This window comes from Cyprinus carpio, chromosome B17 (assembly GCF_018340385.1).
Source record: "Cyprinus carpio isolate SPL01 chromosome B17, ASM1834038v1, whole genome shotgun sequence".
Lineage (NCBI taxonomy): Eukaryota > Metazoa > Chordata > Actinopteri > Cypriniformes > Cyprinidae > Cyprinus > Cyprinus carpio.
The window spans coordinates 21,140,236-21,212,324 of NC_056613.1; the positions used below are offsets into that span (position 1 = coordinate 21,140,236).

A 72,089-nucleotide genomic window follows, 5' to 3' on the forward strand; every position below is an offset into this window, starting at 1 on the left:
ATTTCATAGCACCACAGTGGAAAAAGAAACCGCAAACGTAACTGGCCTGCAACAGCAACGGCCTGGTTTCCGTTCGACATGATGATGATGGAAAAGAGTCTATTATGGTTGTGCTACAATAACACAAACTCTGTGAAAGGTGTTCCGTTGTGACATAAAATAAATGTTTTGAGTATTGTCAGCATTTGTGGCATGAATGTCGATTACCACAAAAAAATAATATCCATGGTAACCCTTGTAAATAAAGCAGCGTAGAATTCTAGAGAGTTTAAAATGTAGTTGTAAACATTTTTTATTTTAAGTATAATAATATTTTTAGTAAATATCAGTGTTATTTGAAGTCTAATTCTATAGCTCAAACAATGAAGTAATATTTAATTAATAAGTCTTGTTTGTCTTATATGAATAATTTGTAGTTATGCATTAATGATAAACCCCAATCACTTTAATATATATAGAGAGTAGCACTTTTGACATCTAAAGCTTATCATCTGGGAGAGAAGCAACGGATTAAATAAAAGAGAGAAAAACAGTAAGAGATGGGAGAGTGAGAATATAACTTAAAGGGCAGTTTAGTGCAAGAGAAAGAGGGTCTGTTCACGGATGAGTGCTGCTCAGCTTGACCTGCTGAAGTGAAGACATGAAGTCTTTCATCTGTTTTCATCTACCCTAAGCATGACTCTTCACAGAGCAAATGAACCTGTCCACGCACACACACTCTCCACTTTTACACACTGCTCTGTGAGCAATGAAGTGTGAAGAAATCACACAGCCTGGGAAAATCTGGACCATCTTGGACAAACAGCGGCTCCAAATTTTTTGATGATTTCTTTGACTTCAAGGGGAAGATAATAAAAGAGACTGAAGGTCATTGAGAAACCTACATTGAGTGACTCTCTCTATATATATGTGTACATATATACACACAATGCCATTTAAAAGTTTGGGATCAGTAAAATCTTTAATGTTTTTAAAGAAGTTGCTTATGCTCATCAAGGCTGTATTAAGTTGATCAACAATGCAGAAAAATCTAAATTTTGTGAAATATTATTGCAATTTAATATAACAGTTTTCTATTTTAATATACTGTAAAAATATAATTAATTCCTGTGAAGATGAATTTTCAGCATCATTACTCCATTCTTCGGTGTCACATGATCCTTCAGAAATCATTCTAATATGCTGATTTATAATCAATGTTGGGACATGTGATAATTTTTTCAGGAGTCTTTGATAAATAAAAGGTTAAAAAGAACGGTGTTTATTCAAAATAGACATTTTGTTTTACACTATACACTATACTATTCAAAAGTTTGGGGTCAGTAGTTTTTTCTTTCTTTAAAAAATAAAAACTTTATTCAGCAAGGATGTGTTCAATGGATATAAAGTGATAGTTAAGACTTGTGTTGTTAGAAAAGATTTCTATTTTGAATAAATGCTATTCTTTTGAACTTTTTATTCATCAAAGAAAAAAGTATCCCGGTTCCAAAAAAATATTAAGCAGCACAACAATTTCATCACTGATAATAAATCAGCATATTAGAATAATTTCTGAAGGATCATGTGACACTGAAGACTAGAGTAATGATGCTGAAAATTCAGCACTGTGTCAGAGAAATAAATTATATTTCAATGTATATTAAATTGAGAATCCAATAGTAGAAATTGCAATAATATTTCACAATAATGCTGTTTTTTCTTTATTTTTGATCAAATAAATACAGCAATAATGAGCATAAGAGACTCCATTAAAAAATCTTACTGATCCCAAACTTTTGAACGGCAGAAATACATGAAATGCACAAATAAACTGATTAAACTCAATATGAATCAGAAAGGGCATTCAAAGAGAGCAGTTTGATTATTTCCTCAGTTTTCTCAGTTATAAGGCTGCAGTGCTGTATCATTCAGCTACACGCTATGTATTGGAAAAAGTAGCTCTTTACTGGAAAAACTACTCTATTTTGAAAACAGCTGAGCTACTGTCACGCCACTGTGTTAGTAGCATCGCTACTTTTCGTCAGTTAGCCTACTCCCCCAACACTTGTGATATTCGCTGCTGAAACAAACATAAGAGAGAAGGACAATGAGAAAAAAACAAAACAGAGATAGCAATGTCAAACTCATGGTAAAGACACACCAAAGACATTTTGGAGAAGGCTTCTGGTTCCAAAGACTTGTGGGAGTGGGCGGCTGAAGAAGAGGACTATGGGAAGGGCAGCGGATGAGGGAGTTTGTTAATTAGACTGGCTGTGATCCTCTGGTCTGGGGGAAAGGCAGAGGAAGAGCTAGTTGTTTGGACTTCTGAAGTCACATGAAAGGTGCGGTAAAGGATGACTGTACTCTAATAAGATTATTAAGTAGCTTAATTTACGAGTGGTGGTACATATCAGTGGCCACTCGGGCTCCATATTGCAGGCTGGTGGAGAGATTAGCCTCAGTCGTCAGTAACCAAAACATGATTACCCAGCAGAACAGAAGTCTGCCTGCCTCACAGGGCCCTGACAGAGTCCTGCTGCAAACAAGACACTTGGATTAAGAAAACGAGATGTGTACACTAGTCATCAGTGACACCACACGGATACCAAAAGTTGAGCATTGGATGCAGTTAGAATGCGGGTCACTTCTCCAAACAAAATCTATTCTAGAGGGACAGCTGCATAACAAAAAAAATAATAATAATAATTTAATGCATAATTACTAAATAATAACTTTGTAGTTAATATGTAATCAATGTGCTATTAATGTATGTTGTTTTATTGTATTTTTTTTTTTTTCACACTTTATTTTAAGGACCAATTCTCACTATTAACTTACTATAAACTATGACTTTTGCCTTAGTAAACTTGTAATTTGCTGCTTATTAACAGTTAGTGAAGCAGCTGTTAAGTTTAGGCATAGGGTAGGATTAAGGGATCTATAATATGGCCATGCAGAATAAAGCATTAATATGTGCTTTATAAGTACTAATAAACAGCAAATATGCTAGTGTTATGCATGTGAATAAGCAACTAGGTAATAGTGAGAACTAGTCCTTAAAATAAAGTGTAACCCAGCATTGTTTTAACCACTGCACATGTAAACTTCTGTGTTTGCGGAACATTTTTAGATACTCTGTACAGTATATCAATATATTTTCAAACGAAATTTAGGAAAGTAACATTTATATCGATATACTTCAATGTTGCAAATGCATCTAAAAAATTAAATGCAGAACACGGTGCACAGCTTACACCTCTAATAATGACACTTCAAAAAAGCCAAATCAAATATATGACAGTAACAATTTACACTTTGTTCCATTTTTCCATTATGTTAACATTAGTTACCTTAAATGCATGTAATTATGCATAATTTATTGTTATTATAACAATAAGTACATGTAACGTGTAACAAGGACCTTAAAATAAAGTGTTACCAAAAATGTAATGCTAATTGTTAATGTTAGTTAATGCATTAACTAACGTTACCTTATGGGATCTTATTGCAAAGTGTTACCAAGGTGTCTTCTATCAAGAAAAGTCAAAATATGTCTAGTCTATCCAAAGGTCGCTGGCCTCTCTTGTTTTAGTCTAAAACAATATCATCAATAACATGGGCTTCTTTGTTTTTTGACTGATGCTTGTAAATCGCCCAGCTGTCTCAACCTAACCAGAAGGCAAAGAGCCTGTTTACCCTTGAAAGCCAGTAACTTTTACATTTCCTGTTGGCGTGCCACCGCTGCAGGCCCATTATCCAACATGACTATGCAGACACATGGACAAGTAATGAGATGCGTTGAGTCAACATGTCCTACCGTCCAAACACCGCTGGCTGGTTCAAGCCAACACTCAAATTCTTCTGTCTCCTGTAGGGACACCCCATATATGGATACCTCTGTCTCCGAAATAGAGACAGTACCAGATTTATAAAACATATATGTTTTTGTATACCACATATATCCCTCTGTTACCCTGAGAGGCAGCTTTGTGCACAGCACTAGCTTTAATAATTGCGGAGGCAGGCTTAGATTTATGTGCACTTTCTGTATCAACAACACTACTGTAAAAAATATGTATAAAATATGTAACTTAATGTAATTCCTCCTCGTAATTGGTTAATTGTGAAATTATTTGCTCTTTATAGTACTGTATACACTCACTGGCCACTTTATTATGTATACCTTGCTAGTACCTGGTTGGACCGCTTCATAACTGCTTTCATTTTTTATGGCATAGATTCAACAAGGTGCTGAAACATTCTTTAGTGATTTTGGTCCATATTGACATGATAGCATCATGCAGTTGCTGCAGATTTGGCAGCTACACATCCTTGAAGCAATTCTCCCATTCCACATCCCAAAGCTGCTCTATTGGATTGAGATCTGGTGACTGTGGAGGCCATTTCGGTATAGTCGAGTATGTGGAATGGGATAAACAGGCAATATGGTAATTATAGGCATGCTAATAAGCAACTATTTAATAGTGAGAATTGGTCCCTATAGTAAAGTGTTAGCAAATTATGATATAAAACATAAATAAAAATTAGATAGCCCAGACAATGTTAATACATTTCTCTTTTACAACAGAGATCTTCCTCAGTTTTTACAGTCTTACTGCAGCTCATTAAAAAAAGATTTGGTGCTTTGACACTTACTATATATATTCTTGGATCCTTGATTCTAATAAGCAATGGAAATTTTAATGTGTCTGCTTTTATCTAAGTCAAATACTTTCAGGATATAAATGAAAAACCTTTCTGAGAGTTTCCATTTATCAGAGACATGCACATTCTATCTAAATTCTCCAGCTCCTTATTAGAGGACTTACGAAACTTCCTGCATAAGTTAATATCGTGTTTTAATTTTATGACTATAACCATTTATTTCTGAATCAGGGTAACTGTCAGGATATTTTAAAGTAATACAATAACTTGGATCTCTTGTGGATTAAATTCTAAGAAATAACACGTTCTGGTTGTCAAATGTGAGTGGAATATATCCATAGTTCATATGATTTATTATAAAACAACTTTTTGAAATGACTTCATACATCCTCTAAAAAAAACCTTTGGGAAGATAGTCGAAATAACAGTGCTACAGTGGCTCAGTAAAGTCTGAGAAAAAGTTTGTTTGTCAGTGCTACTTAAAAGAAATATGCGCTAAAGTAATATTACTGCCTCATCCATTTTTTTTTTTTTCGGAATTTAGTTATTATTTCATGAGTTCGCCTGGCCATACAGTCCTGCCAGATAATGGTAAATGAACTTGGCTTGCTGTCCGCGAAGGAAGCTCGAACCCAAGGCTCAGGTCGAGCTCCGAATAAGAACCACCTATAATGGTACAGTGTGGAGGAGAAGGGGAGGTGGAGGGATGCCAAAAGAATTGTGGCTGGAACAGAGCAATGACTGCTACTTAAGTGTAGTCGGAGCAACAACTGACTGACTGAATGATTAGGCTCCTCCCCAACCTGCATTTTGAACTACATTTAATTTTGACTATTTACTAGAAACTAAAGCTTTAATTGACCTATCGGTAAGCCCCTCCCCTGGAACGCAGATGAGCCAATGGCAGTCGAGTATCAGTTGCACAGGGACTGGAACTCGGACATCTTTAGGTTTCAGCATCATAGAGAAACACTATGTTAATGTCTGTTAGTATCGTTAATATCTCTGGCTAAAACTAGCTAACATTAAGGTTAGTGAGTCCAAGCTAACATACAGACCTAAACAGCTAACTATTATCACGTCAAAAACACATAAACGAAGGTCTACATTTCAGTGCCTCTCCATATTAAACTTAAACTGCGAAACATGAACAGTGTTGATCCTGGATGTTGTCATCTGCGATCATGACGACCGTAACATGGCTTCTCCCATTTGTATTGCAATCTGTAAACCCTCGCTTCCAAATGAATCATTACCCACCATATTTATTTTAAAATCATTTATATACCCCTCCATGGCATACTTAAGTCCTTGTGTCCTTTTGTGTCCAAAATATATCAAAAACATATTTGGACAAGGTTTTCACAGCTGTCATTGTAAGACATTGTGGGCAACTCAGTTTGTTTGTTTGAGGCAGCAAAAGTAACTAAGGGGGACAGGACTTACCGATAGGTCAATTGCAGCTTTTACATTTATGCATTTTGCAGACACTTTTATCCAAAGTGACTTACAGTGCATTCAGGCTATACATTTTTTTACCATGTGTGTTCCCTGGGAATCGAACCCACAACATTTTGCGCTGCTAACACAATGCTCTACCACTGAGCCACAGGAACAGGAACTTTTAGTAAACATGATCTAATGTCCACATGACACCTTCTGCCTCTCTGGATTGAAACGGTTGGTCTGTTCCTGACACTACAACCTACATGGGAAGCTACCTTCTAAGGCAGAGATGCACCTCAAATGTGACTGATTTTTAATGTTTTACATAAGCAGCATCTCTGCACAAAAGCACTCAGCACGGGACACTTAACTCACAACTGATTCCAGTAGTTTGCTCTTAGCATGTTGCTAAGCTAACAATCAAAACTGAGCACCTTTCTAGAATCATTTTAAAACCAATAACTTTAAATACAACGCAGGTGAAGGATTCTAGTTCTTGATACTGTACATGTTTGGCAGCCTCTCTGTTCCTGCCTCACTGTCTCTGCAGACAGTCTGGTAATTAAACATCCATGCCATCAGGCAGGCAGCTGGCAGCCCTCCCTCGAGAATGCCAATTAAGTTTGTAAAATATTTAGGCTACAAAACTGTACAAGGGGAGCCATCGTGGTGCGCAATCATTCACAGAATTCAGCAGAGGCCCGTGGACGGTCTTCCCCTGTGGCCCCCCATCTGTGTGATACATCCAGAAATAACACCTATACACACTGCACACTCCCCTGAGGCAGAGACTTACGATCAGAGTACATTAACATTAGATCAAAGTAATAATTATGTAATGGCATGGCTTAATATACACAAATATTAGCAGAGTGTGCAGCATTACTCATTGCAGCAGGGTTGCATTTAGTCTAATTTGTTTCAGTTGTAAACGATAATACACAAAAGCATGCAGTGTAAATAGCCGTGTAAATGAATGTTAAATATATTAAATATGCTAGAAAAAAACTTTTGTAAAAACATTACTCATCCTTTAGCCTTCAACCTAGATATGCATACCAAAAATGATATTTTATTTGCAGTATAATATGCCAATAAAATATACCATTATATGATGTCACAAAATTGCATAGTGTATTGGGATCACAACCACTTCTTTAAAAATAAACCAATACAAAAATAACTAAAACATTGAACAAAAACATGCTTCTCTATGTAACTGGGTCATTATCTTTCATGAACACTTTTTTATTCTTGCACATTATGGCCATATCTGATGACCTCAGCACCCTGGTGTCAGGACATATGAGAGGCGGACTGCTTTGAGAACAGCGTGAATATCATTCCCATTTTACGCTCTTTTAAATGATCACTTCAGCCAGTGTAATTGGCCAATCCAAAGTACAGAGCCATGAAGAAAGGTCAGCTAATTTAATGGACCAAGAGTAGCCCGGCTGAAATTGAAAAGAAATCATACTGACTTAAATCATACTTAAACATAGGGAAACCTAAACTAGGAATACTAATTAAAAACTGCATGTACATTTAAATATTTACCTTCTCTTGTTTGTTGGTTAACACTGTGAAAGAGTTTTCTGCAAATATCGAGATGTACACCATGTATAAGAATGCAATGTTATGACATACATGGAATTATGCATTGTTATACAATTGCATGTGTAAATGTATAATTTTGCATAACCTTATCTTTGTTTTGCAAAACTATCTGCTCTGACAGACTTTTATATCAACTAATGGCGTTCACAAACAACAAAATGCAAATGTGCATCCGCACACATAAACACATATGTATGTGTCTATGTATATGTAATGATGAGTTTTATGAATATCCACCAACTGCATCTTGACTGAAAATCACACAGACTAATGAGATCCTCTATGTACAATGAAGAACATTAATATATATGTAAATTAGCAGAGGAACAGGCTGTCATTGCTATAGTGCTTTCTCTCTCTCTCCATCTAATGTCTAACTCCGATTCGTTCGTACTTCCTCCTTCGGAATTGGTGTGTTTATACTCAAACTGTCTTGGGAGAAAAAAAAATGAAGTTCTAAAGACTCAAACAATGCAAAATTAATGCTAAATGTCTTTTTATTTATTTATTTTAAACATGGGCCCTGCAACATGGTTATTGAGAGAATACGTTTGTTTATGCCAAGAATTTTCCCTCTGGACCACACCATAAAAGAAAGTCGTTATTACTGTTTAAACAGAAATAGCATTCTGTGTTTGACCTCAGAAGATGACCCCCATCTAATCCCTGTATGTGACCATTCTGAGGACACCAGAGCTGCTGTTCCCAGATCAGCTGCTGTGTGAAGGCTAGGTAGCAGAGAGGAGGGGCCAGCTGTGAGGCGGGGGTTTGCGTTTAAGGGCCGCAGGTCGGTTGTTCAAAGCAAACTCTGTGCATTGTTGGGTGGCGGAGGATTAGTTGGATCTCTCCAACCCAGCAGAATTTGCCTTCTAATTAAAAGGGATAAAGAGGTAGGAAAATAGAGGGGCACTGTTGGGTGGGAAAGAAAAAGAAGAGGGTGAAAGGTTGGTTGAAAATACACTGATTGTAAGAGTATTTACTAGCTCAGCAGTGTATGGTATAGGCAGATTCAATGTCTTGTAGATGGTATTAGGCCATCATCATTGTACTAGCTCACCCTCTTCCACTAAAAAGAGCAGCGGGGGTCAATACAGTTTCAACTCGATACACTCAGTTTACCGATATATTTAAAACACTACACTTAGGACAACTGATGATGTGTGCAACTATTAGTTGTTGACATATTTTAGTCTTGGATGAAATATAGAAAAATTTGTTAAAAACAAAATTTCACTGTAATAGACATATCTGATATATTGGAATAGAGAGAAACCCTTATGTTTTATGCTTTAACCCTTTGATACATGAGGTTCACTACAACAGACAGAACGTTAGCCATTTTTAATCAAGCATGTGACGTTACATCCAACCAGTTGCACTACTTTTTCTGCAATTTCATGCACTATACAATCAAAATAAAAAGAAAATATGTTTTTCATGAAAAAATTATCATGTTTAAAAAATTATAGAATCCTGAAAATATAATAAATGTATCATAGTTTCCACAAAATTTTGAGGAATGTTTTCCACATTGATAATAATAAGAAATGTTTCTTGAGCATCAAATTAGCATATTAGAATAATTTCTGAAGGAGCGAGTAACACTGAATCTGCTTAAAAAATTTGCCCTTGCCATGACAGAAATAAATTACATTTCAAATATATATTAAAACTAAAAATTTTATTAAAAAATAATTAAATTTTAACTGTTAAAATAGTTATTTCAAAATTGCATAATATCACTGTTTTACTGTATTTTTATCAAATAAATGCAACCTTTGTGAGCATAAAATAATTCTTTCAAAAAATAGTATAATATATTATCTAATTTTGCATAACCAGACCAGACCAGACCAGAATAGGGGATTTCATTTGACCCTTAATCATAATTCTGTATGACCGTCTTCTTTATACCTTTTTTTGCAGTACTTTGGTATGTAGAAAGAAATGGTTTCTTATTTTCTAGTTCTTATAATATAATATAATATTCTTGAAAGATTGTAATATTTTTTTCTTGAGATTTAAAATTTCTGGTTCAGAGGATTAATATGTTTGAACGGATTTAGCGTTGGTTAAGAGTTGTGCAATGTTAGAGGGTCTGGCCAAAAGCACCTCTTTCAGTGGAAAACAATAGTGCTCTATTAATAATGTAGATGTTGGGTTATTGTTATGTAAGTTATTTACTGTTATACAGACTTTATCTCCGATAAAATTTAGATGAGCAGATCAGTCCAACTCTTGGTCAAGTCACATAACATGTATTAGATTACCATAATAATTCAACTCTATGTGCAAAGAGTTGTCAATACTTACATCTATGATAGTGCAGCCACTAATCATGAAGTACCAGTAATAAAAAACACTTGTTTTAGTACCTCCGGATCACTCTTTAGGGGACAAAGTTGTAGGCCTCGGCCCAAGGGGGACCCCCGACCCTCGGGGTGTTTTTGTTTAAGTCTCCCCCTCTCCTCCTCCCTCTTCTGATCCAGTCCCTCCTCTCTCGTCAACCTACTGCTGTTTTGGAAGCCCATTTTCAGGCATGGGGTCTGCCTCCCCCCAGGGGTCCCACAAACAAATGTTCTATGCTCTAAGCTCCCACAGCAGCTCCGATTCTCCCCACAGACCCGGGAGGTTAACGACGTGCCAGTGGAAAACATGACCACCTCCCCACCCCCTTATTCTCTCTCTACCTACCTCTCAATCTTTATTTATCCCAGTCAATCCTCATGCTTGGCAACCAGTGAACCACTCATACAAAAGTAAAGTGTGTGTGACTTTTGACCAGTTTTGAAGTCCTTAAGCTTTTTTAGATCAGCAATTCCATGTTGTGTCAAATTGCATTTTGCTTTCTTGGACATCCTTTAGTAATGGACCTGAAGCAGGGTTAGTGTTGTTTTTGTTGAACTAATTATAAATTGTAAATAATGTACATCGTAAAGTATTAAGTGAGTAATACAACTACTTTTGATTTTCTCATCCTACTGTTGTTCCAAGCCTGTATGACTTCCTTGATTATGTGAATTTTCAACAGTTTCGACTGTTTTTGTCCTACATTGAAAGTCAGTGGAGCCCAAAACAACACTGTATGGATTTTAAAAAATACATTTTAATATGGAAAACATTTAGACAACCTGAGGGTGAGTAATTGATGAATGAATTTTTTAATGAATGGCTTGTTTTTTAAGTAGTTGTATTACTCACTTAATACTTTACAATGTACTTTATTTACATTTTACAATTAGTTGAACGAAAAAAAACACATCAAAAACCCTGCTTCAGTTTTATAATTAAAGGATGTCCAAGAAAGCAAAATGCAGTTTGACACAACATGGAGGTGCTGATCTAAAAACAGGGTAAAGCCTGTTTATATCTAATTACTCAAGATAAATATTAAAGCATCCGCACACTAAAGATTAAAGTGTGCAGCCATTTTGGAGATTGCGTTGACAATTAACCTTTCTCGTTTGGTGATTTGTAACACAAGCAAATCCTGTTATCAGCAAATATAGCACATGGCTCACACACACTCAACTCCAACCCCAAACATCGGCATAAGTGGTGTTTATGGTCTGTAACGAGAACAACAAAATAAACACTGGGTAGTTCGCACCGGTACACACAGCCAAGCTAAGCGACTGAGAGAGAATGATTGAGAGGGAAATTTCACAGCAACTGGATACAAGCTTGTTTTTTTTAATTAAAAAAAGTAATTTTCAATTTTAATAGTAACACAGTGTTTCATTAAAGACATTGACAGTGGTTGTGAACAGAGGTATCGTTAAAAAAAAATCAGTCCTCATGTGACCCATGTGCTTCCACTAGGGCTGAACCTGTTATCCACAATGCCTACATCTCACCCAAATTCCCAGTCTTTGGCAAGATTCCCACTCACATTGTGCCGAATCATGTGGGCCTGCTGCTGTTGCCATGGGGACATGGTAACCTTGCCTCAGACCTGGGGGTGGTGGAGAGATTGAGGTTGTCATCCCTGACAGTATGCAGAGCAGAAAATAATGGTGAGATGACGCATCAGATGATATCTCGGAAAGAAACAATAGAGGAATGCACTGAACAATTACTGGCAGACAAGTTTGGGAAAGACATTGTGGACTTGGCAAGGCAAAACCACAAACTGACAAACAGACAATGGTGCTGACAAGCACAAACAGTCAATAATAGAAAGACAAAGATGCAGTAAACAGATGAAGCTTAAGTTTGAGAGTCAAACTTGAGTTGCACTTAAGTTGTTGACTTGACACTTGACCTGATCCCTGTGAACAGCAAAAGTCTTTGTGTCTACAGGGAGACACATTTTAGCAGAGACTGGAGACACTTTTTGAATGAATGCATTAATATTTGAAAGTAGAATTTTTTTTATTGTACTCTACTTTAATTTGCTACAAATTAAATTTGTTTCAGAAATCTACAGTGTTTCCTTAAACTGTGTAAATTCACATGAAGTAGCCTGCAACCTACCGAAATGGAAACTCCTACAAATACATATTCAACAAGGTGAGTCACAAAAATAACTGTCCATGCCTTTTCAGCGCTAATTTCCTGCTGCGTGTCTTTAGTCAATCCTGACAGTAGTTTTTTAACCCCAAAATGAGGGTTTGTGCTGGCGCAAACCAATAGTACATCTGGCTCTTAGAATTTTGTTATTAGAATTAATTATTAGAATTAATCTGTCATTTAACATACAAGATGTGAAACGTTGGTTATGGTCTTGTAAATCCATCTTCTACACAGAGGTGTACAACAATACTGTCACCACAGTAGGATGGTTGTCATGTATGATAGTTATTTCCTCCATGTACAGTACCTTGTTTATAGAGGTTAAACTGACAATGATGCAACTCACCCTGTTTGAAAATCTTCTTCTAGATCTGTATTATATCTGTTTATCTGTATATCTTTTTGGCATAAAAAAAAGCACTAGAAAATGGAGTTCTATAATGATGTTAGTTCAACCATGAATTAAAATTTTACCATCACTTATGTCATTCCAAACCTGTGTGGCTTTCTATCTTTCGTGGAAGATGATAAGATATTTTGGAAAATGTAGGTTCAGTATTGTTTTCGAAGATGCCATTGACTTTCATTGTAGGACAAAAACAGCTAAAAACATTTTCTTTTATATTCTGCAGCAAAAAGGACGTCCTACAGGTTTTAAAGAAACTTAAAGCAAGTAAACTGACAGAATTCATTTCACAGTGAACTTTTTGCTTAAATGTGAATTAGTTTTAGCATGAGAGTAAACTCATATATATTAGGGAACAGTTTATTGAACTTTTCAAAAAATGTTAAAAGTCTCTAAAATCTCTAAACAAATTGCACATCAGGCTTTTATGGCTTACGTGGCATGATATACGAGAATATAAATTTTATACTCAAGGAGGAAAAACTGCTACATTTTATTCAGAAGCCCAATCTGACCACAAATATGTGATTTGGTGCAGTTTCTGATGTTTATATGACCAAAAATTAAAATTCAGGTAACTTGTAATGTGAACGAGTGAGATTTTTATGAAGTACAGTGCAGCATGATACTTGCATAAAAGTAATATAAATAGTAGTTGTCACTATATCTTCCAATAATATGTTTTAATAAGATGCTTTGATAAATGCTAAATCACCCAAAGCTCTGTAGTTATTATTGTGGGGGGTGGGGGGGCATATAATTCAGTGAAGTACAATGATGATTGAGAGATATACAAATAAACGTTACTCAGTAACTCACATGACTTTTCTAAGCGATGTATGTAAAATCAAGTAAACCTTACTTGCTTCACTCCAGTGAGTGTTCATATTGAAATATTATAGCGATAGTACTTTTTGGTAGAGGCCTTCGCATATCAAATATGATACAGCAGGCTTAAGACTTCATTTGTACTAGTCAATTTGTGTGCCAAAAAGATATAAAAAGTTGAAGTTAGCAGGTAATAACAAGTTCCACTAAAGAGCATTCTGACATACAGGCATCCTGTCACATACACTACACTAAACACGTCAGGCACAAGGTGCTGAGCTTATGGAGTGATCAGTCAGCCCTCACACTACAGAGGTTGCTCTGATGGGGCGAATCAGTTTGGGCTTGAGCCATACAGTTGAGTGGGGGTTGGAAGTAGGGGGGTTTGTTGGCAAGGTGAGGTTGTGAGGCTCCAGTTGGTCCACTGGAGGCTGGCTGACTGATGGGCAGAGGGGGAGACATAGCCAGTCTGGCCTGGGCAAGGAGGAGAGGCTGGTGGGAATGGCGGAGGGGTGCTGGACCCTGGCCCAGAGTGGTGACTGCCTGTCTGTCCAGGCGCTGGGCCACTCCAGCCTGCTCCCCCAGGCTCCTACCCCTGAGTGGGCATTTCAAAGGGATATGCCTGCCCTCTCTCTTTCAATCACACTTTTGCCCTTGCTCTCTCTCCCTCCTTTCCGTTGCTCCTTCTCCGTCTTTATCTGTGACTTGTTCACTCTTCGTACCACTCTTGAATATCTGGCCTCTCTATCAGTCATTTAAAATGACATTCATTTCCATGTAATTGATTCGCCAATCACAAATGTCACATGCGGAAATTAATATGTCCTACTGCACTTTGTTGGTCTTTTCCTGTGCAGTAACCTTCCCGATCTGTTTGATTTCGACCCATTTCTCAGAATCTGACCAATCACACTGTGGGGCAGAAAGCTAGAAAGAGAGAAGTATAGAAGGGAGAGGAGGAGGGATGGAGTTGTACCGCTACACTGGACCCATCTGCCCGATGTCTTCCCCTGCTGCGGAGCATGATGTTGCTCCATGACTCGATGGCTCCACCATGGTGCTGACCATTATGCTGCTGCTTTATTGAACTGTGCCCCAGAAGCTCCACAGCAGAGACCACATTGATTTCAGAGCAACTGAGCTCTTCTTCCCCTTGCCGCATTTGTAGATGTCATTTTATATGTTTATGACTCCATATGACTTGCATTAAGTTTTGAGGATCATGATAAAATGATACCACAAATCATAGACACCCACAAGGTCTATCCCAAATATGTTTATTACACAAAATCCAGTATAGTTTAATGATCTTTTTTTTTTTATTAAAATATGATTATTTTATATTTTGATTGCAATATATAAAAAAATAGTTGAATATGCTGTATAAGGGCATGACCATTTTTTTTCCCCCTTTTTTTCATTGCTTGGTAAATAAATAAATAAAATCTAAATATACACTTGCACAAAGATTTGGAAGATTTTTAATGTAAATTACTGTCTTGGTTGCGATAACATAATTTGGCTCAGTATACTCCTAATTTGCTGATTATTAACAGTTAGTAATGTAGTTGTTAAGTTTTGGTACTGGGTATAATTAAGGAATCTAAAATGTGCTCAGACAGAATATGCACTTTATATGTACTAATAAATATTCTAGTAATATTCATGCTAGTTAATAGTGAGAATTGGTCCTTAAAATAAAGTGTTACTCTTCATTATGTCACTATAAAGATTTTTTAGGATGATTTTTTTAATTTTAATGGCATTTTACATTAGCCTTTCGACAAGTTTGATAGACTTGTTTAATGATGTTTCTTATTTGTCTATAAGTCTATACAAATACTAAAAGCACTGCAAATTCAAAGCATCACTTAGTCTCAAAAATGTGCAATTCCAAAGAAATAATTTACTTTAAAATGATTAGTTTGCATTCTAGCTTTCAAGAAATATGCTCATTCTGCAAATGACATTAAAGCGACAGTAAATAAATCAGGATGCAATTGATTTGACCGCTCTATTTTTCTATTGAGCTTCTGTCAGTTCCTGCGCTACCTATCCTCCACCTCCCCTGCCAGCAATTAATGTGACTCCTCCACACCCTCTGTCCACTCCTCGTCTCCCACCTGGCATTTTCCGGGCAGTAGGTCTAGTGAAATTCCTGCATCCCTATTGCCAGCCGCAAGGCGGTAACCACTGGGGTATCTGAGAGTGTTCCCACCCCCAGCACACACACACACACACACACACACACATAGCCTGTCCTGTCCCAGTCTGCAACTCTGGCAGACTCTACATTCTTTTCAGCAGTATTGGTTCCCTATGGTAACCAGGAGAGTGGCGAATGGTGACCTGTCATGTTAATGTCGAAAATAAACACTTTTTAAGTGAAATACATCCAGTTCAGTGTTTTAATATACAACAACACATCAAGTACTTCCACAGAAAAATCTGTCAGTATAAATGTCTACAATATAAATGACTCTACAGTATTATCAGTGCAGTCAAATAAAATTCAATATAAATACCTTTCTTTTCAAATATACAGCTGAAGTCATAATGTGTTCCTTTCAGTATTTTACTATATATTTAAGTCAAAATAAACCAGTTAAGATGCAGTCTATATAATTAAACATTTTAAAAGAAGGGTGAAATATGTAACTGCAGATATTGATCCTGCATCATGTGCAGTTTGGAGAACCTAAGCATTGTTTTGGAAGGAGAGTTTTAGGGGACAGTTTGTGAACTTCTTATAAGCACATACACAAGCGCACACACACACACACAGAGACGGGTCTTGTGTTTACACTCCTAATTGGAGGGGAGGGTTCCAGTTGACAGACAAGCCCTTAGAGATACACAATTGCAAAAAAAAAAAAAAACAGCTGCCAGCCTGTGGCTGGAAGGGTAGCTGACTACAGGCTGGAGCCGGGACAAGAACATGGCAGGAACGTGATGAGAACGTAATGGAAACATCCAACTGACAGAATTATGAGAGTCCCAACAGACAGCCTGCACTTTTCCAAAAGAGATATAAACAGTTAAGAGGCACAGGCACTAGAAAAGAAAAAGAAAGAAAAGTGCAAGATTTCCAAAGGAAGATTAAAAAATATATTTGCATAAAACGTAAAGAAAAGCTTTTGTGCAAGAGCATTAAAAATAGAAAGGGGGACAGAGATGCGTGTGAACTGGCAGTGCATAAGACAGCAAGACGGTACAATTTGGAGTCTGAGTATTGGTGTATGAACAAGAGTGCCAGAATGTCACTCAAAACAAAGTGGGGTTTGGACGGGGCACAAGCAAGGAATGCTCACCCCATATGGGGGCTCGTCCTCGACTCACATGCCTTTCAAACTGGGTGCAGGGTTAATTATACCACATAATTAAAGATTCAATAATGTTAACGTGTGTATTTGAGGATGGGTGCTCACAATTTGGCTTGGGGACAAAATAACACTAATAATTGTTATATCACTTCTTAAAGGGAGTGAAAATACTGTCTTCTACTCACCCTTGCGTCATTCCAAACTGAATGATTTTCTTTCTCTTGCAGATGTTTTGAAAAATGTTTCCACTGTTTGTGCACATACAGAGAAAATCAGGGGGGTCGGAAACAACGTTAGAAATATTTTCCAAAATATCTTCCATAGAAGAACATAAGTAATATCATGAGGGTGAGTAAATGATGACAATTTTCCTTTTTGAGCGTTAACTGTGCCTTTATTTTTAGACTTTACTTCTGTGTCACAAACCCATAATAAGCCAACGTTTGTATTGAACGATTCAATAAAAGATTATATTTAATGTATATCTTATGATCATTGATCCTTTCAAGTCCATTTTACTGGTGTTTGAGTCTAAAAGTGATGCATAAACAGACACACCTTTACCTGGAAGGCAAGATAGAAAGGAATAAATGGCCACGATCATAAATAGCCATTGCTTGTGCCTGTTTGGTGAATTTATTATGGGGATTTCACAGCCAACCTCACAAAAGAACATTTCCTAAATGTGATCTTAGGGCCTTGCAGACTACAAGAAAGACATCCAAGCATTTACCACATAAAGCCTGAATAAATCCGACCCTCTCTGTTCCTGTGCCTTTGAACTCTGAGAGAGGCGAGAGAAGTGAAGCCCACACTGCAGGGCAGGTTCCACCGTACACCTCATGCCATTTTTGCTTTTCTCAACTAGATCCATGTAATAAAGATATAGAGTGTTATCATTATTCGTTTGGAAAAGTGAATTTGACACAATTGCATTGCAAGTTCTTTGAAGATCTGAGTTCGTAGATCTTTCACCAAGTTCACCTTGAGGGCCTTTGTAATGTGTGTGTGTGTGTGTGTGTGTGTGTGTGTGTGTGTGTGTGTGTGTGTGTGTGTGTGTGTGTGTGTGTGTGAAAGTGAGAGAGCAAGAGCGTAGAGAGAAAAGCATGTTTATGCATGACTGAAAGAACGTTTAGTGTCCCCTTGTGTGCACTTGTTTGTCCTTGTCAGTATGGTGGAGGGCTTACTTTGCCTTATATTGATGACTTGAATCAGTTTTAATTGAATCCATTTGTTTGCTGCTTGGCCCCTGTGTAAACAGCAGACAAACAATTACAGTAGTGATTAATAACCGTTAAATATTTTCAGAAGGTACTTAATGCATCATGCATATGCACAGAATTCTGTCTTGGTTTGGTGCCTTTTTCTGCTCTAGTTGGAGGTTTTAAAGTGTGTTTATGTTCAACAAACTAATGTTTTAAAACTTAAAATGTCTATTTTATTGATAATAAATTAGTATGTAAATGTTTTTTTTTAATAAGTATAAATACAATTATACATAGACTTCCTAAAAAATGTGGTGCTGAACAATATTGTTGTAGTGTGAGTAACTGTACTAAGGAATTTTAATGTTCTCTCTCTCTCTCTTTTTATCCCCCGTCTGTTTCTATATGTAGATCGCTGTAACCTTAGTGATCTCTTGAAATGTACTGTGCAATCATCCTCCGTTTCTTCCCACCCTTCCAATCTGACATCCTTATTTTCTCGGACCGTGACGCGTAACATTTAACCCCATTTAAGTTTGCTGTACCTTACGGCAAGATGTGGCACACGGGAAATTATGAATGTCAATAAAGATCAAACGAGCTCTTTTATTCATTGTAATTACTTTGTGCAAATATACCTTCACGTTCAAGTGTTCCTCTCATCAAAAATGACTGTTATCGCATTTAAACACTGTCACAATTATGTCAAATCAGAGAAACATTTGTGAGAATATTAAGGCAAGTTCATTTGTAATGTATCATGCTAAATTATGACCATTCAGCCATGTCTAGGGTTTTAATCTAATCTCAAAACTCAGAACCTTACAAAGAAAAAAACATCACAATATACGTAACACCAAAAGATACAAAGTCAAACATTAATTTAAATGAATCAACAAAGTCCTTTTTTTATCAGTCCAACAATTTCAGAGTAATTGCAACATGGTGTCATAATTGAAAAGCCACTAAAGATGTTAACTAATCTTAATAAAACTGTGAAGAAACTGATCCTTTCCTACTGTGCTCCTCCAAACATTCACATAAGATAACATCAGATGATGCCCACCATGCAGTGCTTGCAAAACATTTGGACCTGCAAGGGAGTCAGAAAGAGAGATTAATACTTTAATGATTTTTTTAGTAGTGGTATTAGTAATGGATATTGTTATAAAATAATTAAAATAACATAGCTATTATATTTTATGTGATTTAAATATTATTTATTTAAACATTATTATTGTAGACTATATTGTACTATAGACTGTATTTTTCTTTGTCTGTTTTAATGGGGGTAGGTTATTGTAAATGTAATATTCACTCATTTAAAAAAAAATTGAACGTCGTTATAACATACTGTTACATGAACAGCATTAGAACCCAAATAAACGTTTAATATTGCAACTCGCCATTGAACCAAAGTGGAGATTAAAGGGAAGGGTGTCATTTAGTGGGATTGCGCTGTTGTGGCCACAGGCGCGAACACGCATTGCTCTTTTTCACTTTGACAAACCACAATTCCTTTAAAGATGAGAGTTCCCTCCGGACGCGGGGCGTTTAGAATTTGATAAATAATTTAGCAGTTTAAACAGCGAGAGGCAACGCTGGGCGAGATCCCAGCGATAAAGGCACGCGGGTGATGGTGGGTGAAACGTCGTTTATTTATCATAGCTGTGACTTGCGTGTTACTAAAGAAATTACACAGCGCGTTAATATAATGTGAAACACGCGCTCCTGAATTCTACCGTCTAAAAAAATGTGCAGATATTAACTTTTCAAGTGCTTTTAGTTCCCGATCAGTTTTAAATCATAAATGAAGAACTGCAAAACTCCATCGTTTGTCCGTTTTTGTATGTTGTTTATTTAGAGGTTTTCGCAGTCCTGCAAGCACAGTTATCATTTTGGTTCATGTAGCGACCCGCAGTTTTCTCCCCCCGTATAATTTCATACTTGAGCTCAGGCGAATGAGTTCAGAGAAACGGCAATTTGCGTTGAAAGATTCATTTTTCATTCACTTTCGAACACAAAGACCTCCAAAAGCGCTTGAAGTGAAAGACATTGTTTATAGATTTTCACAACAGTACGTGGCAGGTGGATGCGGGGAAATATTAACAGGTAAATCACCAGGATAATGCTGGCTGTCATCGTCTCCAGGGCATTCCACAATAGCAGGTGCACAACTGAAGCTTTCCATCCTGTCTTGAAGTGTAAAAGTTTTTTTTTTTTTTTTTTTTTTTTGCATCTGTAACCCAAAGAAAGATCACATTTGATTAATAGGACGCCATTCCTAGGTTTATGTATAATATAGGCTAAAATAACCTATTATAGGCCTACAGTCTACTTTTTTAGATAGATCAGATTCTAACTGGAATTACACAATAGGAACTTTTTATTAGTCATGTTTTTAAATAGTCTTTGCGTTTACGTTCTCAAAACGGCATCATCCACTGCAAGTAAAATAAAAGGATAAACTCAAATCTCATTGATTAAATCCAGCCATCATGACATATCAAATTATTATTATTAATAATAATATTATAAGTTGTTGTTGTTTGTATAATTTATTAGTAGGGTAGTAAACAGGAAAATACCCTAACCTTAAAAACTAATACTATTAATAATAAAAATGCACCAACATTTGCTATAGTTTATGCTTGAATAACACACACAAAAAAATTTGTTTAAACAGAAAAAGAATTAGAACCTATAGAATATAAGAATTAAATCTGATGTTTATTACAAACAACAACAACAATAGTAGTAGTAGCTATTAGTAATAACAACAGTAATTCTACTAGGTAGAATGTATTCATAAATTATTTTATTTAGAAAAAGATGCATTTCATTTAAACATATCTGAGCTGGATTCAGTTAAACAAAAAGAAACATGGGTTTAATAACAAAGATTTTGGTAAAATGTTGCTCACCGTTGTTCATTTGTCCGTGCATGTCGAGTCACCGAGCGCTTGTCAGGTTCTCCTCTTCTTAGGATATCTTTAAAATGTATAGACTTAAAGCTGTTATGATACAGTCGACTTTCCTCCCACACAGAAGAATCCCGATAGACATGTTTTGAAGTGGATATTGGCAACATGTTGTTTTTAACGTTTTTAAAGCTACCTAATTCACCTCCTCGTTGCGCTACTCCGCACTGGTTTCACGTGTATTCTACATGTCTTATAAAAGGCCCTAATCTAGCCCCATGGCAATGCGATGCACTCATCTCTTGATACATTTGGGTATATCAGCTTGAGCACTTGCAGTTTGAGCGTCATGTGGACGAGAGGACAGTTTTAAGGAATTAAGTCCCCGTAAATCCCTCCAGCTACGCAACAGAAATGCAAGAGGTCTGCGTGGATTCAAGCGTCCGGATTCAGCATTTGTTTTCACAGCTTTAACCTCGCTGTTATATTATACGAACTATAAAACTGCGTCTGCTTTTTCACACGTTATTAATAATAATGCTCAAGATTATATAAATTATAGCCTACTATTGTTTCCTTTGCAACTTTTTTAAATGGTATAAGAATATAAATTAAGGGCCACTACAGAAAAAAAAGTATTTCAAACAGATCAATCATGGAAATATATAAGAGCATTGTTTTTTTTTTTAAGATAGGAGTGTAAAAAGTTTTTTTTTTTAGTTTTTTTAAAAATGCATTTCTTTCCACTTTATTCATAACACTATGAGTTAATGTTACAACTTGAAATGACATTCCTTTGATTCTCAGAGATGCGAAAGTGCTCCGCTAGGGCCTCGCTCTCATTGGCTGGAGAGTTTGCATCAAAAAGTAGCTGTCGACATTTGTTTCCCTGCAAAGGGCCCTGCGAGAGAAACAGACTCCAGTCCAGAGCTCTTCATTGGCCAGCGTGCTGTACAAATCAGACTCCAGCAACTTCAACCCAGAAGAGCAGCGAATCATAACCGTATGTGCTTTAATCTCTCTAAACCATTTTATCCATTCTTCGCGTTTAGCTGTAGAGGCTTTATCATAACTAATTTGCTTCACGGTTTGATGAAAAGCTTCTTCAATATTTTTGTAACCGTTTAGACGTATATTCGCTTTTGGACATAAAACTTTAACGGACTTCGAATTGAATCCAGTTATTCAGTAAGTAGCCCGCCTTATGTAGTCGTGTGCAATTATATTTTTCTGCATTAAGATTTTGCGAACAATGTTGTTATTATTTTTATTAATAATAATTATAGTCTATTGTTATTGTGAAATCTAGGCTAAATGTATAGCTCAAACGTTCTTTTCGTTTGGTGCTTGCTTGTATTTTGAGAAAGCCATAGCCTACAATTAACCGCTTGACGCGGTCCTTAAAAATAACAAATATTTATCGATATTTACTAATACACATCTTGACTTGTGGAAGCACACTGTTTCACTTTTTTTTTCCTTTTTTTTTTTTAATGTAAATCAACTGATTTAGCTCGTTTTAACCGTTTGGGTGCAAACCGATCAAAAATGAGCGAACAACAAACGAGCGACATGATTCGGCACACTGCTCTTATTTCTGAGGAGAATATGAATACAAATAAACAAAGAGCAGCCTACATAACATGCATTTTATAGCTATTGCGTCGTTGCATACCGCTTGATATATTTTACTCTTTCTTGAACAGGTGAGCATCTGATGATTATAGTCTCAGTACTTTGTTTTTATTTCAATAGTTTGTTCTGTATATCATGTCAGAGACACCGTTGCACTGAAGTGTCTGTGAGTGTGTGTGTGTGTGTGTGTGTGTGTGTGTGTGTGTGTGTGTGTGTGTGTGTGTGTGTGTGTGTGTGCGAGCGCGCACGCGTGTGATTTTTATTGTAGTCATGCACAGAATCAATGAGGCCAAACGTTCAGCTGAAGAGGTAGCGTCCAGTAATTAGGGGAGCGCGTGCCACACGGATTATCTCGTTAATTTATCAACAACAACATTTATCATAATTAATTCTTGGATGAGGTAATTACTATTGAGCGGCTGCGCAACTGGTAGACGATGACTGTTTTAAGTGACAGATTGAGGGGCGAAACCGTTGGATTATAAAAAAAAAAAATAACTTTTTTGCATAATAAGGATGAGGTTTTTGTTTAATATTTTCATCATGTAGCCTATTCAGGATTGTGATTTGGATGTTGCTGAACTTCGGTTAATTTTGAGTTTTGCTTGATGACACAATAGGCTATTATAAAAAACTTTTTTGTTTGTTTATTTGTTTCATTTGGGCCCAAACAATTGATTGGCTAATAGCCTAATCTGTTCGTTTGAGTCAAATTCATTTTAAATTCTAATAAACTAATAGGTTATCTAAACTAATAAAATGAACTATTAACTCTACGCCAACAATATAGCAAAAAAATACTTAATGGAGCATCGAAAAGATTAAAGATTATACTCTTTTCAACATAGAATTATCAGATGCAATTTCTGAAAAATACTAAAGCACGTATAAATTTATAGCCTACTATTTTGACTGATATGAGTGGGGAAAGAAGGTGGTTACTTTTGTCATTGTTACTTTTGTCCCTCCCCAATGGAGCTTTTGTTATCAGCATTAGTTAGCAGGCTAACAGTGGCCTTTGTTTCCACCAATAGCTCCCAATCAAGGCTCTTATGCCTGGGACAATTAGCCGGGTTCCTATGCAAATTGTGTTTCGGGCTTGTGTGCACATTTGAACGACTGAGTTTTGTCTTTGTGAAGACTTGTTGCAATTAATAGATGTTACTTTTTGGGGTTGGTGGGGAGAGGGGAGGAAGGGGAGGGACGGGGGGCGTTTGTCAAGATGAGCTTCGTTCATCTCATGAGGACAGCTGGAGGTCTGGAGTTGCTTTAAGAGCTCGTTGCGGTTTGGACATGGTTTATTCGCCTATAAGTCAACGCAGCTAGAGGAACCCTGTTTCTATCTAATGACAGACGTTGAAACAACAGCCTCCGTCGTCGCAATTAAGTGAACGTCTCTGTTTATCTTTGTCGTTTTTTGAAAACAGGGTTTTTGGTTTCACCTCCACCGCTGAAGACCCTAACAACCTAACAAGGGGCCGGTGCTCAGCCTTCCGAATTTTCTCCAACTTGAACCCCCCACAACCATCTTTAGCATGATGTCGTATCTCAAGCAACCACCTTACACGGTCAACGGGCTAAGTTTAACTGCCTCCGGTATGGACCTTCTGCACCCTTCCGTTGGATACCCAGGTGAGAGACAGGCTTCCGAATTATTACGCATTTTATTACAAGATGCTTGGAATGTTTGCGCACTACGATATTGAGATCTCATTTATGTATTCAAGAATATGTAGTTACACTTTTTCCCGTAGGTGCTTAAAAGTAAATAGTAGGCCTGGCTGTTGGATTTATATGCTTTCTAGTCTCATAATTACACTTCCACTCGAGAATTCTTGAGATGCAGGTTATTATTCAGCGGTTATGTGTAGCTGATGCATAATTAAATTATAGAGTTATAAGGCAGTTATGCATTTTAAAGAAGTTCACAACCTTTTTGAAATCCACAATCTCAGGCAATACAATTTACATGACTTGTAAGTCGTAAGAATTTAAAAACATACGCCAGTTGGTAAATTAAAATAAAAATGTATCTATTATTCAGTGATATTTAGTAGGCCTGCGTTGTTTTATTGCACCAATGATGCCATATCAAACGAGGAAATGTCTAAATGTCTGTTTTACTAAATAAATTACGTCAAACGTTTTAGATATATTGATATTATATAGGCCTAGTAATATTTTGGTATCATACATTAATGTTTATAACCCACTTTTTAAATAAAAATAAATCTATGCATGAAAGCTTTTCGGATGGACAACCTTGTGATGCATTTGTTTATTTAAAACAGCGACTCCTAGAAAGCAGAGGCGGGAAAGGACAACATTTACTAGAGCGCAGCTAGATGTGCTGGAGGCTTTATTCGCGAAAACGCGCTACCCGGATATTTTCATGCGAGAGGAGGTGGCCTTGAAAATCAACCTACCGGAGTCCCGTGTACAGGTACGTATCTTTCAAGTCATGCAAGAGTGTCTTAATTTAAAAATGAAACCATCCAAAATCAGTAGACATTGTCATGAACCGAGAGGCGCACTATAATACTAAAATATCTGTAATAATGTTTGTTTCTCATTTTGCGCGAAGACAGAACAAAGATAATTATACAGCGCTACCCCGCAACTTAAGTTGGTTCACACCATAAATATTAATAAACCCGTTTTTTTTTTTTTTTTTTATCACGTCAGGTTTGGTTCAAAAACCGAAGGGCAAAGTGTCGCCAGCAGCAGCAACAACAACAAAACGGAGGCCAGAACAAGGTGCGACCTGCCAAAAAGAAGAGCTCTCCAGCGCGGGAGGCCAGTTCTGAGAGCGGGGCGAGTGGCCAGTTCACCCCGCCCTCCAGCACTTCAGTCCCGGCCATCTCCACCACAACCGCGCCGGTGTCCATTTGGAGCCCGGCCTCCATCTCCCCGCTGTCAGACCCACTCTCTACCTCCTCCTCCTGCATGCAGCGATCCTACCCCATGACCTATACTCAAGCGTCTGGATACAGCCAGGGCTACGCTGGTTCCACATCCTACTTTGGGGGCATGGACTGCGGCTCTTACTTGACGCCCATGCACCATCAGCTGACCGGCCCAGGATCCACTTTGAGCCCCATGAGCAGCAACGCTGTCACCAGTCACCTGAACCAGTCTCCCGCCTCCCTCCCCACGCAAGGTTACGGTACCTCTGGGCTCGGCTTCAACTCCACCGCGGATTGCTTGGATTATAAGGACCAAGCGTCCTCGTGGAAACTGAACTTCAATGCTGACTGCTTGGATTACAAAGATCAGACTTCCTCCTGGAAATTCCAGGTGTTGTGAAACTATCGAAACGTCTGCCATTCTGTCAAGTCAACACACTAAAAGACCATAAAATAAACCTTGTAGACCTGCCATCCTTCCAAAAACAGAAGTGTTCCGTGACACGCGAACTCTCCGAGATGGATGGGTTGCATTGTGCCCGACAGCGCTTTTGAAGTTCGTCTTTGACATGAAATATCTATTTGAGCTACATGCACCCCTCGTGGCCTGCAAAGTAGTATTTGAAGGGTCGTGAACGCGTATAAACATAGGCCATTTCACCACAACCTGTTGTTAAGGTACAGGGAATCTAAGTGAATTTGTAATAAGTTAGGTCAAAGCCACGAAACAATCCTTACACAAGAAAAGAGGAGAAAAAAACTACACGGCAAAAGGCGCCAATCTTTTGGTTAAGTGCTTGGAATGGGCAGGCTTTCTCTAAGCCTCTTACAGCACGCCGACCTATTTCAATGTTGGCAAGACGAGAGACACTTCCATCAGGAGGATGATAGAGAGGATGTGTGCGAGTGCGTGCGAGTGTGTGTGTGTGTGTGCGCTGAACGCCCCCAAGGCGACCTGGATGCACTACTTTATTTAAGAAAAGGTGTTTATAAGGAATCAATATGTAGTTTTTAAAAGACAATCAGTGTGTGTGTGTGTGTGTGTCTTATATAAATGGTACATTTGTGTTTTTTTTTAATTATTATTTTTATCTGTGCTAGCCTTCGAAACTGTGATCTGTTGTAACTGTATGCAATTTGTGAGCTCCGTCGCATCTGCGAAGACTCGGCTGTGATTTTAATAGATTTTTTTTTTTCTTTAAGGAAACACGACGGTAAATAATACTAGTCAAATGATTACTATTGGATTAATTTCAAGAGACAAACAATCTCGAGAATACAGGGACTGGAGAGAATGTGTAAGAAAGGAACTGTCTGTCCCCTGTTCATTGATCTCCATTGGTCATGACTGATAAACCACCCACGTGGATCTTAAACTTGTCTGGAGTGGTAATGTGGTCCCGCCACAGAAATATTAATAAACAATTTCAAATCTGACACCATATTAAAGTTATTACGTCTGGACAAGTTATTAAAATTTATTATGAATTGTATGTGTGTGCTTGTGTTTTAATAGGTTAGCTACAATAGCTTGAAATGTAAAGGCTAATACAAAGGTCGGAGAGGCCCGATTTATGAGAAGAAAGAAAAAAGACGGCTAACTGAACCACCAAATTTTAATCGATTTTCTTGTGCGACTATGATGACGTATCAATAAACAGATGGCGTGTACGTTAAACTATTTATCTGTTTATTTATCAGGTGGACGGGCTATTTAAAAGCGCTCTAAATGTGAGTTATTTTATTTATTTACTTCATCCCAATTAAAAAAATTAAAAATGGTGTCCATTTCCTTTGGAGGAAATAAAAGAGGAAATCCCGTGCATATCCATATTAAATATTAATAGCGTTCTCCTGGTTGGCTGATTTACAAGAAATTGCCCATCTCAACTCAACATTGTATTCCAATCAACTCTTAATAAAATGTGCGTCAACAAGTGGTTTCTAAAGGGATAAACTTTGATAAGGTACAGGCCCACTCAATCTTAAATTAAAGGTTAAACTTGAAAAGCACTGTCTTGTAATTTGGCTATTAAACATCGGGACACTTAAAGTAAATGTATCCTATCTTTGGAACTGCAAGGCGTGAGCAAATTTTAATTATTTCTCATTTTCCCCGCCGGGTTTCCGGCCCTTTCGTTTTAAGAGACATGGCACCAGGAATGTGCGGCTTGGGAAAGTCGCGCTAATCCGCGCCTCAAAGACCAGTTAATCCCAATATTTCACTGGCGGGGTTTCTTTAGGGCAGAGGGCAATTCAAACGTAACTCAAAGCCTTCTTTAAAGACCGCCTTTTCTGAATGCAGAACAGCACCATTTTGGTCTGTATTGCAACAACGGATGGCATTTCACAATGGAAAAGTGTGTGTATGTGTGTGTGTATATATATATATTGTGCTGAATTCTCATTACCCGAATTCAGGGGAAAAAACTATTTCACTAAAAAATCAACATACAATTAATAAACAAAAAAAATCTATTAAATTAAAGAGGCAAATAATAAATTACAAATTCAACACTTTAATTCCAAATTTGATTTAGACAGTTGAGGATAAAGCTAACACCCCGGAGTCCTCTGTGACTGAATGCAAAACTTCCACAAAGAGTTTCCTCTGTAAAGGAGGGCTAGAGAGCGAACTCAGGACTTTACCGTCGAGTGCTGGAATAATTCTATTGTAAGGGCCCGACTTGAGCGACATCTCATAATTACACTATTTCACTTGGAGGCAGGGAGTCAGAATCGAATCTTTGAATTCTTCCATCATAATTGCGAGCAGTGGAACATTCAATTATCGTCCTTGACATTGCCAAATAATCTTTTCATTCACATCCTCACTATCAAGACAATTTAAAGAATGGTGCAATATGATCAGAACATTTGTAGGAAACCTAAACCGTTTCCAAATGAATTTGGAACGAAATGAAGCTTACTAAATTATACTGTATGTTAGAAATTTGCTCAATAATTTTTTTTTTTTTTTTTTTTTGTCTGTCAAACAGTAAAATGTATGCAGTCGAGGCGTTACACACAACACTGTATAAAGCTGTGACAAGTTAGAAAAAAATAAAATAGGCACTAAACAGCGATAAAACGAAGAAAACAAATAGGCTAGATGCAACCTCAACGTCAAGTTCAGTGACACTATTTAAAACACGCGTAAAAATGGCTGAACATCTGACCGACCTTGTAAACTCTTCGTTAGGAAAAGTATTTTTTACAAATTTTAAAAGGATTTTAAAAGAATATTATTTATTCATTCATTCATTATTCAAATAGGCTATGATCTATTTTTGTAGAAACTGTAGGCTATTTGAAGCAGCTCAATTTTCATACTAACTCTCAAACCTCGGTTAAGAGAAATTAAGTGTTTAATTAAATTAATGTTCTTCGTCTCTAACGATTAGAGACCGCTGTTTTCCCTCTCTAGACCACCAAGGAGTACAACGACTTTTGTTTGTTTTTTTTTTTCTTTCAAAAATAAATAAATAAATAAAACAACTGATGATTTTGACTTCTAAAATGACCTTGACCGGACCTAGAATCCAGTAGCCTATTTATTTTGCTTGTCGTTGTTTAAAATGTATAAGATGCACCGTCCAAGAACACAGGATGTTCTCAGAATATATCTCAATCATTTTCTGTCTCTAGAGCTAGGCCTATAACCTAAAATAAAACCTCCTTGAAGTTAGGAGATTAAGATGTCACTGGTCAAGTAAACTGACACACAGAGCACAAATACAATTATGTGAATATGAAATAATATAAGAAATAATATTTCAACGAGATATAGGCTACACAATTTAAAAAATAAAGCACACTATTAATCACGTAAAATGTAAATGCAATGTAAAAATTTAAATGCAAAAACAACTTGGGGAAAAAGAGTGCAAGAGAAATCTATTTTAGGCCTGTTGGTAAAGTAATCACTGAAGTTGCTTGCTAATAATGTTTTGAATGACTTCTTTTATTGACTAGGCTATATAAAAATATGAAAAATGGGAGAAATCTTTAAGTATCTTTACATCGCTACAGAAACACATATATATTTGTTCTAAAATAATTGAACTCACATAAAACAATACGATTATGTGTGTATCCCTATCATTATATCACATTCTCAGACAACGATATGGACTTCGTTTATGGTAATAAAACACATCCTAATTCTAATCGCCATTTTCATCCAACCGTCATGTCTGTAAGCCTGAAGTGAGAAAATACTTGAGCTAAGTAGGTCAATTATGACAGTTACTGCCATTGTGGCGGACAGACGTGCCAGTTGCAGCGACAGTTAATTGAATTTTGAGCTACAGTTTGGCGAAACTTGACGCCATTGCCACCCACCCCAACACTCAGGGGGGTCAATCACAAGCCGGGACACTAAAGAAACAACTTATATAACAGGTAGGATATAAACAGATGATACACTGCTCTTTCTCGATTCCTGATATATCACTGTAAATAACTCGCCATTTAGCTGATTCTCTATAAATACGTTATCATGTATGCTGTCATATTTCAGTGTGGCACATGGCTTTCAACTGTACAATACAGCCTTTAAGAATATGAATTCTTTTAGCCTCTAGAGATGTAGATAAATTAAAATAGTGCTGAGGGGGGAAAGCATGGACTGAGTATTGTCGACATTAATGTAGTGCAGCCTATAGAAAGTAGGCCTAAAATATTAATATAATTTTCAGTATTTGCCTAATAAATCGGCAATTTATATTATTGGGTTTTCTTAGCGTTGTGTATCACCAGGATATGATTAAAGACAGACTCTTGCTGTGTTCAAGAGTTTGTCTCCCAATATGAAAATACAGTAGCGTGAAAATGCTGCCAAACGAGGAAATGCACGTCAGTTTGTCGGGAAGCTGGAAGTTAATGAACATTTCTTAAATTTAATTAAATAAATGATTATTGCTTTGGTTAGCCAGGGTTTCGGAAATATTTATGCTCAACTTCATAGAGATAACTGAAAATGATGAAAGATAAATACATTTAATGGGATTTCCCGTGATGCTGAACATTTTAAGGGGCTTTGCAGCTATTATTTAGCCTACAGTTGTGCTCCTTTCAAACTTAACAGATGCACGCAGAACAGCATTACAACGACGGACATCCGCGGTGTAAGTGAATATATATAGGTTATATAGGCTTGCTCTCTCTCTCTCTATATATATATCGATAGAGACATTCGTACTGAAGGGAGCAATGAGGAGGAAGAGATTAGCCTACCACTGCTGATTTAATTTATTTAGACAAATAAATAAACAAATATGGTGGCATGTTTTCTGGTAAAATCATTGTTGATAATACGTCTTCTGTTCATTGCAATTAGTTACTACTTATGCTTAAAAAATAGGCCTACAAAAACTAAGCTGTTTGCTGTAAAATTACGCGTAGGCTATCACATTACGCGCAAAGTGTGGGTCGTTTTTAATGCGATTTTTACCTATACATTTTTATTCTTTTTATTCCATAACAACTACAGCCTATTATTATTATTAAATGACACTTACTTTTTTTCTATGATAAACGATAAACTGTAAAAACAATGAGAAAGATTTGTCAATCTACACGTAAAGGAGGCTTTCGTTAATTTACACACGTTACTTGGTACTTAGATAACGATATATTTGGGAAACGTGCCGTAGAGCCAAGCGTGACAATTCTACAGAGTGCTTTGAAAACTCAGGCTATATAGTCCACATTTAAACCTAGGCTATTTAACATTTCTGTGCTGAAATATTTATTCGGTCTCTGAAAGAAGTCCGAATAAATATTAGGCGCCAAAGTTGTTTACAGCCTGGTTACAGTATGGTTATAAACCAGTTTCGTCCGTGATGTTTGGAGCGTCTCACTGTTTATTTACCGATAAACAGGGCGTGAAGGAAGCCCACAACTCCTGCGCACATGCTACTGACTTTTAACAATGCTGTTACAGTCTGTTTCATATGTGTACAGGCATGCTCTGCCACACAGTAGGATGCTCCCTGGGGTTGTAACTTCGAATTCGGTGTTGTTTTAATAGTGCACAAGTCACTGAAAGATCAGACGCCTTGACGTTCACGAGCAAAACCAAGGGCCTCCATTCCTGCAGAGCGCATCTTTCTTTTTTAATTACGCGCAACGCAGCCCTGAAGTAACATATGGGACGGGCAGACGCCGTTCTAATCCGCACCCCGCGTTGGTCGATGTTAGGCTAAACAATGGGCTCTCTTTAACCATTCACCAGCCAGAGGCTTCTTATGCGGACAGGTTGCCTTGGCGCTTGGGATAGCAAGAGACAGTCACGGTAGTTTACTGGTCTCTCGGCCCTTCCAAACCCGTGCGTCATTGGACACACGACAGCTTAGCTGGTTGCTTTACCACATCAAACACTGTAGACATAGCCTACTGTATTACGGACATTAATAAATGTTAGTATTATGCATTGCATGTGCATAAAAGCTTGTTAGCCAGTAAAGTTAATTATTTAACCATGCATTTAAGAAATAAAGCTTTTCCCAGATTTACCTTTCAGTTATTTTAGACCGTTAAGATCTACATCTACTACCCTTACTTTGATAAATAATAATGATGACGATAATCAGGCCGTCAAGGCTAATCAATAGAGCAGCGGGTTATCTATTCTGTCCTGCTCATCCAATCTAAGCTCACTCTGTGCTTTTTACTATTTATTTAAGTTTGTGACATCATCAGGGAATCTGATAATCTTGTCAAAGATTAAATTAAAAGGGTTTTGTGCCAGTAATAACAGATTTAGATGTTTTAAAAATGAAGTCTAAAGGGATTGGGTTAAGAGCACCAAAAAGCATGTGATTTTAATTTCTCTGACTGCTTGCATAAATCTGTGGATTTGTGGAGATCTGAAACTGATAATAGTACTAACAGCCTGACAAGTCTTGATGTCTGGTTATGTGCAGACCACACGCATGCGCACACAGAACAGAGCGTTTTTCTGGATATCTTTCTTTTTCCTTCAAAATTATCATTGGAAGCATTGATTCAAAATAATCAATTCAGATTTTCTGCTCAGAAGAAAAATGCCAAGGGTAAAAACAGCATACAGAAAGTGTGTTGAATTACATTTTATGAGCTTACTGGCTAGAACCTCAGACATTGTCACTCCGAGCCTTGGCCTCCTGTATGGTCTTTGATCCTGGTATTAACTACCACCACAGTGCAAGTGAACAAGCGAGATTAAACAGAGCAATATTTGGTCATTTGGAACGGCGGAGGAGAAAGAACTAAAACTGAAATGTATAAGCTGATTATAAAGTCTCAACATATGCTGTGCTGAAACTCTGTGTCACAGCAGCGTCTACTGGTCAAGTTAATACCTATTTAGCTAATGCACACCCAAGGTCCGCATTCAGAGTTCATTTAGGCCCCCCATGAGACTAAAGTTGTGGATTATGCTGGATGGCACAGCTCCCCAACATCTAGCCTATTTCCTCTGTTAGGCCTGTAGCCCATTAATGAAAAATCTCCTTAAAGGGACAAATGGAAATACTTTCACAGCGGATTATTCAGACTCTAATGGCAATGTTTTTAAATGTCCTACATGAACAGACAGCGTTAAGAGCAAACCGATAATCCCAAACACGAACAGTCATTCCCAGAACTTGGTCAACAGGAATTTACGATTCATCTTAACTGGCGCAAGTGACATTCATAAATGCCGGTTTAGTTTATTTTATGTAGTGCATGTGGTTTACTACTGCTAACCTGTTGTGCATTTGTTGTTTACGTTTAGTCTTTGTGCATTACCTTGGCCAGAACTTGTGGTTCCTGGTGAGACACTTTGTAGATCTCTACACCGCAAACCCTCTGGGGTCCATCATTAGCGTAATAAAGCAGGTGTACAGGGGAGGTCTTACCAATCATTTCCACTTTTCCAATGAGCTCTTGCTTGCTCTTAATCTCTCACAAATAAGGTGCACTTGTTAGAAAGAGTATTGGAGACCACTAATTAATTAGACGAAAACCATGAGATTATTGCTTTGAGACTCTCCTGGATGAACTGTGCTCGATGCTGAGCCTGTATATTAGTGAAAAAAACATAGGAGAAGGTAGTTAGGATGTGTTATTCTAGCAGTCCCTACAGGTCAATTCAGACAGCCTAAATTGCTTTTTATTCATTCAGCAATTATTAGCTGATAAACTATATTCTAGTTAGTTCTGCAGTGTGAAATGCGCTTTGACTGGAAATTACATCAGCTATGACTACATACAGCCAATGAGAGAGCATGGATGCAGCGCAAAGTAAATGTTCAGGGGGAGGAGTCATAGACCTGTAACAGAACATCAGCAAGTATGGCTTCTTCAAGCAACCATCTCTCCATTTTCTTCTTACCTTTTTTGTTGTTGTTGCAAATCAGTGTACAGGCAACTTGTATTCCAATCTTCTTGTGAGTTACAATTTTTAACAGGCAGAAATCCAGTCTTGAGCAAGAACTCCAGTTATTCGTAACTATTGGGGAATTGGAGGATTATCAGATATTTGTCTTTTTGCAACAAATGTGACTGCACAAAACCATTCAGCCGGATGGTGGAAAAGCAGGTTGAAAGTTACTACTGTTAGAGGTGATATTTATGGCAACTGAGAACTGAAAAAATAACTGACATCAGTTACTGTTTTTACCTCCTGTTAAGCAGTTTTGGTGATCTGATCACAAGCGGTCAGTGGTGAAGTTTGGTGAGTTCACACTGCACGATTCACTCGCCAACAGGTTTTGCGAAATCGCAGACAAATGCCCGAAATCAGAAGCAAATATTTTCTAGTTCAAGCGAGTGACAATAACACAGCAAGATGTGATCTGAGAGAATCTCCGTGAAATATTTGACATGCTAAATATCTGGACCTGTCAGCCATTCAAAATCCTGCTGTGTGAAATGAGTTCTGACTAAAAATGACATTGGCGATGACCTATAGCCAACGAGAGAGCAAGATACAGGGCAGCGGGAAGTTCGGGGAGTTGTCGGACAGATTCGTCTGCGATTCTTCCTATTGTAAAGTCATGCAGCGTGAAGCCTCTTGTCACCGATCCGTCATGCAATGTGAACACAGCAGCAACTGAATGCTACCCCAGCATGTATTTTGAATGCAGTGTGAAATCAACAGTGTTCATACAACTTTGAAAATCATGCAGTGTGAGCTCGGCATAACTGCATTCCTTAGCAAAAGATGCATTCAAAACTGATAGCATTTCCACTATAAATGCAATGTAGTTACATGAGTTTTTGCCTACATCTATAAGCGATTTCAGGGATCCAATTACAAAACTTTGAAAAACCTCTTTTCTGAATTTAGCACTGACCACTTGATCCATATGGCCAATGAGATACAAGGTGGAAAGAGTCCAGTAGGTACTGGAATATAGCCTGTGAAGGCCGTGATGCACCATGTCATCAAAGAACTAGAGGCAACAGAAGTGGACTGTGTTGTCGCTTCAGATTTTTGCCTGTGCTTGCCAAAAACACAATCCAGAAACTTCTAGTTCTCCACCTGTGTGAGAGGAAATAAAGTTCCATACCAGAAGGTGGCAGTAGTCTGTATTCATCATTCAAAAACTGGAATTGCAGATATAAAACCAGTCATTCAAATAAGAATCCAGGCAATTGGGAATTTCGTGCAAGGGAGAATAACTTCCCCACAAATTTAACTAAACAGACTGGATTGCCAAGTCTGCCCTTTTACTAGGGACAAGGACTACTATTTTTAACCGTTGCCACAAGTTAAAGGTTTGACATACTGCTTAAATTGTATTTGACTGAAATGCATGTATTTGCATGTAAATAATTTTTATCATTTTACGTTCTACCAAAGATAAAACTGTGCTAGATGATGAGTTTTGTGAGGGAAGGGCACTGGGAGGTTTTTATGATTACTACTATAGTGATTTTCAAATTGAAAATTGTTTAGTATAACACACAACAGTGACTGTAAAATATGTATTTTAGGAATGGGAGTGGCATATTTTTAGCTTTGATATTTGGTATATTGGTGACATTGGGCTAGTTTTGTTACACAGACCTGGCAATCCTGCTGACTATTTCTATAGTTTTTATTCTTCTTCTTCTTCTTCCATCATCTTCCAGGTCCCTTTCCTAAGCAGGGTAATTAGTCCTCCAAGGGCTCCTAATTGTTTGAGGATAAAGAGGTGATTTGCACTTGGGAATACTTCATTATCCTAATCAAAGGCTAGAGAAATCGGAGCACTTGATCGTGCTTTTGAGAGCTCAGTAACTGCTCTTTGTGAGCGGCTGCACCATTGACCTTAGTGCCACTCAGCTTTGCTTCAGGTACTACTACCCATTGTTTCCATTAGTGAATCAATAATTCAGATTCATTAGTTAATATCACGAGTATATCATTTACCCAAATAAACCAGTAGTTCACCCAAAAATGAAAATTCTGTGATCATTAACTCTTGTTCCAAACCTGTATAAGTTTCTTTCTTCTGTTGAGCACAAAAGAAGATATTCTGAAGAGTGTTGGTAAAAAAAAACAGTTGCTGGTAGCCATTGACTTCCATTGTATTTTTCGCCCCAAAGTCAATGGCTACTGGCAACCCTTTGGTTACCAACATTCTTCAAAATATCCTCTTTTGTATTGAACAGAAGAAAGAAAAGAGTAAATGAGGGTGAGTAAATGATGACAATTTTAATTTTGGGGTGAACTATACCTTCTTCCCCTTTAATTTGTAATATTGAGTCTCTAAAAGCCTGAAAGAAAAGAAAAGAACAGTCTATGAGCTGGTTTTCTTAATGATTGAAACTTGAAAAAAATTCTAATAACTGGCTTCAGCTCCTCTTAATGTATTTCTTATTGTGATCTCTGTGACACCACAGTGGTTATGTATACTGGTTATGTACTTTTGGGATGTAGGTACAAATCCCAGTGAGACCATCAGGTGTTGTTTGAAAGTTCAAATGAGTCAATCCTGAATAACCTGCTCTTGGTTACCTCAGCAGTTCCCATAGCAATAAGCTACCCATGGGTTCTGGGTTAATCTGAAAGAAACAGCATGGTAAAGATACAGTACATCTGATCCCATGATTGGGCCTCTAAGGCTGATGCTGGAATTATGTCATCAAAGAGTTGCTACGTAACCAGGGTGATTGACGGCTTTAACTTCTCTCTGTTTTTGTCCATTTTTACATTTGTCCTCTCCTTTGCGAAGTCTGTGCCCACCTGTTCAGTGCATAGAGCGGCACAAAGCAAAGCACGTGCCACACCAGACACCGTTTTTTTTTTTTTTTTTTTGTCCCAGTCAGACAAAAGGGCTATTTAGGCTGGGCCACACAACCAAGGGCAGAATGTAGAACTTGAAGGGTGGGGGTAAGGGCATTATGGAGCAAATCTGCTGGGGTTTAGAGTCCCTGGCCAGGCCTCTTGATGAGCTGCGTATATTAGGAGCAGCTGTTTGTGCTTGTTTATATGCGGGTAATAAGTCTGTGTTTTCTAAGGTTTCCAAGCTACATCATACATCGAACATTGAATTAAACCTTTGTTTAAGAACCCATTTTCCATGTACATGTTCAGATTAGGACATAAGTTGTTTTTGTGAATACTTTTAGAGTCAAGATCATCTCAACCCATATGTGACCCTGGACCACAAAACCAGTCTTAAGTCGCTGGGGTATATTTGTAGCAATAGCCAAAAATAACATTGTATGGGTCAAAATTATAGATTTTTCTTTTATGCCAAAAATCATTAGGACATTAAGTAAAGATCATGTTCAATGAAGATATTTTGTAAATTTCCTACTGTAGATATCTCAAAACGTAATTTTTGATTAATAATATGTATTGCTTAGAACTTCATTTGGACAACTTTAAAAGCTTTTTTCACAATATTTAGAATTTGTTTTTTTCTTTTGTTTGGTTTTTTTTTGCACCCTCAGATTTTAGATTTAGTAATTGTATCTCAGCCAAATATTAACAAGCCATACATCAATGGAAAGCTTATTTATTCCGCTTTCAGGTGGTGTATAAATATCAATTCTGAAAAATTTACCCTTATGACTGGTTTCGTGGTCCAGGGTTACATATGCCCTCTAAGACATTATTGCATAAGCATTTGCTAAAATAGGCTGTTACAAGCTTAGAAAATACACTGATTAGAAAAAAACAGCAGGTAAAAAGCAAAGTCCAGTGTAAATATACACAGAATTGGCTGATTGTCCACTTGACTACACTATTGTACTCAGTAGTGTTTTTATTGACTTCTCACTCCCATGGGATGGGCAGCCAAGGATCATGGGGGTCAAACTGGAGTCCCGAAGGAGGGCAGTGCTTTTAACCTCTTACAACACTTTGTTATGGCACCTCACGTCGTAGGCCAGGGTTATGCATGATGTTTATATCAAACAGACACTTTTTTTTCATCATCCTTATACAACATACTGAGAGAACTTATTATATTATAAAAATATATATTTTCTTAATAAAAAAAATAACAACAAAAAACAAATAAAGACAAATAAATCTGGTTTTCTTGAAAACATAAACAGTATTTATCATATATACCTCTATTAATACAAATGCAATCCAAATTCTGTGGTATAATAGATTTCTAATTTAATGACGAGAACAGAGATATAAAAAAGACATTCTGAGCTCACATTATGACGCATTGTCTAGACTTTACTACATCACGACTTTCCGCATTAGTGAGAGTTGTTTTTGTTTATTGTTTCCTTTGTCGTGGCTTTGGTGCTTCCGCGTCGAGACTGTGACCCTTCTGTTTGCCAGCAGTCGTTTGGCCTAGATTCTAACAAACAACGCATCTATTTATTCTCTTTTCTAGCTGTCATTTTCATGTTAATAAAGACGCATATATAGAACAGTGCCAATAAGGCTATTGTTGTTGGGACTGCAGTTTGGCTATTGGTGGAAAACACAAACAACACTTCATTATTTATTGGAATGTATATACTTGCAAACAAAAGTTATGTTATATGCTAAAAGTGTGTGTATATAGCACATAGTAAGAGAAATCTCACTTGAATCATTTGAAAGAGAAATAAATTCAGGTTACATAAGCAATACGTTTACTAAAACAGCCATAAACTTTAAAGTTTGTTAAATATGAACAGTTTTTGACATCATGTATCACAGTCAGCTTGAGTAAACTGTTGAGCTTTAGGACAGTGAAACATAAAGCCTCCATAGTTTCCTAATGAGCCTCTAATTAGTAGTTTAGAGCGTGGGGTGGGTGTGTTTGTTTGTGAGACAGTTACAGAGGTTTAAAGAAGCTTAGTTTCTCAAAGTCAGTGAGAAAGGAAAGAAACTGTTATTTGCAAAAAGCTAATTATTTGGAATCCGTATTATAATTAAATGGTGAAAGAATGGATTCATTTGACATGTTCCAAGTCCATTTATTTCTTGCATAAATGCTGAAGTAACAAAAGAACCTTCTCATTGTGTCCACTACAGTGGCATATCCATAAAAAAAAAAAACATTTTATTTTACATTCAGGGTGTGATATTATAACCAAAGCACCACGAGAGACTATCTTATAACTCTACATGACAGTCCACTTTTATTTATTTATCTATTTATGAATGACAACATACATTCTCCAATAATCTCACTTTGGATAAAAGTGTTTTCTACATAAATACAATTAAGGTAACACTTTATTTTGATTGTCCACTTTAGACAATCTACTAACTGTAAGTAACTTTGCAACTACGTCAACTAGCAGTCAAGTATTATTAGACTGTCTGCTTAATATATTTTGATGGATCCACAACAAACAACAAACTGACTATAAGAAACTTTGCAAGTATATGTCAACTTATTCTAACCCTAAACCTAACCTAACAGTCTACTCTGAGAGTTAGTTGACATGCAGTTGCAAATTTATGAGAATTAGTTGACATATAGTTGCAAAGTTGTATTTTATTCCTGAGATGTCAAAGCTTTTTATTATTATTCTTTTATAAACAGAATGTAAAGAACTTTGACTGATCAATTCATTGCATCCTTGCTGAATAAAAGTATTCATTAAAAGTCTTACTGATCCAAAACAATTTCATAAATATTTAACTATATCACCCCCATGTTGTCTTGTATGTACATTTAAAATGTCAGATGTTTTATTTAGAATACAATGCTTTTTCCATCTGTGAAAACGTCACTGGGTTCCTCACGTATCTCTAAGTATAGGCTTTTTTTGTTGTTGAGCATTTGCTATTGTTTTATGGAACATGCGAGTATTAATTATTCGGTAATGCTCAGCAGGTGTTTATGTGTACAGGCACACTTCCCGCACATGACCAGCATCAAAAGCGCGTGTGCATGTGTGTTTGGAGAGGTTATGCAGGGCGTTGGACCCCAGATGGGTTAATGGGAAGCTTAGCATCAAGATTACAATGCAACAGTGTCAGCTTCAGATCTGCCAATGATTGCCCCCAAGCCCACGCGCTGGACCACACGTTCAATACGACCCGCCGGGGGACTGAGGGAGGGGTAAGAGGACAAGAGCAAAAAAGCATAATATTAAAGACTACATGTTGTTCTTCAAATATAATACAACGGGCTGACTGCCCCAAACTGTCCCAGGCATTTGCTGCATCCCCCCACCCCTCACCCCAAACACAGGGTCTGTCCATCACAGGCCAAGCTGTTGCTGGAGGAGATTGGATGGTTAAGGGCAGAGACAACAGCCCCACTAATTAAATTCTGCCAGGTTAATCCCTCTGTGTCCCCGCTACTCACTCTCCATCCCAAACCAGGGGGAGGAGAGAGACGGGTGACAAACAATCAACATTCATCATTAACAATGGCAACAAAAAAAAATAGTAAACCACAAAAAAACAAAGAGAAATACAGTGGGTGAAATTAAGTAAACAATGGGCCATTGGGTTGAGATACCATTGTTATGACAACGGAACACAAAAAAACAAATTCGAGGCAGACGATAAAAAACAACAACAACATACACCTGCTGCTCTAAACAAGTCTACTATTGTTTTAAGCATTAACAGTGGAGACATAAGCAGACGGCAGTTTTTCCTTTTTTAGTATGAATGGCCTCATAATCACCTGAATTGGGTATTGAGGTTTATATCTTTTCCCTTTTAAATTATTATTGTTCTTTTGAATGGAATGCTTTGAATGAAATTTTATTTTACTCAGCATAAATGTTGATAATTAAATGTCAATTTTTAAACATCGCAGTCCTGACACACCATGAAAGGCACTATAAAGGCCTCCTCATAATCAAAAACACTAACATTTCACCTCCAGCACAGCCGGTGGTCTGAGACCCTCCACCCGGCCCAGAGAGAGCGAGGCCGTCAGTCTGTCATTCTCCCAGCATGCACTGCTAATGAACTCACAGAGGTTCACTGCCCTCCGTGCTCTCAAGACCGCCCAGACAGTGAGGAATGGGGCTTTGATGACTTCTTTGACCTTTTACACAATATCTACATGACCCTCTGTCTTTATTACATGGCCTACAGCAAAACTTATCAGTCCACTGGAGTGGGACGTTTTAACAGTGCCTAAAATGGGTAAAATGATGGTAGTATTTGTGTAGCTTAACTGGAGCTAACAGCACCAAAGCTCTGGGTTTGATGGAACATGTTGATAAAACGTATAGCTTGAATGCACAGTGAGCCACTTAATAAAATGCCAAAAGGAATAAATTATTTTTCTTTCTGGTTAGGGCTCCAAAGAACCGACTATTTTATGTGTAAACATAATTTAATTTATTATTTATATAAAATTACCTATTTTTACACTTTCGAATTCTTCTGATTCACCTGAATCAAATCTTTAAAAAAATGCAAAATACTCAAATAAATCAAAATCAACAATTAATAGGAAATCACTGCTACAGTGGACCAATTCTCATCAATAACTAACTATTAACTAGGACTTTTGCCTCAGTAAACTCCTATTTTGCTGCTTATTAACAATTAGTAAGGTTGTTGTTGTATGATTAAGGGATCTAAAATATGGTCATGCAGAATAAGGCATTCATTTGTGCTTTATAAATACTATAACAGCCAATATGCTACGCAGTCACATGCATGCTAATAAGCAACTAGTTAATAATAAGAATTGGTCCCTAAACTAAAGTGCTAACAAATCTTTTATTTACGTTTTATACAGGGCCTCAGAGTTTGACTGGTTAGCTTAAGCAGTTCACCCCTGTGGGCAGATGCTATAAATGCACAATTATATGTCCAGAAAGCATCTGTCTCCATTAACGGACATTCAAAAGCTGTGTAGTGTGATTGTCCAGACATTATTTTCCAGCAGCTTTAGCGTAAACAGTTGCATGGCATTTATGGCTCAGGTGATTGGCTTTAGAAATGTTTCTGGAACTGTCTATGTGCAAGGTCTTGCTGTAGGTCACACAGGTGTCAGCAGAGCAACTGTCACTGAGACGAGTGGAACGATCATGTATAACTTCCTCCACGTATATCACAGCCCTCATTGGTTTGATACTTAGGGTCTCTGAGAACTTAAACAGCAGTAATATATTATTTGTCATGGAGGACCTTTGAAGCATGTTATTAAGTTGATAATGTTTCAGCGCTTATAAAATTAGAACAAACTTATTAAAAGTTAAAGGCTTTGTTCACCCAAAAAACAAAACTGTCATAGAAATCCGACATCTGAATGAATAAAAGATAATAAATAGAGGATTGAATACATGAGACTTTTTTTTATTTTTGGGTGTCGACAAAATAGATACAGCATTAGTTGAACAATTTTTTGCCAATTGAATAAAACTGAGTATTATAAGTTTTGAAAGTTAGTCTACTACGAGACTGTTTGTCACAATATTCAGGGGCTGTTTTCTCATTGGTTGGACTATATACAGAACACAGAATGCTTCTGGAAATATGATGACACGGCCCGAAATAACACAATCGAATTCTTGCCTTTGGGTGATTGTTGTTGCCTTCATCACGATTTCATTCTGAGAGGCCTGTTACAGCACCACTGCTTTGTTCTGCGCATAAACTCTTGGCGTCTGCGCAGTCTGGTGGGCGTCACTAACGCCACAGACGTGTGGGATGCTGGGAAAGCGAGTGAGCGTGAGCGGTTGGCGTGCCTCTGTCGCGGGCATGCTCAGAGGTGTAATGTCTGATTAGGGGATTACAGGGGAAGTGCTTCTTCGCAGTTCTCTGAGAAACAATTATTAACATGTTGGTGTCTCTAATCCTGGATAAATACAGCTTTTCAAGAACAACAGAGAGACTCTCTCTCTTTCTTCACTCTCTCCTCTTCTCCTTTTAAATCCATCTCTAAACCCCCTTAGTCACTTGAACCCCAAAGCCTAACTAATACCGGTTGAGCAGATAGAGCATTGGTGTGAAACAGTGTCATTAGGAGAATACCTTTTCCAGCATGTGTCGCGGCAGAAACGATCCCTTCACCACAACAGACCAACAGGCAGCGCGGCGGAGGGAGGGGGGCGAGTTTTGCTGTGGGGACGAGATGGAATAAGACTGCATTGTATTTCAGCAGCCTGGTTAAAGGGCATTGGGCTGAGGATGTCTACACTCTGTAATCTTTTGTTGGTCTGTACACTTCTGCCATGTAATCTGCTTTCTGGTATTTGGGAGGAGATTGTGTGGAGGGTTGGGAATCCTTGTCCCAGGTGGGACAGAGGCCTGTTGCATTCAGTTACTGAAGAACTGCACAATTAATAGTGCTGGTCATGACAAACAGGACTGGTACTATTGTTCCTACCCTAAGTAGGCTACTGAACTTCATTGCGCTAGTCCTTCACATTTGTGGTTAAGACATGAATGTGCAAAACTAGTACATTTTACCAGATGGATGCTCCAAGAAATACTGAAGAAAGGATTTAATCAGAGATCCAAATATATGGAGACTTGGGGCAAATCTGAAATCATATACCCTCTGCATAAGTACACTTATAATTTGAACTTACTTCATGACCGTTAAAAAAAGGACATTCTGTATAGTCTGAATATGGCTAGTAGAAATTAAATTTGGACGCACTATGTCTTCATATTCTTGTACTCTCATGAGCACGCATCGAAGTCTGACACGAAAGAGAAGAAATCATTGAAAAAAGTCATTATTTTTGTTTCCTTTGTGCACAAAAAGTATTCTTGTATCTTCGAAAAATTAAGGTTGAACCACTGATGTCACATGGACTATTTTAACAATGTCCTTACTACCTTTCTGTGCCTTGACTGTGGTAGTACCCTTGCTGTCTATGCAGGGTCAGAAAGCTCTTAGATTTCATCCAAATGATCTTAATTTGTGTTCCGAAGATGAACGAAGGTCTTGCGGGTTTGGAACGACATGAGGGTGAGTAATTGATGACAGAGTTTTCATTTTTGGATGAACTAGCCCTTTAATCAAAATCTTCATTCAAACCTTGCACAACTGCCTCCATCCAATGAAGAACTCACGTATAATACAAGGAACTGTCCTACATTTTTGATATAATCTGAACAGATTTTCTAACACCAGGTATGCCACATATGCCGACTTGGTGAATAATTACAGAGGAAAAATTAACTGGCCATCACAAATGACTGAGGCTCACATAAGTCATTCAGAACACAACAAACTCAGGCATAAACATGTGACTTGTTGCTGGGAGACACATGACAAACAAAAACAATGTGTTCTAAAATCTGCTCAAAATATCAAGCATGTTAGTTATCCTCTGATTGAAGGAAAAAATTGTCTGAAGCAAAAAAATAAATAAATCGTAGTCTTTGATCATACACTACGTAATTTTCTATGAAATCTGTCAATTCAAATCGGAAGACTGGCTCTGACCTTCAGCAACTAGCATCAGCTTGTCCTGACTGTATGTATTCTGGCTTTAATTTGCTGTTTTATGCTGACAAGTCAGTTTCTAATTTAAGCAATGGCATTGTGTTTAGTATAGCACTGCCCATTTGTAAAAACAACTGAAAATGGGGAAAACCTTTTGAAAAAAGTCATTTTAGTGCCGCTAGTGGTGAAGAAATTACACACTGTGGCTTTAAATAGTTTAAGCTTTTAAAATGATTGGCAATTCTGTAAGCGTAGATATATAGGAATCAGGTGGTCACCCGCACATCTGATCTAAAATGTGTCTGCCAGACCAATGTTCCACACGCTTGCTAACACACACACACACACACACACACACACATACACACACACATTTCATCTCCTATGGAATTATACCCTGCAGCTTTGAAATCAGACACAGACAGGTGATCAAAACAACCCATTAGTGGCCATTGACACACTCTCACCTTCAGACACACGTATGCCTGCTGACTGGGCACACACACATCGAGCATGAGATACTTTGAAGACTTGCACCAAGGCTCTGCAATGACTCTAGATGCCAGTGTGTCTTCTGTTGAATTCAACGTGGAAAAGTAGTAGCGTTTTTGCTGGGCTATTAATTATCACATATTTTGCCAATAAGTGGGAAGATGACATGAAACGTTTTAGAAATGGCACAACTAAAAGCTATTCAAAATATCTGTTTTTTCATATATTAAGCATGCAAATTAACCTCACATTAAGAGAATATCTGTGCTTTTAAAATTTATTTTAGTTTAAAATGAAGTATTATTAAAAATTATGAAAAAACATGAATAATTGTTGATAAACCTAAATACTGATGTTAAAATTATTATATAACAATAAAAAAGTCCATTAATATGTTATGTGTCATCCACCATGATATATGTTAGTATTTGATAGTATAAGCTTATACATTTTTAAATTTGTATACATATTTGTGGCAGTAAAAAAACATTGGATTGAGGCTGATGTCACACAGAAATTAAAAAGAAACAATTACAAAAACAGAATGCATTATACAAACACTTTGCAGTACCCAAAAGCAATCAACCCAGCATACACACCTAACCACTGTTAATCCTCTAGACACTAGAAAGCACACACATGCACAAACACACACGCACACAGACACACACACTCAGCATCGCTGTGTTTATCACTCCAACCCAGGCCACCAACACCCGTCAGTCTAATTCCGTTTGTCTGTTTAGATTCATTTTGCTTTAATCTCTTCTTGTTTGTGCACATCTGCGAGAGCGACTGCACAAGAGAAGGGGGAGGGATCATCATTGGTGAAAACGAGTGACAACAAGGGGTAGAAAGGAAACAGGTATTAGAAGAGAGGGCACACTATTTGGGCATGGTACCATAGTAATATACCATAGTAATATCATGTTTTGTGGACATGTACAACAGGTCACACCTTTATATGAGATACCAGTACCATGGTACATTATTATAATAATCATTCAGTTAATAATAGTTAACCCTCTATCCATTACAGTGTATTCAAGGTCCATTACGATTTTTTTCTATCACGGTCTAATGCTACATTCAAACCACCATGAACGACCTTTGACCTTTACCCATAATTCTATTTGATTGTCCTGTTTACTGTATATTTCATTTTTTTTTGGACAAGATGAATTCAAAATAGTTGACGAAACTTGATAAACCAAACAACTCTGGAATACTTACAACCATCTCAGTTATCAAAAACATCTTCTAAGAAAGTTTTTATAACATTCCCATTTTTTAAATGTTTTTTCTTGGCTGTGAACGTTAAGAGAACATTCCATTATTAATGATTTTGCAAACATTATGGGAACTTTACTTTTGAATGTTCTCGGCACATTCTGAAATAAGTTGAAAAATTCTAAAAAAAATAAATTAAAAAAAAGTTAAGATTTATTTTATAAATCTAATTGTATTTTTGTGCCAACATTTTGAGTTTTTTATTAAGACCAGATAACTTTGAACTTTGGATTAGTGCTGTCAAACGATTAATCACAATTAATCGCATTCAAAATAAAAGTTTTTGTTTACATAATATACGTATGTGTGCTGTGTATATTTATTATAATATATTTATTATAATATATTTATATATTATATATCTAATATAAATATAGACATGTAAATATATATGTTATATATATATGAAATACATGTAAATATTTTCAAAATATATACGGTACATGTGTGTATTTATATATACATAATAAATATACACAGAACACACACATATATTATGAAAACAAAAACTTTTATTTTGTATGCGATTAATCGTTTGACAGCACTAGTTACGATCTTCTGTTACAGTAAACAGATGTGTAACTCTCAAAATGTGCTATTCAAAAAAAAAAATTTTAAGTATCCTTTAAGCAGACATAAACAAAAAGCATCAAGTTGATATAAAAATACCATCCTATTACCATCTAATTCCATCACTGTCAACACAGTTTATTACTAGAGAACCAAGTGCAAGCGGAGCAAAACAGAGAGCAAGACATAGAGAAAGACTCATTCAGCTCATTTTCTGTTCGAACCCACGTCTGAAACTGAAAAACAGATGGAGAACAGTAGGAACGGATGGGGCAAGAGATCAGAGGAGAGTCCATTCTGCACCACTTAAGCATGCCGAATTCCCTCCTCCTCCAGAAGGGTGAAAAAGACAGATCTTACCAGGAAGAGGTCTCTTGAGGCAGGCGCTGAGAGCCGCAGCCAGGCCTTCAGGCTCTGGAAGTCTCTCCAGTCAGTCACACAACTCATAGCACACAGGCTTCACCACCAACACAACATTACAGGCCTCTTACACAGCATTACAGCACATCGTATTATCCCGCTCAACTCTCTTCATTAGCCCAATTGGATCCTGGGATTTCCATTTGTAAATGGGGAGCTTTTTAGATTAGCTGGTGTCTGCCCATTATGAAACACTTTTCCAATGTTCCCCCAATACTGCGATTAGCTCCTGTCTGTCAGGGTGGAAATGTAAACTTTTCAAAACATGATTCATCCGTTTAAGCCCTTCACAAATATTTTCCACAAGAAATCATGAAAAAGTGTCAACCAAGCAATCCCTGATTAAATGTTTGTTGCAATATGAATTGTAAACCAATGAAACTACAGTACGCAGTAACCTTCTAAGTTAATCCATTGATTGACCATCAACAAGGCTGTAATGAACAAGCTGGTATTTTATTAAAAACATGCTGTTTGGATCCGAGCATGAATGTGATATTCTGAGAGGTTATAGGAATAATCCCAAAATTAAAAATCTTCTGAAACTGGTCATTTTCAGATGTCACTCGCACTTCCGTGTATTCAAACTGGCACTTGTTATTCACAGAAATTGCAGTCTGTTCTTCACGAAAAGTTATCATGTGGCTTGAGACTTACAGCGCTCATTTGTACTGTTATTAGAAGTAAGGAAACACCAAATCCATAGGTTCCCTTTGAATATGCTGTTGTTGCTCTTCCTGGAATTTTGCGTGAACTAACCCTTCAAGATCCAATAATTTGTTAAGAACTAGAAAGGTGCTACTACATGACTTATAAATAGAAACAATTTAAATGCATTATATACCAGTAAATTAAAGAAAACATACTTGATATTGCAGCTACATGTGAATATTGTTTCTCTTTCTCAGTGGATGGTGGCTGTGCCTCTTCCCCAGGCATGCATTCAAAGCCACAGATGCAAAGGGATGCAAGCACATTGAGGCGGCAAATTATGAAAATGTGGCTATGTGTCCTCAATGGCGTCGCTTTGCTTTAATGTGGCACAAAATTAGAACCGGAGGGAGAAGGAAGACAGGTCCGTTTAATTGGAAACACTGCTCTGGGCACATACACAAACACACATCCACTCACTTAGAGCAACTCATCACATGAAAGGTAAGATATCATCTCACCCTTTCTGAAGGTTTCTTCTGTACAATGAGACGTCCTTTTTCAGAGCCTGTGGGCATTCATAAAGGTGCTTAATTTGTGAGTTTACCTCACCATTATTTAAATAGATCCACACAAGTATCAGAAAATGAGGCTATTCTATGTTGGTAAGCTGCAAAGCTAAAGGATCTTTTATGAAACGGCTGTTGGTCATACTGTCTTTAGTCTCTTTTGATATTCCAAAAGGATCACAATGGTCTTATCACAGTGAGGTCTGTTGCTCAGTTGAACAAATGATTGAGTGTAGACAAATGTTACATATATACAGTACTACAACAGTATTTGGGAGTGATATAAGTTCCAAAATAAAAGGTCCTAAATCATTCTACGCATGTATCCAATACATCAATCCCAAGATGTCCATGGTAGCCATGTTTTGGCAGATCTAGTCTTGTTACTAGGAGGTCCAAAGAAGGTCCTCGATGTTCAGCCCTACTCCTTTGAGAGCCACTGTCCTGCAGACTTTAACTCCAACCCTAATCAAACAAACCTGATCAAGGTCTTCAGGATTATTATAAAACAGTGTCCAAACCTGTTCATGGAGGACCAATGCCCTACAGAGATTAGCTCCAGCCCCACTTACACACCTGAACCAGCTAATCAACGTATTCAGACTTACTAGAAATTTCCAGGCAAAACTGTGTGTATGCATGTTTTATAAATGAGGCCCCAGGTGTTTAAAAACTCTTCTTTGGGCAACAGGGAGAAGGACCGGCCTTTAGTATAGTATACAATTATTGTCCTAGGACCTGTAAACTTAAGTTATGGGCCTCCTCTAAACCTTCAGTGCTGGTGAGAGCAACTAGTGGTGGGGAGACAAAGTATAAAAATTGATGAACGAGTCAACACAAGACATACCTTGGTTTGGATCTCCATACATTATGCAGATTTAATGAAAATTCATGGGTCTCTTGGGAGTTAAATTGAAGTGATCAAACTCTACATGTTCAGAATTGGATTAAGTGTTCAGGATTAAGTGTTCATTCAACCACACACAAACACATCACCTACATGTAAAGGGTTAGTTCGCCCAAAAATGAAAATTAGTCGATGTCTTACCCTCAAGGCATCCTAGGTGTATATGACTTTCTCCTTTCAGAGGAATCCAATCAGAGTTATATTAAAAATTTTCCTTGCTCTTCCAGTCTTTATAATGGGATGGGTGGGTGTTTTTTCCAACAGTCCAAAAGTGGTCAAAGCAAACGCATCCATCCATATTAAAACTTGCCTCACACGGCTCCAGGGTTGAATAAAGGCCTCCTGTAGCAAATTGATGTGTTTTTGTAAGAAAAATATCCATATCAAAACGTTATAAACACCTTTCTTTCACTTCTGCTAACTCTCGTACGCGGAAGCCGTTCCGGCGGATGATGTAGGATATAGGCATGGCGCATGCACTGGTGAATAGTGACGAATGCGGAAGCTTGACGGAGAGAAAACAAAACAAAATGCCAGTCATGAAGTAGAAGTACAAAATGAGGATTTGTAAAGAAAAATGTCAGAGGATTTCGATATATTCCAAGAGGAGATTGGTTTTTCTTTGGTAAAGTAAGGAAAATTTGCTTCCTTTGCTCCTGTAAACAAACATTGGTTTTCACGAGACTCACGAGCATGCGCTACGCCTATGTCCGACGTCATCCGCCAGAAAGGCAGTCTCTCATGAATGCACGTACGACAGTTAGCAAGAGTTACACAAAACTGTTTATATCACTTTATATACAGATTTTTTTTTTTTTTTTTTTTACAAAAACACATTCATTTGCTACAGGACACCTTTATTCACCCCCCAGAGCCATGTGAGGCACATTTTAATATGGGTGGATGTGCTTTATTTCACTACTTTTGGACTGTTGAACAAAAACACCCACCCATGCCATTATAAAGCTTGGAAGAGCAAGGACAATTTTTTGCTCCGATTGTATTTGTCTGAATGAAGAAAGTCATATACAACTAGGATGCCTTGGTGGTGAGTAAAACATGGGCTAATTTTCATTTTTGGGTAAACTGACCCTTTAAATCATCAAAAGGACCCAAGCTTCTGTCTAGAAGCATTCCAGCCAGTGGATTCCATCCATCTATTCCCTCAATAGCTCCATGGCCTCATTCTTATCAGGGCTTCCCAAAGACACTAGGACCACCACAGACATGAGCCATTCAGTGTCACCCCCAGTACAGCAGCCAGAGTTTTCATCTCTTCACCCCTCAACCAGCTTCCAACAACCCACCTGAGGCAGTCAATCACAGCTATGTAGGTCCAGGGCCAGGGATTAAACAAAGGTTCAAGAATCAATCCAGAGAAATGAAGACAATCCCTGCCTCTGCCTAATCCCTCTCATATCTAATTCCATTGTTCAGAGGTTTATTAAAGAGAGGGATGAGGGATGAAGAGATGGAGAAGGCAGCATTTAGGAAGAGGGATGATGGTGAGATGGTGTGGCAGATTGGTGGTTTCAAGGGCTTGTTGGTGAATCAAAAACTGAAGGGTCACATGGAGAAGATGAGGGCCAGGCTGGATTTCTAACAGTGGTTCTCTTCTGACACAAATAATTTCAGTACCACTTCTTAGTTACCTTAGGACAGGGATGCTCCATCCTGCTCCAGAAAGGCCACTTCCTCCAACCCTAATCAAACACATGTAAACTAGCCAGTTAAAGTATTTTTAAGGTGTCAGTGGTATCCAGAAACTTATTGAGCAGCAAGGCAGCTGACTTTGGTTTTAGACACAGTCTCAGAAAAGCATGCTCTTCTGTCTAAACAGAGAGTGATCTTACACACTGGACAAGTTTCATTTTCACCAGTCTGTAATGTGGCATGCACATTATAGCCAATTTCACATATTGTGTCTTCATCCCTTCCACCCTCCTCTGTGGTCCTCCATCCATTCCTCCACTCCCTCAGCAGGAGGAAGTAGAGGAGATTGGCCCCGTAGCTAAAGCCCCCTTTTCAGGCCTGCCGCTGGCGAGGTCTATCGGCAAAGCACAGGGAGCGGAGGTGTCGCTTCTGCTATGGCATTTCGGACAGTATCTACTTCTCTCCGGGTGCGGAGGAGAAAGGAGAAACAGAGGGGGTATTATCAGAGAGGGATGAGAGCAGCGAAAGCATTTTTGTCTTTTTATTCCCCTCCTAAGCCTCGGGCTTTGCTCCCAATCCGATTGGTCGATACAGCCAGGGATGTAAATGAAATGCAAAGAGGAATAAGGCTGGCTTCCCATGTTATGAGTGTGTGTGTGCAACTGCACTGCTCTCTTTGGCTCTTTCTCAAGGATTACCATTCATGGGCCTCTCTCTTACCTTCCCTCTTTTGTCTCCAAGTCCCTGTGCTGCGATTTCATTTCTGTCTTGTCAGTGTCCATTCGCCTCTTTCTAGCACTTCCTGTCTAACTCTGTCCTATCGTGCCATATACACCATCCTATGTACTTATTACTTCTCGCTAGCTTGTCTTTGCTCCCTCTGCCTGGCTGCGTTCTCAGCTCTTATCTGTTCAGGCACCCCACATTCCAGTGTTGCCGTGGCTCCCTGCCTGCATCCACGGTCATGGCGATTCCATGGGTTCACACAATCCCTCAGATGAGAGAGAGAGGCAAAAACAGGGACAGGGAGTGACGGAGAGGAAGCAGCTCAGTGGAAGAAGAGATGAATGTACATGAGAAGGGGAGACGTTTTATGTTGTGATAAGGTGTAGCTGACATCCTGAACCCAGAATGAAACCATTCTTCAACCAGAATATATCATTTTAAAATCAAACAATAGTTTGATTCTGTTGAAGACCCAAAGCTGTTTTGAGAGATAGACAAAGCAAAGAAGGAGACAGGGAAAAGGATGCAGTATTGTCAAATCTGTCCCAGATTAATGGGTCATTCTTAATCTCTCATGGTTGTGCCCAAATTTACCCCCCACCCCCCTCAATCTGAGACCTTTGTGATCTTAAAGTGAGAGAGAGAGAGAGAGATGCATGACAGCGGGGGGCAAATGATAATTATTCAAAAAAGAGAGATGGGGAGAGGTGGAATGAGTGGTTGAGGACACCTTCGATCATCAACTCTATGCATATTAACATGTTGAAAGTGTGAAAATTTTATTACAAAAAAAACACACAACTACAATAAAATTCTATTATAGTTCAGAAAATTGTGTCCCTTTACCTTCACTGTGGAATCTGTGTGAATCTTGGAGTCGTAGAAATTAATCCCTGATTTTTATAACCGACCAATGTATCATCTTGTTAATGAAATAATGTCTGCCAACTAAATGGACAGCTTACTCTGATGTGGTTATGGATCAGTAGCTCATATCCTACAATATAAAAGATCTCTGTATAAAACTCATGTTATGACAGATTGGTCCATTTTAGCATTTTGAATCCAGTTATCTGTGTGTTGGTAAAATACACATTAAACATCAGTTACAGTCTTCAGTCACACCTGCACTGTCTTTAAATTTTGTCTTTACAGCTTTCTTCATATTTACAACCCTCCCTCTTACCTTATTGTGCTATCTGCACCTATGTAGTCTCGTAGGTGATTTCAATGTTTTAAAGGCTCTCTGTGTTGTTTCAGACAACTTATGTCACTTCCTGTCTCAAGCCTTCTGTCTGTCTCTGAGTTTCTTGTGCTCTTTCTTGAGATGTGTGATGATGGAGCGGATGGCTTTGCTCTGGGGATCGGTGGGTTCTCTCTGAAGGTAGTGGCTGAAGTGGTAGATGCTGCGACTCAGGAGGGAATCTAGACCATGACCTCTGCCCCCTGATCGCAGCAGACGTTCTGCGGCAAGAGCCAGGTTCTTATCCCAGTTTGCTGGGTAGTCTACCTGGGTATCCACTATTTGACAATAAAGCTGTGAATACAAATTAAAAAAAGACCACATAGCTTTAACTATCTGTATAATATAAAATAAAAGAGAGTTTTTTTAAAACACAACATAAATGATAGAAGACATCAGCTGTGATGTTTTAAGGAACTGTATTCAGTCTACAAATAATTTCACATGACACATCATGCTGACAAACTAGATTTGCATTTCCTTAAGGAAATAGAAGTGCTTGCAAGGTAGCAAAAGAAAGTGTTAAAGGTTTTATGTAAGCTTTGGTTTTAGGCTTTGATTCTGTGTATAATGTTGCATTAGAGCCGCTTTGCTGCTTTCATGATGCTCACTGTGTTTTTTTGCTTTTAAAAACATGAAAAAATTCACCATGCAAATTGCAGTCGGAAGTGAACATTCTGTAATAGTATGCCAATAAGATATTTAAGATTTCCAAACTTAAATTTCTTAAATAAAATAGCACAATTAAGACTGAGCTTACAGTATCTCAACAAAGAGCATGTTTAAACAATTAATAAAAAAAGTTTAAAACTGTTAATAATAAAGTAAATGTATTTGTCTTTGAATAATTAATTCAAGGGATTAATTTAAAAACACTGATTCATCCGGCAATGAAACAAGTACATCTTGAGTGAGTCACTGAATCATGTGAAGTAGAACACAACAAAAATATTTATTGGAAGCTGCATTGCAAGCACAGTAATTCCAAAAAAAAAACCCTAATATTTGATGTCATTCCTACTTACATTGTAAGACAGCTCATAGAGACGGGCCTGCTGTTCCTTCTCCATGTTCTCAGCCAGGTCAAACAGGAAAAAAGCTGTCTTCATCCTAAAAAGTGATGGAATAAAAGCACCCAAGTATACCTTTATCTCTATATACTGAGGTCTGGTGTAGATACAGTGATGAGATCCATAACCCGTGTATTACCTGGCCTGCCACATCTCCTCATTGGCAACTCTCTCCCAGGAGCCAGGGTGGAAGCTACAGGGTGGAAAAAACAAACGTTATAATGTCATTTAATTAGCTGTGAGTAGCTAATCTTACTTTCATAACTGTGTACTTTCAAAAAATAACGAAGTTGATGATTTGGAAAGAAAAAAAACTTTGGATGGCATCAAAGCAGTCTTGTTGAGTACGGACTTGAAATACAAGTTTAAAACCAGCCAGTAATCCAGCGAACAGTATTCTGCATATCTTCAAACCATACAACAGCTGATCTTCAACCTCGCATGTCTTTGGAAGCTCTCTTCTGTGGTGAACGACCCATATATTTCTGCATTTCTTCCTTTCCACTACATCGCTCATAAACGTGCGGCCTCTCCTTCAAAGGAATATTTTAGCGTGTGACTTCCCTGCTAATATTTGGCTGGCAGGCAGGGATGGACACGCTTGTAGTGGGTGAGAGGAGAGTAATGTCACACCATTCAACCCCGATTAACTTGCTGAATACCAGCCGGCTGCAGAGAGCCTCAGTGCTGGAGACTAGAACTAATTTCACTTTATACACAGATATTGACACGCCGCAGTTTAGAAAGTCATTAGGGTGGGGTCAGCGGACTAATAACGACTTTGAAGATGGAAACGAAGGCTGTCTGCACAGCATGAAGTCAGAGCAGTGTTTAAGTGCACTTTAATATCAGCAAAGACCAAAACACTTCAATGGGTTGCACGAGGTGTGAAATGGTGCTGGAGTGCACCTGGTAAGGATGCTCAGACCTGTTATGAGCCTAAAGTTACATTGACTAGTACCATCTCAAACATTCTTATTAGGAATAAAACTACCTCGTTTTTTTAATGGTGCAGAGCTGTATCTGAATAGTTAGGCCTCCTACGGAACTGTATTTTAATGTTGGTTATTATGGTGGAACTTGGAGAACCACATATTTTCTGAGGTGGTACTTGGCATAAAAAAAGTTTGAGAACCACTGGCCTAGTGTCATGAAAAAAAAACATGTCAGTGGGTGCATGTTTGCAAAATGATACAGCGCTGCTTGAGGCATGTTTCACTTCACTTTCAAAGTAAAATGTCTAGTGACTGGTGCAAAATAGCATGTTAAATTTTCCCTGAAATTAAATGTCCAGTCAGTGGTGCTAAAAGGCTCTAAAGCCTACCTAGTGCTCTTCTGTGGAGTGTCGTGAATCGTGATTCAGAGCAATGCTACACCAGGTGAGCTCTCAAGCAAGTTTACTGCATCAGAAATGCTATACATACGGAGCTGGTTATGTGATGCAAACATCAAAATGTATTTGTTTACAAATCATGCACTATTCTAAAAGTGTTTTAAGGTCATAACAGTATTGTGCAAGAAACAAGTCTTTATTTATCAATACTTTGCCCCTCTAATCATAATTTGTATGGAAATAACACATCTGTTAGCCTAATGTTCATTTCAGCTTGAAACATTAAATTCCACATATTAACAAAAAGTATTCAGGCAATATGTCACTCCCTAAGTAAACTACAAACATAAGTAATCTTGCTACCTGTCATGTGGCTGGCTCCAGTTGTAAAGGTCAAGTGTTTTTTGGGCCCATTTTTCAGGGTCAAATGGGGTTTTGACAGGTACTAACTGCTCACAGACGCCCCAGGGCCAACGAGAGAAACTCCTCTCCCAGCTGGGGTCACCCTCAGTTAGGCCAATACATGCAAACACTGGCCTGCTGTAGACAAACCCAGAGCAAAGATTGAGCGTCAGTGTACAGTTTAAAATGAATATGTAAATCTTCATAATTACATTCATTGTTTTACATTCAAATAGAAAACTAAGATTCCTTTATATTTATTATTAAAAGTTAAATAAATCTTGTGTTATATAATGTAACACTGCTTGTTGTTATAATGTTACAAATGAACATTATTATAAAGTCCTGCTATAGATAGTTTCGCTTCTGTTTGTTACTGAAAAAACTCCCAAAAGGAAACCAAATAAAATTATTACCTATATACTTTTATTCTCTGCATAATCCAGCAAGAAACAAACTCTTTAAAGTAGAGTATTTTAGAGTAGAACTGAGTAAAAGCTTTTAAGCCTGTCTGTTATGTTAGAGCCATTATTGATCCTGAATCGCTGGATACACATGGCAGGAATATAGAGACTGGCTCTCTTAACAGAACAAGCAGGTTGCTGATTGTTTTTTTCTCAAGTATTTATTTCTTATTCTCTCTGTTCTGCTTCCCAGGGAAATGAGTTTAGTGCTTATTGCCCCCCTCTCAGAGGCCGGGGGCTTTACCAAGGAAATACTGCCGTCTGGTGGAGGGAGGCAGTATATATGTATAGTCTCCGTTGCTCTTGCAGTGTGGTATAAGGGCTAACAGATGACATGTAATGGTTTGCTATCTCTAGTGCATTCAGCAAACTGTTCTATGAAAAACATGCACAAATTATCATTTTAAATGTAGCATATATAAAGAGGGCATATGAATTTGTGTGTGTATCTTACTGCATATTGTGCTTGAGAAACTGCTCAATGCTGAATGTTTTCTTTTCCATGGTGTTGATTGGATCCCACCAGCGCCCAGGAAACGTGACTCCAGGTAAATGCTTCTGGAGTTTTGCCACATACCAGCTATACGTCATCATCTGCCATAAAATGGCGGTTTTTAAAAGCCATTCGAAACAGTGACAGAGTAGCGTGTCTGAAATAGGCTGAAATAAATTAGACATGTGTCAGGCTGGATTACGGACCTCCTGGTCAACAAGGCTGATGTCTGGCCGGAGACCCTGGCAGTAGTGCAGATAGCGCAGTGTGTTTCCTGGGAGATCACCACGAGTCAGAACCAACGAGTTCGGCGGCAGTGAAAACACAACCTCACGAGCAAACCTGTCCACCACGTCATTACCGCTCTGATCACACTCTCTGTCGACACACAGACAAAACACTGAAAATACCTACTTTAAAACACAGTATGAAAACAGTATGTGCAGTGTTTCTTGAGTTGCAGAGAAGGGGTTAAATAAGGCCACAATTTTTGGTATATTTATATACAGCATTGTATATCATTTTTGGATGCTAAGCACCTCAAATAAGTGTTATTATCATTAAACTTAAACTAAAACTATTAAAATTTTTGGTAATATAAATAGCTGAAATCAATTGAAAAAGACTAATATTACATGAAAAACTCAAAGTAAATAAAAATTTGAAATAAATTTAGGCTGAAGTACTAAAATAACTGTAAATAAAAAGAAAACTAAAACTGAAATAAAAAGAACCTAAATTATATAATAATAATAATTATATATATATATATATATATATATATATATATAATATATATATATATATATATATATATATATATATATATATATATACACACACACACACAAACACATTAAAAAAAAAACTTAAAATCTAAAAATAAAAGCTTATTCATATATTAATAAAAACTTTAACAGTATACAAAAAATATTTAAATGACTGCTGCAAATACGATGATAATTTTCAGAGGAACAATATAACTTATAGGAAAAAAATTACTTATTATTTGTAATTGCTTCAAAATATTACACATATTAATGTAATATTGCAAAGAAAATAAAATTACCTATTGTTTCCTAAATTGAATAATTTTATATTGCCATGGTACTAAAGCAAATTGTTTAAGTGTTAAAATGTGATCTTAAAATATTATCTTAAACATAATATCTTTGGTGAACATGTCAACTAAAAGGTTTAAATAAAAGGTTTCAACACAAGTAACTAGTTTTTGTATTTATTTATCTGTTTGATTGTATGATATCTTGCCTAGTACATGATAATTACCACCAGATTTCAGTTATTATTGCACCTACAGAATCCCAAAGGTCAATAGGTTAATAATGCCTGTGTGTAAAAGTCTTTAGTGAAAAAAGTCTGTTGTAACAGCTTTACAAAGACAGCATTTGATACTGAGAGTTTGCGAGATGAAAGTGATCTGAAAGTGATCTGAAAGCTGCGAGTGTGAATGTACCCACACATCAGCACATCAGCAGCAGTGATGTTTACTTTGAAGAGTTTGCACAAAAGTGTAAGGATCCGTGACATTATTGTTCTTTCAGCTATTCTGCAGTCAGTAGCTCTGTTTCTCTGTGAGCAGTGATGAGGTGGAACATCTCTCGGCTGTAATCAGCCTCGGACAGGTGTGATGAGCGCTGACAAGAGTGTCAGTCTCACCACTGATCAAAGCGCCACAGTTTATGGCAGCGATGCACCAAACCTCAGCGCACTAATCTACATGACTGCCGTGGCTAGGATGTCTAATCAAGCACAGAACTCGGCTGCTTTAATCTGCATGACTGGCGTGGCCAGGACGGCTAATCAAGCATAGAGTCAAAGCTGCAGAAGAGTGCAAGAGAGCTTTTGCTTTGATGTGTGCTGAAGCATGGAGGAAATGAGGAATTCAGGGAGTGACTGCCATGGTCTGTATGATCAACCACAAATATATACAAAAAAACTCAGAGTCTGATGGTTCAGCGGGTCTGTGATGTTAATGCAGTAATGCACACTGATCACCCCACTACAAAATAATTAGTATTTAGATGATATTCAATATTCTGAGTAGAAATGACTGATTGAGGAACCATCATTTGGGCCAAAAATTAAAAATGTTCAATGCCCGAACTAATGTACAGTAAAAAGCTCAGGAATGTTTTACCATTAATTACTTCCTAAAAGAACAGTATTTAACCATTTTTATTCATAGGCTGCATTTACTGAACCAAAAATATAGTAAAATATGTGACCCAGGACCACAAACCAGTCATAAGGGTCAATTTTGAAATAAATAAGCTTTCCATTGATGTATGGTTTTTATGATAGGACAATATTTGTCTGAGATACAACTATTTGAAAATCTGAAATCTGATGGTGCAAAAAAATCTAAATATTAAGAAAAGTTGTCCAAATGAAGTTCTTAGCAATGCATATTACAAATCAAAAATTAAAATTTTGATATACTTACAGTAGGAAATTTACAAAATATCCTTATGGAATATCTTTTTGGCATAAAAGAAAAACTGATAATTTTGACCCATACAATGTATTATTGGTTATTGCTACAAATATACCTGTGCTACTTAAGACTGGTTTTGTGGTCCAGGGTCACATATTATTAGAATTTAAAATAAGCATTTTCTATTTTAATGTATTTTAAAAATGTTTAATTTCAGCAATCATTACTCCAGTCTTCAGTGTCACGTGATCCTTCATAAATCATCTGTAAAGTTTTCTTATTTTTATCAATGTTGACAACAGCGTTGCTTAATATCTTGGGGAAAGTTTTACAGGATTCTTTGATGAATCCTTGCTCAACAAAATTATGAATTTATTAATAATTTATTGAAAAGTGAATTAAAGATGTTTGAAAAGTTTAATATCATCCAGTGGTACCCAGTCTGTGTGACTTTGTGTGAATGGTTTACTTGTGGTTTAAGCTGATCATGTGTGAGATGAGGCCTGCAGTGAGTATCCAGGCTCCTGTGTTCCACAGCGTCCCCCGGACCAGACGCCCATTCAGCCAACACACAGCCCAGCTCAGACCCAGACCAGCCAGAACACACACCCCAGCATCAGCCTGCAGCCAGAAGCGCTCCACCTACATACACACATGTGGTATATTCACTGAACTCCATTTGAAATATATTACATCATAGAAGAATCATATCTGTTAGAATTGTATCACTCACCACTCCCAGCAGAAGAGGCTGCTCAATATTCAGGTTTGCTCTCCAGGCAAAGAACACAGAGTAGATGCTCACCATAGTGACAATCAACCAGATAAAAACACAGCGCAGTCTAGGGGTCAAATACATGCCATTGATTAAAAAAGTTTTATGATGATATTGCATTTGAATACATTGAAACTACATTTGAAACACAGTATGATGGCAAAACTATGATAGTATGAACAGGAGAGAGTTGTAGTAATAACACACGAGCACAAGTGCTATTGTACTGAATATTAGCATGGCTGTGTCTGCCTGTAATATTGATATTGCTTTTATACAGTTCTATAAACAAGTTAATATCTAGTAATGAACATTTTAAACACAATATTGATGCTTTTTGCTCTGCTGATAACGTTTCCTGCAAGAACTAAATTGAGTCAAAATAGTTTCTACAAAATGAGTTAATGGAAGAATATGTAATTTATATGTAAAAAATATAATATTACATAATACAAATTTCAAGCTTTCAATGCAACCTCCCGAATCAGATTAGGTGGTCCAGAAATATGTATTTAATTTAATTTTTTCTAAAGAAATAAAATTAGGATTAGCTTTTTTTTTTTCTTTTTTTTTAGAATTTAAATTAGTTAATATAAGTTAATGGAAGAATAAAATGTAATATATGTAACAATATAATAGTATATAAAAATTTCAAACATTCAAACATGGCGCAATTACTTTTTTCTTTTTCTTTTTTGAAAGAATAAAAACATTCACATTAGCATTAAATTGAATAAAGGTATTCAAAAATTTAAATTAAGTTATATATCAGAATATATATAATTCTGAATTCTGTTCTTTTGAATGCACAACTGTTTTCAGCATTAATAATGATTAAAAAAAGTTATTTTAAACTTTAGTAATATTTCGCAATAGTACAGTTTTTGCTATATTTTTGATTAAATAAATCCAGCCTTAGTGAGAATAAGAGACTTGATTCAAAAACATTTAAAAAACTGTACCAACTGCAAACTTTTGAATGGTAGTCTAAATAAAGTTGAAGTGTTCAATATCTGTGCCACTAGCAGGACCAAAATAAAATTGAAATTGCAAAATGGAAGTGAATGTGAATGGCAAAAATGATTAATCCCAACAGGTTTCAGACAAACAGGTAGTCGAGCCAGAAAGTGACAGCTCAGAAAAAAAACAAACCCTTTCACACACATCCAGTGTTTACAGTATCCTCTTTACATTAAACTGTGATGGATGAAAAATGTTTAGATTGTGTGCTTTTCCTTCGCTTCAGTGGATCACATGCAGCCATGTCTTACCTGTTCCACAAAGACAGTAAAATGCCTAGAAGTGCAAGCACTAGTACTGGAGTAGACAGATCATTCACACAGTGATTCCACTGAGCCCTGAAACACAAGAGATACACTTATCAGTATATCCACTATGTGTGCATGTCTGTGTGATGGACAGAGACTCAAACTGAAAGTGCTGTGAGTGTCTGAATGTTTTTTTTTTCCAACATTAAGTGCAGTCTTGTGACAGGCTTCTCACTATCTGTCTCCCAAACCCAGTCAATGGCCAATTTCCCTGCTGAAAGAGATAGTGCCCTGCCTGTGCCTTAATACCCATCTCTCTTTGACAGCTTATTTAAGCGTCGTGTGAAAGCGAGTGTGTGTGAGAGAGAGCGTTTGAGCTCCTTATGGCAGGTTTATGCTGTGACATGCTTGTTGTGTTCCCCTCTCTGGATCTCACCTGTCCATCACACTATGTGGCAGCTGTGGGGGGTGATGGGTAATGGCTGATTGGTGCTAGCGGGACATAAAATAAGCTCTCTCTCTGGGGACACCCAAACGTATGATGAGGGTGGGCTGCGGAGACGACCGGAGTCTCGCATGATGTGTTACACCAGTGTCTCTGATCGTTCCTAAGCCAGTGCAACACAACAGATTTGTTATTCCTAGCAGGTTCAGCTTTGCAGTTTTGGAGGGTAGGGGGATCTACGGTACAAGAATTAACTATGGATGAGGTATTAACAGAGTCATTAGTCTTTATTAAAGCTGTCACTTAATATAAGTGGAAGAACACTTGCTCAAAAACTTTTTTTTACAACCATGCAACCCTAATTGACAGAATAGTTGTCATTCAATATCTAAATGGTAATAATTATAACATTATAGTATTTACATACAAAATTGCAACTGTTTCTATTTGTTGCATTTATTTTAAACTGAACCGTGTTTTGTTTTTTGGCCACTACATAATTCTCATACTCATACTTCCTTCTGGAAATTCAAATTTGGATTCATAAATGAAAACAACTGTGCCACTGTAGTATTTGAATACTGAATTTCAAATGTTTTTATTTTGTTGTTTTAAATTTAGTTTAAAGAGTTTTTTGTTCGCTACATAAATTTCCTTCTGGAAATGACTGGATGTATTCATCAAACAAAGTCATTTTAGGTTGTGGTACTACGGTTGAATAAACTTACGGTTGAAGTCACACAGACTATCTTAACAATGTCCTTACTGCCTTTCTGGGCCCTGAATGTGGCAGTTGCATTGCTGTCTATGCAGGGTCCGAAAGCGCTTAGTTTTGATCAAAAATATCTGCATTTGTGTTGCAAAGATGAATGAAGGTCTTACAGGTTTGGAACGAAATGAGGGTAATTAATAAAATAATTTTCATTTTTGGATGAAATATACCTTTAATTTGTTTTGCAATTTTCTTACACTCACCATAGCATTTTTAGGAGGTTCAAGTTTTCATCTGTCTTTGCCTGAAACCAAAGAATTCCATATGCAGTGCATTAGATTCATAAAATAAATGCAGCATGAAAATAACTACACATTTGAGTACATACATTTAATTTTTAAAAACATGTTTTTTAAATTATGAATCATCATTGAATCTGTTGGTACCAGGCTGAAGGTGCCGTATTCAGCTCGGAGCAGGTGTGTGAGAAGGCCGTGGAAAGACGTCTGGTCTCCCCAGCTCCAGCGAGCTCTGTTGAGGTAGGAGGAAATGGGCAAGTAGACGTAGGGCACAAAGCCAGCCAGGAAGCACGTCCCCAAAGACACCAGCCCAAAGAAGGACAAACCCTGTGGGCGATGCATGTCACTTGTTATTGACCGATCCTTCCATTGCCAAGTGTTCAAATTTACATACCAAAACAACAGTACAGACGTAACACAAAGCCACAGTTGTATGGGAGCGATTGCCTCTACTGCTTGCACTGTTTTCAATTGCAAGAACCGAGTACCTGAAGACCTTCAGAAATCACTGGGTTATGAACACTAATCTCTGTAATGCTGTATATTTATTACGTGATGTGGCTGTATTTGAGTTCATAATATCAGAGAATATGCTCTTTGAAAGGTATTAATGACATTTCCATCATTGTCAGATGTTGAAAAATTATGTGTTGAAACCTGAGTGATTATCAATACTTACATTATGAGTGTAGAGGTGCAGGAGGGCCCAGGGAATTATGATGACAACATACAAGACCAGTGTGTGCTGATTACACAGGCTCAGCCCACAGAAGAGCGCCCCCCACAGAGCAAACTGACAAAATATGCAGAAATATGCATCTTACAACCAAGATGTATCAGTTTTAAACCAACAATGATTGGTATCACCTATAAATACCAAATGGTTTGGACTATAGTACCTTCTTCTTGTGATGAACACTCTCTGCACAGTGGAAGCAGGCCGAGAGTGAGAAAAGGACACCCACAAACAAGTTGTTAAGAGAAAAGACTTCAGCCACGACCGACCACTGCCATACCAGCCTGGACACTGCAAAAACTCCACCTGCCAGGACGGCCCCTGGACCGGGACCAGCCATCCTGAGCACAGAGGAGACAACAGTGATGGACTATATACAGTTTTTCAATGTTTTTTGACATAACGTAAACTCTAATCTGGTATGTTAAAGAAAATCTATATGAAACAGCAAATCAACAACTGACCGATTGTAACCATTCAAAAATGCTTGTGAGTTCTGGCATCATGAGTTAAATTACAAAACAAATAACAAAATAAAGGTACAGAAGAATAATTGCGCTTTTCAATTTAAGGTGCCCTAATTTTATCGGAGCAAAATAATGACGAATACATCCACACCAACAGGTGTCAGTACAAAGTCCAAAACCTATTCAGATGATTAGGGGGCAGATAAAGCTTTTCACATTAGTTTGGATATATAATGAAGTATGTCCAACTTTTATCTGTTATTTTATAAAAAAAAAAAAAAAAAAAAAAATCTACATAAATACTGTACAATGCTCCAAAATTGCTTGTATGTAGACATTTCACCACATAAAGCATGACTGAATAATGCAACTGCATACTTCAAATGATAAACAGGCTCAGAAATCTTAGCTGGATGTAAAACAAATTCTGTTTATTAACTCATGAATTCATAATTGGGGGAAAATCTCTGAATGTACATATCCACCTGCAATGCATTTATAATTTAAGACTTGACTTTGACTTGTGACAAAAGACTCGAGACTTGACTTGGACTTGGACTCCAGCTGGGAAGAATAAGTTAGGACACATGGCCGGGGCAAGGTAAAAGGAAACGCTGGACAAAAGGATGAACGAGCGAGGTCAGCTTTGTCTGTTGGAGACCCGAGAAGACAGAAATGAAGGAAAGCAAGGAGAATAAAAAAAAGTTGGGAAGATGCTAAAGAGAGAGGGAAAAAAAACTCAGCCCGGTCTCCAGCACACTGGCTTGGAAAAATTTTAGCGGGCTTGACAATTAAAGGGGGGTGGTAGAGGGGGGAAGCGAGGCAGTATGGCCCTCTCCTCATTGTGCCGAGTGGCTTAGAGTCCTCATCAGCCTATCAGCTAAGTGACAGGAGGAGAGCTGCTCTATTCAGCGGCACAGATACACGCCGCGGGCCAAGCGGCTGCCAGCTCCCTCCTGACCCCGCAATCCCTCGCCGCTGACAGCTTCAAGCTCCATGGCAAATTAGGCTCTCTCACATTACAATCGCACAAGACAGATTCCATTAACGGTATCTGAAATTGAGTAGAGAGCAGGGCCCTCGCCTTATCAGACCTGACTCATAAGCAGCGGCGGCACCGCCGAAGCTCGCGCGCTTAATCACGAGCCATGATACCATTTAGACGTTTCCAGCGCGCCTCTGCCTGCCGCTGTGATAGTCGGCCACAAAAGAGGCTGATGAGACTTAGGGGAAGGGGAACAATGGAGCTTTTGCAGGGAAAGCAAAGTAAGTCAGGAAAAAGGGGAGCGGAGAGAAGGATACGGATGGAAGAAAGGAGGAAGGATGGTGTGTGCGGAACTCGCGCTTGCTGACTACTTCTCTTTTCTGTTCTCCTGCTTTTTTGCACACTACTTGCCTTTCCTCTCTTTTCTTCTTCCGTCTCATATGAGACGAGGCCGTGCGTGTGCGCACAGTCAGACTAATAGCTTGTCAAAAGCAGGCGGGGGGGGGATTCTTGGTGATATCGGCTTCTCTCTAGTCCTCGAGGATGGGGCTGAGGAAGACGAGGCTCGGTGAAGGTGCAGACCCCCCGCATCATCAACTCTGCTCCCGCTGCGTCCCAATTAACCCCCAGCACACGTCGACGGTTGGGGGGCCGCGGCTGGGTCAGAGCAGGGGTGCTATCCGGAGGTAGGCGAAATATCACATACTCCCCCTGTCATCGCTTCAATGGGGAGGCCTGACAGTTGCTCGCTGTCCTCCTCCTGTCTTTATTCCTCTGTGGGGGCTTGACAAGGGCCTCTTTAGGAGTGTCTGTCTGCTTGAAGGAAGGCATGTGACACGTCCTGCATTCCAGAACATGTAGGACCACCTGGGTATCCTTCTCTCTCTCTCTCTCTCTCCAGTGATAATGTGAGAGAGTAACACTTACGTGCAGCATCAGAGGCTTGTCTGCTGTGCAGGATGCTGCTGTGTTAGTGTCTCTATAGTACTTCAGTTCAGAACAGATGGGTGACTCCAAAATAAACACTGAAACTGTGCAAACATGCTTGACTACATCATTGCAGAGAAAATTAAAGATGCTTATCTAACTTATTTCTTATATAAAAAGCAGAGCTCTCACTGTAATTAAGTGTTAATTTAGTACAGTTAACATTTAACAGTTAACCCTATGAGGAATATATAAATTCTCTAATAAGAACTTTTCAGTAACATTTTATTTTAGTGTCCTTGTTATACGTTACACGTACTTACTTCGTACTGCAATAATAAAAGTAAATGATGAATAATGAAAAATAACTAATCTTATACCTAACTCTACAGTAAATACATGTTGTTACTTAATATCACGCAGTACTTTTGTGTAATTACACTGTAATAATAACCTTAAAATAAAGTGTGACTGAATTTAGTCATGAATGCACCTTGGTAAAACATGTTCAATGGTATGTTTATTTTTTGGGGGGTGGTGTCCATACTATAAAAATTTACTTGCTGGCAAAAAAAGTATTTAAAATATCTTCATTAACAACTGAATACTGATATATGCTGTGGTAACTGTGATAAATTTGATTCGTTCGTCAGAAAATTATTTCATTAAAATTTCATGAAAGTATTTAAAGGTGCCACAGAATGCAAAAATCACTTTTATGAGGTGTTTGAACACAGTTGTGTGGCCGCAGTGTGTGAAAAGAACCAGCCTATAATGGTAAAAATCCACCCACTCATTGTTATATAATCCTAATAAATCATAATCAGTGTCTCCACATTTTCAGTTCCAGATTTCTCACTACTATGACGTCATACTCGGGAAAGTCCCGCCCATTTGTGATGCTCTCTGCCCTATTAGCATATACACAGCCCTGAATGAGAAGCAGCAGTCCGCCATAACTGTTTTCTTGCTGTAGCTGCTGGAGATACAATGTCAGCACCAAAGAGCCATTAAAAGTGTCATGTGTTGGGATGCACCAACGAACACAGGAGTCTCCACAGACCGCTGAGGACACGGTGGTTACATTTCATTTTAGAAAGGAAATGTCCTGGAAAAAAATAAATGGAAAAGTCCTATACATTTGTGCTGACATTTTACGCCGAACTGCCTCACAAACGAGGGTCAGTTCAGTGCTGGAGTTGTGCAAAGATTGCTTCTGAAAGAGGGACAATCATTTAAAGGGGACAAACAAAAAAAGAAACAGCACGTTTTGGCTCATACCTTAAAAGTGGCAATTTCAATAAGATATAAAAAATTATCTGTGGGGTATTTTGAGAAAAACTTCACATACACACTCTGGGGACATCAGAGAACAATTTAAAATATTGTATCAATGCATTCTATGGCACCTTTAAAACGTTTTATTATTGTGAGAAATTTGCATAACTAAAATAATAGCATTAAAATTATTAGGAATTAGAATTATCCCAATTGTCTGAAGTTTTAGGAATGAATGAAATATCCATGAGTCGCGCTCCATAAGTTTAATTCTCATTCCCATTTTTTATTGAAGAACTGGTTTTCAAATATATATTTAAGACACTTTAAAGTGAGACCTGGGAGCTACAGTTTGGTTAAATACACTTTTTTAATACTTGAACATAACAGTGGAAATTTGGTTAAAAACTACACCTGGTGAAAAATAATTATATGATTCTGCAGTGAAATCTCCACCAATCAGAGAATGGAAACAATAAAATCACACCACAAAGAACGTCCACTCACTCCGATAAAGCACAGGAATGATGCAATCAAACCAGTTTCCTACATTCCCAAAAATGTGTATATATATATTTTACAATAAATTTTTTGATTATGCCATTCACAATGCTTCATGGGACTGTAGTGTTTTCCCTCAGTACAGTCAAAGTACAAAGTTATAACCTTTTTTTAAACGATTTTTAAATATTTTTTGTGCTTCAAAGCAAAGTAGTAATGTAATGTTGTGATTCACCTCAGCCAATTAGTTTGCCTCATGGCTTACACCTCTTAAATTTTTTTTTTTTTTTTTTTTTTGTTATCCATATGGGGGGAAAAAAATGGTAAAAAACAGGCACTGTTGCAGTCTGAATCTAAACAACGGAATCAAATAACTTCAGGGTTGATTTTTTTCCCCATTCAAGCTATTCCCGGTTACAAATGTTCACACAAACTCACGCCACTGGTGAGAGTCAAGGTTGCTTAAACATTTTGGCAGTGCCACAGAGAGTGTTCACACTTTTTGGTGAAAGATTCTGGACTTTTAGTTTGCATCTTATGTCAGTCATCTCAAGTGACAGAAGCCCCAAAGAACAATTAAAAATATATAAACCTTAAGTATGGCCCAGTTGATCTGCTTATCTAGGCGGCCTTATGTTTATGATAATGTGAGGTCTTGTTTAGATTGAGACATGCAGTGAGGATACTGTGCATGGTGTGGGATTCTTGCTACATGGTATTAGGGTATAAGGTATAATATTTGTTGATGGTGCAATTATGGAGTGACTATAAACTGAAATCTAGTTGAAGCTGTGCAAAGTATTACTGTCATAGACTCTCTGGTAGATTTACTGTGTGCATGTGTTGTACCTATGGACAGTGTTCTGCTGGGCTGAGACATCCCTCCCCACAGGACAGTGCATGTTAAAAACTAATAACTCAATTTCCACCTCAAACAATACAGCCAATGGCACAACAATTTCACCCAATTCCATCTTAATCCCCCACCGAAAAGAAATTGTGTATATCATTCAGCAAATATGCATTTTATTTTCTAGTGTATTATTATTTTAATCAAGTCATTAATCAACTGCAGTATTATGTGGCCCTATGGAACGCATGCATTCTGGAAAAGGCTGATCCTCTCCTTGCATGACTCCCATTAAAAACCGCCTGTGGAGACAGTTTGGGAAATGTAATAGTAGAGCAATATTGACTTCTGATGCAACAGACACAATCTTAGGCCTCCAGGCAAGGGGAAATTAAAGTGATGGCATAGCACAGTGAAATGGCCCTATTTCCCCTATTCTGAATGGGGTAATGAGGGTTTAGACATCTTCATTAAACATCTGTTAAGGAAATATTACTGCACGTCTTTAAACGGTGCCATTGGTCATGCTGTGTTGTAGAATTTGAGGCCTGTAGCGCATGGAGATGTTTAAAGGAAACTTACAGGTTAAATATAGCTTATTCTCTATGGAAAGCCTCTGAGTTTATAGAAAAACATGTTTGTGGTAATGCAAATGTAATGGAGGTCATTGGCATGATTACACACTTTGGTTTAAAAGCAATACATTCAATTTTATGTGAAATATTCAGTAATTATTTTCAAATAAAAACATTATTTGACATGTAAAGTTGTCTAACACTAATAATGTTTAAATGTTACGGCAATAATTTGAAAACAGTGAAAAAATCTAGAATACATCTACATTTAAACTTATTAATTTGGCAGATGCTTTTATTCAAACTTATATACAGTTGAGGAATACAACAAGCGATTCAACATAGGATGACAATAAACATGAGAAGTGCCATTTACACAAGGTTTCCATCATTGTTCAAAATAGTAAAAGCTAGGACAGGAAGGCAATAAGGGATAATAGTATTTTTTTGTTTTTGTTTTAATTTTTGAGGTAAAAAGGTCATAGAGAATAAGGCATTAATATGTGCTTTGTAAGTATAATAAACACCCGAAATGCTAATAATATGTATGCTAATAAGCATCTAGTTAATAGTGAATAGTGTTCCCTAATCTGAAGTGCATTATTTTCAATGTCTATTCTGGTACTGTACAACCGCTCCATTGACTTCTACTGCAAGAGCATTATTGTTTGTTATTTCAAACTAACAGATGACTCCATATTATTGTCGATGGTAAACAGCAGCAGCTGCCAATAGGGTTTAAATTGCATTTAATCTAGATTATTATTATTTTTTTCAGAGATACAAAGGTTCTTGGCATGAAAAACAAAAGGTGGGTGTCATAGCTAAAGAGAAGATATATTTCCCAAAAATGAATGGCTGCAAACCAGAGCGTTTTAGAGATTAGACTGGCTAATAAAGCATATGCTTAAGCTGCCAGGAGCTGTAGTTTCTGGGTCGGTGATTTACCTGACAACAGAGGTATGCGGGAGGGGGCAGCCAAGGGACGTGGGAAACGACAGCGTTTTTTTCTTTGTCTTAATCAGAATCAAATACACAGACAAATTTACTGAGCTTCAATTCTGAAATCCACGTTGTAGAGAAGTCAACATTGCACGGAACACAATGGCTTAAATAAAACATTTTTGAAAACAGTCTAGTTCACTCGAAAATTTAAATTTTTTTTTTTTATGGAGTATTAAGGAAAATATTCTGAGAAAACGTTTTTGATCCATACAATATAAGTCAATGGTCGCCAACCTATTTGGTAACTAAAAATCCAAAATATTTTTACATCCGCACAGGTTTGGAATGAAAAGAGGGTGAGTAAATGATAACAGAATGTTCATTTTTGGTTGAACTGTCCCTTTAAATGCTCATATTTGCATAGGCTATCACATTCTAACACGGGTACTGCTCTCATGAAGCAACCGTCTTGTTAATAAACACAGCTCACAGTAGAGAGCCACGGGGTGACTAAGAGCGAGTGGAGGGTCCAGTAACGAAAGCACAGTTATGACCATATGGTAAAGTGCCTTATATGGACACAAAAGCACCAGGACAGGTGGGCACCGGAGCCCGGTCAGCTGTGATATGAGCTGGTGCATGCAGAACTGGACCCGTCTGCTTTTGGCTGGTGTGCACCCTCACAGGTGCAGTGGACCCAGGACTGAGGAGGATGGGTGGAGTCAGCTTTGCTGACCCCATGGCCACATCTATTACATAATCCACATCATGAATTTACAGAAAATGCTAAGTAATCATTGTGTTAAGTGGTCCGAATGTGTTCTTACTAGGCAGTATTTTAGGAAATTTTTGGACTGTACGAAAGGAGTAGTGGGAATTTTTAAAGGGATCATTGAGCATTGAAAATATTTACTTACAGTTTGTGATGCAGCTGCAGTCAGATCTAGTACCACCTCATCTTTCAACAAATGTTTCTTTGTGAACTCTCCATAACACTGTGCCTCTTTTACAAAACAAATTGCTCTGATCAGTCCTCTGACATGATACAGGATGCCATTAAAAATAAACTATCCACTTGTTCCTTGCGCTGGGAACCTTCTGATATCTGTACAAAGATGCGAATGAGCGGTTTAAACCAAATGCGTCAAAGAGAACATTCTTTCACAGACTAGAGTGCGTTGACTGTCAGAAAGCGAATGTGCATCTGTTTACTGTATCAAGTGTAGAAAAGATAGCAGCAGTGATTGTAATTTCTGTTTGTTTTGATGTGACGCAAAACACTCGCATTCAGCATGATCAAGTGTTAGCTGTTAAGTGACTGAACGCCAGTGGGCGGGGCCTATGGTGAGATGATGACTATTCGTCGATGTCTTGCTCTGTGGAGGCAGCGTTTATGCAAATGTTTGTGCTCCTGTGATGTCATATGCCACCTCAGATCCAAACAAGCCGTTTTTGGAGCTTGATTTAAAAAATGCATTGCCTATAATGAAGAGATCGTTTGAAACTTGCAGGATGTTTTAATGGTTCAAAGACCTCTTATATGCCAAAAGATCAAGGCAAATTTGATCTCATATCATGACCCCTTTTCAGGACAATATCACAGTCAAAATCTAGTCTGTGATAATCTGTGATAGTCTGTGCTATCCTTGTAGTCTAACTTGAAAGCACATATACAGGTACCAAACAAATAGTGTTTCGCCATTGACATCTAACTCACTTTCTTGTTATTTATGATCAACAGCTGTTGGTCATATTTTTTTTGTTTTTAGGGTTCACAAAGACACCTTTAATGCTAAGAACCAAAAGCTTGAGTTTAAAATAATATTTCCTATCTTGTCTTGTTTCAGTCAACGATTATGATTACTATTGATGCCAGCTATCCTCAAAGACCTACCCAGATGCAGAGTAGAAACATAAAGGCAAGTAATGTGGCAAACCATGATGTTTAAAAAAAAAATCTGTAATTGACAAATCAAAGGAAAATGGAGTGCTACGTCTGGAAAGTGAGACACGTTGTATAACAGTCTGTCTACCTAATTTAACTTGGAACATCAAAGAGATTTCACAATGAAAATGTCTAATGGACAGCACTGTAGTTATTTCTCTCAATTTAACAAGTGTTTTAGAATTATCTATTATCTATTTATGAGTCAATGACATTTTGTATAAGAGTGTCAACACTGAAGGAAAATCTAGCCTAGTTTAAAGGTGCTATATGTAGGATTGACACTGAGTGGCTGAACTAGGTATTGCAGTCCAAATTCAAAATATTGGAGAGGTTTATTTTACCCGGCCCCTCCTCCTCAGACTTGGCACAGGTAGGTTGCCAGATTGACGAC

General features: G+C 37.7%; 2 protein-coding genes and 1 long non-coding RNA gene across 5 annotated transcripts in view; 1 reads left to right on the plus strand and 2 right to left on the minus strand.

Moving 5' to 3' along the window:
- Nucleotides 1-15,468: 15,468 nt before the first annotated feature.
- Nucleotides 15,469-21,528, minus strand: LOC109107264. Its single transcript, XR_002020736.2, has 3 exons — nucleotides 20,909-21,528; nucleotides 20,106-20,223; nucleotides 15,469-19,077 (listed from the first exon to the last, which is right to left on the minus strand). It is a non-coding gene; the product is annotated as an uncharacterized LOC109107264 (long non-coding RNA).
- A 223-nt stretch (nucleotides 21,529-21,751) lies between these two features.
- On the plus strand, nucleotides 21,752-26,883 carry otx2b (orthodenticle homeobox 2b). 3 transcript variants are annotated; one of them, XM_042742766.1, is made up of 4 exons: nucleotides 21,752-21,908; nucleotides 23,968-24,172; nucleotides 24,832-24,983; nucleotides 25,226-26,883. In XM_042742766.1, the coding sequence occupies exons 2-4, from the start codon at nucleotides 24,076-24,078 to the stop codon at nucleotides 25,844-25,846; spliced, it is 870 nt and encodes a 289-aa protein (XP_042598700.1). In that variant the 5' UTR covers nucleotides 21,752-21,908; nucleotides 23,968-24,075; the 3' UTR covers nucleotides 25,847-26,883. The 3 variants fall into 3 exon arrangements, with proteins under 3 accessions (XP_042598700.1, XP_042598701.1, XP_042598702.1); XM_042742767.1 differs by lacking the exon at nucleotides 21,752-21,908 and adding an exon at nucleotides 21,926-22,093; XM_042742768.1 differs by lacking the exon at nucleotides 21,752-21,908 and adding an exon at nucleotides 22,404-22,611.
- Nucleotides 26,884-52,211: 25,328 nt separating this feature from the next.
- Nucleotides 52,212-72,089, minus strand: part of tmem260 (transmembrane protein 260) — a 31,498-nt gene continuing 11,620 nt past the window's right edge. Inside the window, exons 4-16 of the mRNA XM_042742769.1 lie at nucleotides 63,386-63,563; nucleotides 63,166-63,279; nucleotides 62,634-62,813; nucleotides 62,451-62,491; nucleotides 61,034-61,120; nucleotides 59,721-59,829; nucleotides 59,457-59,629; nucleotides 56,739-56,910; nucleotides 56,494-56,633; nucleotides 55,537-55,713; nucleotides 53,980-54,033; nucleotides 53,796-53,880; nucleotides 52,212-53,064 (exon numbers count right to left, since the gene is read on the minus strand). Of these exons, the coding sequence (XP_042598703.1) occupies nucleotides 52,810-53,064; nucleotides 53,796-53,880; nucleotides 53,980-54,033; nucleotides 55,537-55,713; nucleotides 56,494-56,633; nucleotides 56,739-56,910; nucleotides 59,457-59,629; nucleotides 59,721-59,829; nucleotides 61,034-61,120; nucleotides 62,451-62,491; nucleotides 62,634-62,813; nucleotides 63,166-63,279; nucleotides 63,386-63,563 (1,765 nt within the window). The 3' untranslated portion in view covers nucleotides 52,212-52,809. The remainder of the gene's footprint in view (nucleotides 53,065-53,795; nucleotides 53,881-53,979; nucleotides 54,034-55,536; nucleotides 55,714-56,493; nucleotides 56,634-56,738; nucleotides 56,911-59,456; nucleotides 59,630-59,720; nucleotides 59,830-61,033; nucleotides 61,121-62,450; nucleotides 62,492-62,633; nucleotides 62,814-63,165; nucleotides 63,280-63,385; nucleotides 63,564-72,089) is intronic.

What these genes read in the sequence shown, in the direction of transcription:
- otx2b (XM_042742766.1), top strand. Translation starts at nt 24,076, where the DNA reads ATGATGTCGTATCTCAAGCAACCACCTTACACGGTCAACGGGCTAAGT. An exon ending in CCCTTCCGTTGGATACCCAG is followed by an intron (nt 24,173 to 24,831) that starts GTGAGAGACAGG and finishes TATTTAAAACAG; the next exon opens with CGACTCCTAGAAAGCAGAGG. An exon ending in TACCGGAGTCCCGTGTACAG is followed by an intron (nt 24,984 to 25,225) that starts GTACGTATCTTT and finishes TTATCACGTCAG; the next exon opens with GTTTGGTTCAAAAACCGAAG.